The sequence below is a fragment of the Capricornis sumatraensis genome, chromosome 6 (assembly GCF_032405125.1).
Source record: "Capricornis sumatraensis isolate serow.1 chromosome 6, serow.2, whole genome shotgun sequence".
Classification (NCBI taxonomy): domain Eukaryota; kingdom Metazoa; phylum Chordata; class Mammalia; order Artiodactyla; family Bovidae; genus Capricornis; species Capricornis sumatraensis.
In genome coordinates this window covers 40356496-40428584 of record NC_091074.1, presented here as the reverse complement: position 1 = coordinate 40428584, position 72089 = coordinate 40356496, and the positions used below count along the sequence as shown (strand labels likewise).

General features: G+C 36.0%; 1 non-coding gene and 1 pseudogene across 1 annotated transcript; one reads left to right on the top strand and one right to left on the bottom strand.

Moving 5' to 3' along the window:
• The first annotated feature begins 18051 nt into the window (after window positions 1-18051).
• LOC138080696 (lys-63-specific deubiquitinase BRCC36 pseudogene) lies at window positions 18052-57130 on the top strand (annotated as a pseudogene).
• LOC138081604 (U6 spliceosomal RNA) lies at window positions 42993-43099 on the bottom strand. Its single transcript, XR_011145051.1, has one exon. It is a non-coding gene; the product is annotated as a U6 spliceosomal RNA (small nuclear RNA).
• Window positions 57131-72089: the final 14959 nt, after the last annotated feature.

Below are 72089 nucleotides of genomic sequence, written 5' to 3'. Positions count from 1 at the left end.
ACAACTCTTACATTGCTGTCTTCATAAAGTTCTGAGAAAAACATATTTTTATTGCAAAGTATCTGTTCAGGAAGGTTTCCCTGGTAGCTCAGTTGGTAAAGAAGCCACCTGCAATGCAGGAGACCCTGGTTTGATTCCTGGATTGGGAAGATCTCCTTGAGGAGGGCATGGCAACCTACTCCAGAGTATCCTGGCCTGGAGAATTCCATGGACAGAGGAGCCTGGATGGCTATAGTTCATGGGGTCACAGAGAATCAGCTCTAGCCTGATGATCCTATGAATGCTTGGTTATTTGCAGATGGATGTATAAGGGAATAGGAGTGTGCTGGCTTCAGCAGTTGTACTATGGTCATTCCTCACCTAGGACTCTTCCTTTATGAAGAATTTCAGCCATTCTGGATCCCATGCCTGTGATCCTAGTAATGAGCACAAGCTAAGCATAAAACACAACTCTGATTAGTAGATTTGAACAGTAGAATTGATTACAACTTTATTGCTTGCACCTAGAGAAGTCTATTTCTAAGAACTTACATTTCGCATAAGGCACAAATTACTATAAATAGTTTTAGTATATTAAAACTTAGGGATCTCTCTAGTATTTTACACATGTATCATTTTATCCTTATATTAAGCCTAAATCCAGGGGATCGTCCCAAACCAGGGATTGAAACCAGGTCTCCCGCATGGCAGGTGGATTCTTTACCAGCTGAGCCACAAAGGAAGGCCAGGATATTTTAATTATTAATAAATATAACTAATTTCAGATAAATACTGATGAAATGCCTTATTTAAAATGACATAAATGTACAGTGTGGGACCAGATATTTAAATGTTATTTTCCTGTTACCCTATTTCTGTGAGTTTTGCTTTTCTAAGCTTTTTTTTTTTTCCTATCTATTCTTCCTCAAAGGAGCACTTTGAAAATTAGTTGTACTTCTGTAAATATGGTTTAAGTTCCTTACGGAGAAAGCACTCAAAAAATGGAAATGTAATATGTTTATTCAGTAAGTTATTATATCAAATAATAATCCAGAGAGTTGTTTATTGAGTTGGAAAGGTACAGAAACCATAACTACATCATTTTAAAAGGAAATCTTTTAAAAATCTTTTAAGAGAAAATCATCCCCCATCAATTTTACCTTTAAAAAGCCTCTTTTTTTATACTACCTTTAGCAGCTAGTGTCCATTTATATTTGCAGTTCCAATCACATGATTAACACTAAACTGATTATATTTTAATTTTGGTATGTTTGTGATTTTCCCTACAAAAGGTATATAGTAGTCTTCTTTTCCTTTCAAAAACACAATCATTATGACCTTCTCTACATTTGCAAATATTTCCAACTCATGATGCATAAAAAGAGAGCTTTCTTCCTCAAACTGAAATTGTAGAAGAAATTTAAGTATTCACTGTAGTACTAAAAGAATTATTAGATTATTATGAGCAAACCACAGTCTCAAGAATATCTCCATATATAAAAATCATGAAATCAGAATGAATGCAAAACTTGATAAAGCTAGTTAATTAGTAGCCTTATGTCAGCCAATGAAAAGACCTCAGAATAAAGTAGCTTGTAGCCTGAACAATAGACAGAATAACTCAGAGAGTGAGAAGTGGACCCTGGTATAGTGATGAAATTACTTGGTTAATTAATTTAATGGCTGTGGAGCAATGAATTCTGTCCATCCTCTGAGAACATCCAAGACCCAATGTAAAGCTACAAGCCATTTACTAAAAGGTCAGTTTTGAAGTGAGAGAAGTAGAACAATATTCCAGGTCACCTCAAACACAGTCAAAGCAAATAATCTTCACACCCAGAATATTTTCTCACCAATAGTAAACTGGATTAGCCATATATATATAACAAGAGACATCAAATAACTTCTCATAAGAAACAGAATCACTCCTCAGGAGAACACAGTTTACCATCTGTGGATGACCAAACCAATTAAGTTACCAACACTAGTCAAACTAGATGCTTTATTTATAAATATGAGTAACTATTATAGCTGGAAAACATACTAAATATATAATGCAAAAACACATATATTTGATTTGCTTAATGAGATTAGACTATCAAATTAACTATTTAAATGTAAGAAATACATAAGGAACAAAGGAATTTGTCAATTAACTATTAACTGATTTAAAAAATAAATCTCATAACTTCTTCAACTTTTCAGAAGGGATTTTAGTTTAATTCTTAATAAAAATATATTGTCAAGGCAACTAATACAAATTATAGACTTATTAGAGAATAAAAAATACCCATAAACCACAGATGTCATTTTTATATTATAAGTGTATCTCAAGGCTGTTAGAAATAACTTTTGCAAGAATAGCTCTATAATGTTGAATAGCATATATATTTCTGTAGCTGGATGGGGAAGAGGAATTATTTCTCATTCATATCTTGTGAGATTTCTTTCAAAAGGAGGAAAGAAAAGCCTGTGGCTTTCAAAAACCTCAAACTTATGGGATGCCAATAGTTGGCAATGAGAGTCAAACAAAATATGACTAAGAAACTCAAAACCTAGCATATGAAGAGGAAAGATGCATAATCAGTCTATGAGCAAATGGATTATACTAAACGGAATATTTGACACACACCACCTTTGGAAGTCTTTGCTAAAAACTTAAGTAGGCGGATGGTACTCTGATGAGAATTAATTTCAAATTTCAACCCAGTCACTGATATTTAAATGAAGACTTTTAAACTTAAGTTTGATACTATACTGTTCTAATTACTGTAATCTATGACAAAGAGGCAAGAATATATAATGGAGAAAAGACAATCTCTTCAAAAAGTGGTGCTAGGAAAACTAGACAGTTCAGTTCAGTCGCTCAGTCATGACCGACCCTTTGCGAACCCATGGAGGGTCTTTTCCAATGAGTCAGCTCTTTGCATCAGGTGGCCAAAGTATTGGAGTTTCAGCTTCAGCATCAGTCTTTCCAATAAATATTCAGGACTGATCTCCTTTAGGATGGACTGGTTGGATCTCCTTGCAGTCCAAGGGAATTTCAAGAGTCTTCTCCAACACCACAGTACAAAAGCATCAATTCTTCAGTGCTCACCTTTCTTTATAGTCCAACTCTCACCATCCATCTTGACTACCGTAAAAACCATAACCTTGACTAGATGGACCATTGTTGGCAAAATACTGTCTCTGCTCTTTAACATGCTGTCTAGATTGGTCATAACTTTTCTTTCAAGGAGTAAGCATCTTTTAATTTCATGGCTGCAGTCACCATCTGCAGTGACTTTATTGCCACATTCAGACTTAAATTGAAGAAAGTAGGGAAAACCATTAAACCATTCAGGAATGACCTAAATCTAATCCCAAACAATTATACAGTGGAAGTGACAAATAGATTTAAGGGACTAGATCAGATAGATAGAGTGCCTGATGAAGTAAGGATGGAGGTTCACGACATTGCACAGGAGGCAGGAATCAAGACCACGCCCAAGTAAAAGAAATGCAAAAAAAGCAAAATGGATGTCTGAGAAGGCCTTACAAAGAGCTGTGAAAAGGAGAGAAGCAAAAAGCAAAGGAGAAAAGGAAAGATAAACCCATTTGAATGCAGGGTTCCAAAGAATAGCAAGGAGAGAAAAGAAAGCCTTCCTCAGTGATCAGTATAAAGAAATAGAGGAAAACAATAGAATGGAAATGACTAGAGATCTCTTCAAGAAAATTAGACATACCAAGGGAACATTTCATGCAAAGATGGGCACAATAAAGGACAGAAAAGTTATGGACCTAACAGAAACAGAGGATATTAAGAAGAGGTGGCAAGAATACACAGAAGAACTGTACCTAAAAGATCTTCACAACCCAGATAATCACAATGATGTGATCACTCACCTAGAGCCAGACATCCTGGAATGTGAAGTCAAGTGGACCTTAGGAGGCATCAGCTAGTGGAGGTGATGGAATTCCAGTTGAGCTATTTCAACTCCTAAAAGAAGATGCTGTGAAAGTGCTGCACTCAATATGCCAGCAAATTTGGAAAACTCAGCAGTGGCCACAGGATTGGCAAAGGTCAGTTTTCATTCCAATTCCAAAGAAAGGCAATGCCAAAGAATGTTCAAACTACTGAAAATTGTACTCATCTCACAGGCTAGTAAAGTAATGCTCAGAATTCTCCAAGCTAGGCTTCAGCAATACGTGAACCAGGAACTTCCAGATTTTCAAGCTGGATTTAGAAAATGCAGAGGAACCAGAGATCAAATTGCCAACATCTCCTGGATCATCAAAAAAGCAAGAGAGTTCCAGGAAAACATCTACTTCTGCTTTATTGACTATGCCAAAGCATTTGACTGTGTGGATCACAATAAACTGTGGAAAATTCTGAAAGAGATGGGAATACCAGACCACCTCTCCTGTCTCTTGAGAAATCTGTTTGCAGGTCAGGAAGCAACATTAGGAAATGGACATAGAAAAAGAGACTGGTTCCAAATTGGGAAAGGAGTACATAAAGGCTGTATATTGTCACCTTGCTTATTTAACTTGTATGCTGAGTACATCATGAGAAATGCTGGGCTGGATGAAGCACAAGATGGAATAAAGATTGGTGGGAAAACTGGAACTGGACAACTAATGTAAAAGAATGAAATTAGAACACTACCTAACACCATAAAACTAAACTCAAAATGTATTAAAGAGGTATGAAACACCTCCTGAGTAATGAAAATAAAAATGTAAGTAAACAAACAGGACCTAATTAAACTTAAAAGCTTTTGCACAGCAAAGCAAAACATCAAGACAGATGGAAAAACCACCCTCAGAATGGGAGAAAATATTTGGAAAAGAAGCAATCAACAGTGGATTAATCTCCAAAAATACACAAACATCTCATACAGTCAGTTCAGTTCAGTTCAGTGGCTTTTCATACATTTTGTTTCCTTTATTGTGCTCATATTTACATGAAATGTTCCCTTGGTATGTCTAATTTTCTTGAAGAGATCTCTAATCTTTCCCATTCTATTGTTTTCCTCTATTTCTTTGCCGTGATCACTGAAGAAGGCTTTCATTTCTCTCCTTGTTAATCTTTGGAACTTTGCAATCAAGTAGTATATCTTTCCTTTTCTCCTTTGCTTTTCACTTCCCTTCTTTTCACAGCTCTTTGTAAGGCCTTCTCAGAAAGCCATTTTCTTTTTTGCATTCTTTTATTTGGGCATGGTCTTGATCCCTGTCTCCTGTACAATGTCAGGAACCTCAGGCCATAGTTCATCAGGCACTCTGTCTATCAGATCTAATCCATTAAATCTATTTGTCACTTCCACTGTATAATGATAAGGGATTTGATTTAGGTCACTCCTGAATGGTCTAGTGGTTTTGCCTACTTTCTTCTGTTTAATTCAGAATTTGGCAATAAAGTGTTCATGATCTGAGCCACAGTCAGCTCCAGTCTTATTTTTGCTGACTTTATAGAGCTTCTCCATTTTTGGCTGCAAAGAATATAGTCAATCTGATTTCTGTACTGACCATCTGGTGATGTCTATGTGTAGAGTCTCAAGCAGTCTCATGCAGCTCAGTATCAAAATTAAATGAAAAAACAGCCCAATCATAAAATGGGCACAATACCTAAACAGACATTTCTCCAAAGAAAATATATAGATGCCCCCAAATACATGAAAAGTTGCTTAACTACACTAATTATTAGAAAAATGTAAATCAAAACTACAGTGAGGTTTTGCAAATCTCACTACAGTGAGATCACCTCACAACCTTCAGAATAGCCATTATTAAAAAGTTCTATAAACAGTAAATGCTCGAGAGAGTGTGGAGAAAAGGAAACATTCTTTCACTGTTGTTGGGAGTGACAATTGGTATAGTTACTATGAAGAACAATAACAAAGCTTCCTTAAAAACTAAAAATAAAGGTATCATATGATACAGCAGTTCAACTTCTAGGCATAGAAGTGGAGAAAATCATAATTTGAAAATATCCATACACTCCAATGTTCACTGAAGAACTGAATAGCCAGGACATGGAATCAACCTAAATGTCCTTCAATAGAGAAATGTATTAATATAAAAAAGATATTGTACATATATACAATGGAATATTACTGAGCCATAAAATGGAAATAATGCCATTTGCAACAACATGGATGAACCTAGAGATTGTCATACAGAGTAAACTCAGAGAAAGACAAATATATATTACTTATATGTGCCATATAAAAAAATGCTGCAAATTATTTACAAAACAGAATCATAGGTGTAAAAACAAATTTATGGTTCCTGTGGGGAAGAGGAGAGAAGGATAAACTGGGAGAATGAGATTGACATACACATAATGGAATGGGCTTCCATGCCCTTCTCTAGGGGATCTTCAGATCCAGGGATTGAATCCCAGTCTCCTACATGCTGGCAAATTCTTTACTATATGAGCCAGCAGAGAAGCCAATATTAAAACATAATAAGAATCCCCTGTATAGCACACATAACTCTATTCAATATTCTATCATAGCCTAAATGTGAAAACAATCTAAAAAATTGGAAACATGTGTACCTGATTCACTTTATTGTATACCTGAAACTAACACAGTATTGTAAATCAACTATACTCCAATTGAAAAACAACAGCTAAGTTTGACAGAATGAACTGGAGACAGCTGAGTTTCTGTATGTAATATTCAGGCACAGAGTTTATAGGAGACTTCATGGTTTTATTTCTGAAATAGAGGAGTTAGAAATCATAGATAGGGAAGAGTCAGAGAAGGAAAGAGGGAAGTCAGCTGAAAAATCTGACAGAACCTTGAATCTGATGGGAGAAATTATCCAGAGAATTACTAAAAACTAGCATATGTAATAGTAAGATTCTGTTATTTCTTGCCTAAATATCTTTCTGAAGGTGAAGAATATTGCTGTCCTCATGACCTGGTTTCAAATCCCAGTTCTGCTACTCAGCTACATGACCCCAGGAGAGCCACTTAACCTCTCTCTCTCAATCCTCTCTCTATGTAATACTGATAATATCAGGGACCTACTTTATACAGTTGTTGTGAGGACTAATTGACCTAATACATTAAAAAATCTGAGACTGGCACTTCTAAACATTCAGAAGGTACACATACTGCTTTTATTCTATTAATTCTTGGTGCTGGACCTGCAGAGTAAGCACCCTCTTAGTTGACTGGGGGATACTTTGTTGTAGGTATGTGGTAAACAGACTGCCATCTAATCCCCTTCTTGGTATCAGTGCTGGGAAGAAAGGATTTCAGATTCTGGCTACTTCTGAAGGCTTTGTGTTTAGTGGATCTCGCTCTTAGATTCAAATATATATCTTTTATCTCTAAACTCTTCTTGACCTAACTTGTTTATGGCCTTAATTACTATTTATCATGTGTTAAGTGGAGCCATCTGATATACAGATAAAGACAAAAAACATGATCGATCATTTTTTTCTGTATATTAAAGATATTTCAGTAGGAATATGAGGAAATGCAAATTTTTGCAATATAGATGCTTCCAAATGTTGATTTGCTGTTGATTTCTGTTTAAATGGAAAAGCACAATCCATCAGCAGTTTTTTAATTGATTGCTCAGATTTCTGCCGACAATGCTTGTGATAGGGCCAAAATGACTAAGATAATACATGAAGGAGAGACAGGTTATAAATACTTAGAAATTTTTTTAAATATGCATTTTCAAGATTTAGCTTAAGTTCCATCCTCTCACTAATTAGAAAAGGGTGGGTGGGAAAGGGGCTGAGTAAAAAGCTGGTAGTAATAACAGTAACAACAATCCTGGTATTGCTTTTGGCATCCAAACATTAGGATTTATGATATTCAAACTCTAAGAAAATCAGAAGACATCACCATCAAACACCTAACTTGAAAATAATTCTATGTACTGATTAGTGTCCTAAGTACTCCTAAAAAAATAAGAGCAAAAGTTACCCTACAGAGTGTTGCTTTTCATATTTTAGAGAAATAAAAGTAAGTATATATGTATCTAGATACACACACATATAGAAAAACCAAGAGTTCCAGAAAACATCTATTTCTGCTTTATTGACTATGCTAAAGCCTTTGACTGTGTGGATCACAATAAACTGTGGAAAATTCTGAAAGAGATGGGAATACCAGACCACCTGATCTGCCTCTTGAGAAACCTGTATGCAGGTCAGGGAGCAACAGTTAGATCTGGACATGGAACAACAGACTGGTTCCAAATAGGAAAAGGAGTACGTCAGGGCTGTATATTGTCACCCTGCTTATTTAACTTATATGCAAAGTACATCATGAGAAATGCTGAGCTAGATGAAACATAACCTGGAATCAAGATTGCCAGGAGAATTATCAATAAGTTCTGATATGCAGTTGACACCACTCTTATAGCAGACATTGAAGAAGAACTAAAGAGCCTTTTTAAAATGAAAGTGAAAGAGGAGAGTGAAAAAGTTGGCTTAAAGCTCAACATTCAGAAAACAAAGATCATGGCATCCAGTCCCACCACTTCATGGCAAATAGATAGGGAAACAGTGGAAACAGTGCCAGACTTTATTTTTGGGGGCTCCAAAATCACTGCAGATGTTGCTTGTAGCCATTAAATCATATGGATATTATCTTTCAATTTGTTAATATGGTGTATTACAGTGAAAGATTTGCAGAGAATAAAGAACCCTTGCAACCCTGGGATAAAGCCCACTTGGTCATGGTGTATGATCTTTTTAATATGTTGTTGGATTCTGTTTGCTAGGATTTTGTTAAGGATTTTTTTCATTTATGTCCATCAATGATACTGGCCTGTAGTTTTCTTTTTTGTGGCATCTTTGTCTGATTTCAGTATTAGGGTGTTGGTGGCCTCAGAATATGCTTGGAAGTTAACGTTCCTCTGAAATTTTCTGGAAGAGTTTTGAGTAGGATAGGTGTTAGCTCTTCTCTAAATTTTTGGTAAAATTCAGCTGTGAAACTGTCTGGTCCTGGGCTTTTATTTGCTGGAAGATTTCTGATTACAGTTTCAATTTCCGTGTTTGTGATGGGTCTGTTAAGATTTTCTATTTCTTCCTAGTTCAGTTTTGGAAATTTGTACTTTCCTAAGAATTTGTCCATTTCTTCCACATTGTCCATTTTATTGTCATATAGTTGCTAATAGTAGTCTCTTATGACCTTTTGTATTTCTGTGTTGTCTGTTGTGATTCCTCCATTTTCATTTCTAATATTGTTGATTTGATTCTTCACCCTTTGTTGTCAATTTTATTTATCTTCTCAAGAATCAACTTTTAGCTTTGTTGATTTTTGCTGTGGTCTCTTTTGTTTATTTTGCATCTATTTCTGCCCTAATTTTTAAGATTTCTGTCCTTCTACTAAGCCTGAGGATCTTCATTTCTTCCTTTTCTAGTTGCTTTAGGTGTAGAGTTAGGTTATTTATTTGATTTTTTTTTTCTTGTTTCTTAAGGTATGCCTGTATTGCTATGAACCTTCCCTTTAGCATTGCTTTTACAGTGCCCCACAGGTTTTGGGTTGTTTTCATTTTCATTTGTTTCTATGGATATTTTGATTTCTTTTGTGATTTCTTTTGTGATTTGTTGGTTCTTCAGCAGCGTGCTATTCAGACTCCATATGTTAGAATTTTTAATAGTTTTTCTCCTGTATTGACATCTGATCTTACTGCATTGTGTTCAGAAAAGATGCTTGTAATGATTTTAATTGTTTTGAATTTACCAAGGCTAGATTTATGGCCCAGGATGTGCTCTATCCTGGAGAAGGTTCCATGTGTACTTGAGAAAAAGGTGAAATTCATTGTTTTGGGGTGAAATGTCCTATAGATATCAATTAGGTCTAACTGGTCCATTGCATCATTTAAAGTTTGTGTTTCCTTGTTAATTTTCTGTTTAGTTGATCTATCCACAGGTGTGAGTGAGGTATTAAAGCCTCCCACTATTATTGTGCTATTGTTAATTTCCCCTTTCATACTTGTTAGCATTTGCCTTACATATTGTGGTGCTCCTATGTTGGGTGCATATGTATTTATAATTGTTATATCTTCTTCTTGGATTGATCCTTTGATCATTATGTAGTGTCCTTCTTTGTCTCTTTTCAAGGCCATTATTTCAAAGTCTATTTTATCAAATATGAGTATTGCTACTCCTTTCATTTTGTCTCTATTTGCATGGAATATCTTTTCCAGCCCTTCACTTTCAGTCTGTATGCGTTCTTTGTTTTGAGGTGGGTCTTGTAAACAATTCCATTCACCATTGCAATGTAAAGAATAACATACTTAGGAATATAACTACCTAAAGAAACAAAAGAGCTATATATAAAAAACTATAAAACACTGATGAAGGAAATCAGAGCACACAAATAGATGGAGAAATATACCATGTTCATGGATTGGAAGAATCAATATAGTGAAAATGGGTATAATATGCAAAACAATCTATAAATTCAATGCAATCCCTATCAAGCTAGCCATGGTATTTTTCACAGAGCTAGAACAAATAATTTCACAATTTGTATGGAAATACAAAAAAACTCAGATAGCCAAAGCAATCTGGAGAAAGAAGAATGGAACTGGAGGAATCAACCTGCCTGACTTCAGGCTCTACTACAAAGCCACAGTCATTAAGACAGTACAGTACTGGCACAAAGACAGAAATATTGATCAACAGAATAAAATAGAAAGCTCACAGATAAATTCATGCTCCTATGGACACCTTATCTTTGACAAAGGAGGCAAGAATATACAACAGAGAAAAGACAATCTCTTTAACAAGTGGTGCTGGGAAAACTGGTCAACCACTTGTAAAAGAATGAAACTAGAACACTTTCTAACACCATACACAAAAATAAACTCAAAATGGGTTAAAGATCTAAACATAAGATGAGAAACTATAAAACTCCTATAGGAGAACATAGGCAAACACTCTCTGACATAAATCACAGCAGGATTTTGCTGTTGGTGGGAATGTAACCTAGTACAGAGAACAGTGTGGAGATTCCTTAAAAAAATTGGAAATAGAACTGCCATATAACCCAACAATCCCACTGCTGGGCATACACACCAAGGAAACCAGAATTGAAAAAGACATGGGTATCCCAGTGTTCATTGCAGCACTGTTTATAACAGCCAGGACATGGAAGCAACCTAGAAGCCCAACAGCAGCCAAATGGATAAGAAAGCTGTGGTACATATACACAATGGAGTATTACTCAGCCATTAAAAAGAATACATTTGAATCAGTTCTAATCAGGTGGTTGAAACTGGAGCCTATTATACAGAGTGAAGTAAGCCAGAAAGAAAAACACCAATATAGTATACTAATGCATATATATGGAATTTTAAAAGATGGTAACGATAAGCCTATATGTGAGACAGCAAAAGGGACACAGATGTATAGAACAGACTTTTGCACTCTGTGGGAGAAGGTGAGGGTGGGATGACTTGAGAGAATAGCATTGAAACATGTATATTATAATATGTGAAACAGACCACCAATCCAGGTTCAATGCATGAGACAGGGTGCTCAGGGCTGGTGCACTGGGATGACCCAGAGGGATGGGATGGGGAGGGAGGTGGGAGGGAGGCCCAGGATGGGAAACACATGTACACCCATGGCTGATTCATGTCAATGTATGACAAAACCACTACAATATTATAAAGTAATTAGCCTCCAATTCAAATGAATAACTTTTAAAAAATAAAAAAGAATATATTACATACATATGTATAATTGACTCACTTTTCTGTACAGGAGAAATTAATACATTATAAATCAACTGTACTTCCATAAAATAAATAAATAATAAATTTAAAAAGTAAAGGTTAAAAAAAAAGCAGAGACATTACTTTGTTAACAAAGGTCCGTCTAGTCAAGGCTATGGTTTTTCCAGTAGTCATGTATGTGTGTGAGAGTTGGAGTATAAAGAAAGCTGAGTGCAGAAGAATTGATGCTTTTGAACTGTAGTGATGGAGAAGACTCTTTAGAGTCCCTTGGACTACAAGGAGATCCAATCACTCAATTCTAAAGGAAATCAGTCCTAGGTGTTCATTGGAAGGACTGATGTTGAAGCTGGAACTCCAATATTTTGGACAACTGATGCGAAAAGCTGACTCATTTGAAAAGACCCTGATGCTGTGAAAGATTGAGGGTGGAAGGAGAAGGGGACGAGAGAGGATGAGATGGTTGGATGGCATCACCGACTCAATGGACAGGAGTTTGGGTAAACTCTGGGAGTTGGTGATGGACAGAGAGGCCTGGCGTGCTGTGGTTCATAGGGTTGCAAAGAGTCAGACACGACTGAGCAACTGAACTGAACTGATTCAGACATTCAAGACTAAAGGAAAACATGATGATTTCAGAAGAAAATGTTAAAATATGCTAGGGGAAGATTACACATATACAAAAATTCAATCTCACAGGTTTGCATCACATTTCAGGGATTCAGAGATTCTCTTCCTTTCTCAGACTTTTGATGGATAACCTTGAAATAACCTCCACAGTATTATATGTCCTGTATCCAAATACAAAAAATAAAAAAAAATCACTGAAAATTATTTGATCATGGACATTATATCACCTGACAAAATCTTGATCTGGTACTATATATTACCTCTCAGTACTGAATATGATGCTGCAAACTTGTCTTATAAAAGTTATGGAACTCAAAGAAGATAAAGGTCTGAATAAAGCCCATTTCAAATGGAAGAAATTGAACACTTACAGGCTCAGAGCCAAAAGAAGTACAACTGTTGCTTCTTTCATTATGTACCGTTGAACTGATGGTCAAGTTTTACTCACAACATAATTAGCCTCATGTTAGCTTAGAAAATTTTAAAGGATATTTGGTCAAATGGCCTGAAGTAATAGATCAAAATATCTACTGGGTATCAAATCATGGCCAATGTAACTAACATATTTACCATCCAAGGTAAAGTGAAGGTCATGTGCACCTATTCGAATCAGAGCTTTCCTTTACAGAATTATATTTTATAAACTACTTAAAAACTGGGACATACAGCTCTGCTAAAAAATAGTTTGGAAGTTTCTTACAACATTAACAGTATATTTGCAAAAGATCCAGAAATTGTACTTGTGGGTATTTATCCTAGAGAAATGAAAATTTACATTTACATAAAAATCTAAACGTAAATGTTCATGTTTTATTTATAACAATAAAAAACAGGCAAGAATAATGCAGAGGGTTGTCATTGCCTTCTCCAGGGGATCTTCCTTACTCAGGTATAGAACCTGCATCTCCTGCACTGACAGGTGGATTCTTTACCGCCAACCTTCCAGGTAAGCCACAAAGGAGTACTACTTAGTAATAAAAAAGGAACAAGTTATGTTTATATGTAACAAACTGGTTAGATCAAGGATCTATCCAAGGATAAGGACAGATCATTATGCTGAGTAAAAACACATCTTAAAGGTTACATATTGTATTATTCTATATATGTATAAAAATTCTTTAGGTGACAAAATTAACAGTGACGGCTGCCAGCGGTTAAGATTGGAAGATTATGAGCATGGAATAATAATATGAAGGAATTATTTTGTGACAAATTCTGTATCTGATTGTGGTAATAGTTATGTGAATAAATACATGTGATAAAATTTCATGTAACTATAATCTCATCTCTTAAAAAAACTTGAGTACATGTAGAAACTTGTGAAATCTAAACAAGGTTTTTAGTTGAGTTAATAGCAGTATACTGATGTAAATATTCTGACTTAAATAATATACTTTGGTAGCATAAGGTGCTATCATTATAGTAAAGATACAAATGAACTATGTATAATCTTTAACTATGAGGATAAACTATTTCAAAATAAAAAAAGTATAAACTTTAAGACTACTTCAAATAAAAAAAAAACTATAAATAGTAAAAATGTATGTGCCAAAAATATACTTAGAAAAATTAGTCTGAACTTCTTTTTTGGCTCTAGTTAGATTTTAGTGTTAATTTATTATTGACACAGTTTCTAGTTTATGGCAATAAACCCAAAGTGTATGACCATTGTATCCTTCTGTTGTTGTTGGTGTTACCATTTACCATTAAAAGGTGGCCATATATGTGGGATATCCCCAAATATTACATACTGGAGGGTGTACTACCAAATGGTTCAGTTAATTAAATATACTTCTTGGGCATTGGAGGGAATATACTGTATTAAATATATTTCAGCATAAAAACTTTAAACTGCCGATATCATGAAAATATTGATGGGTGTAAGAAAGAAAGTATTTGTGAATAATTTCTGGAAATCATCTTAATTATTTCAAATTTTGCATTTGACTGTTGCTCTGATTTTAAGTAAATTTTGATATCATTGCAAGACTTGAAAGACCATATTCCCTAAATACTTTAATTCACTGGGATTTTATGATACACTGCTTTACAATGTAACATCAGTTAAAAGTAAAAAAAAAAAAAACATGATTTTTTTCAGCACACAGAAAAGTGATCTGTCTCCAAAAATACACATAATAGAGACACAGATGTATAGAACAGTCTTTTGGACTCTGTGGGAGAGGGCAAGGGTGGGATGATTTGGGAGAATGGCATTGAAACATGTATAACATCATATATGAAACGAATCGCCAGTCCAGGTTCGATGCATGATACAGGATGCTTGAGGCTCGTGCACTGGGATGACCCAGAGGAATTGTATGGGGAGGGAGGTGGGAGGGGCTTCAGGATGGGGAACACGTGTCCACCTGTGGTGGATTCATGTGATGTATGGCAAAACCAATACAATATTGTAAAGTAATTAGCCTCCAATTAAAATAAATAAATTTATATTAAAAAATAAAATAAAATAACAACTCTACTCCATATATCCCTATATAATTCTCTAATATTTTGCACATACATAGTGTACTTAGTTCTCCAGTTACATTCTTGAGTTTTAAGACATAAAGTGTTTTTTCTATTTCTATTGCATCTTTGTTTTTTCTTAGCAAAATTGATAAATGCATTTTTGGTTCATAAGAATTGCTTTGTTGATTATAGAAGCTAGTACTATATTGAATGCTGTTTCTAGAAAACAAATATTTCAAATTATATCTAATCATCTGGTTCAAATATATTGCTTTCTCAGGCTTTTGTCAGCAAAACTAGCTCAATTTATCAATTCTGCGTATTCAATTGTGAATAAATAATAAAATATCTCCTACTTTTTACCTTTCTTTTATGAAGTAACTTAATTTTCACCAGATGTACAAAAGGTCTAGTAACTTTCATTTTGTAGAATAAGAACAAAATTTTAAAGATTTCAATATATTGTAGCTGGGAATAGAGAAGGGCATTGTAGCCTGTATACTAGTGGGGCAGTTCCCAGAAAGTTAAACTAACATCTGAAATTGACACAGAAAACCCATACCAAGGCTTTTGTGCAAGAGAACTAAAAGGTCATATTCACACAAATACTTGTGTACAGCCATTTATAGTAGCTTTATTCATTTGGGAAATTTGGATTTTATTTGGGAACTAACTCAAGTGTTTTTAATTGAGTAAACAGATTTTAAAAAAATTGTACTTCATACAATGCACTACTGCTGCTGCTGCTAAGTCACTTCAGACATGTCTGACTCTGTGCAACCCCATAGATGGCAGCCCACCAGGCTCCTTCGTCCATGGGATTCTCCTGGCAAGAACACTGGAGTGGGGTGGCATTTCCTTCTCCAATGCATGAAAGTAAAAACTGAAAGTGAAGTCGCTCAGTCATGTCTGACTCTGTGCAACCCCATGGACTGCAGCCTACCAGGCTCCTCCGTCCATGGGATTTTCCAGGCAAGAGTACTGGAGTGGGGTGCTATTGCATTCTCCTCAATGCACTACTACTCAGCATTAAAATGGAACAAAATATGGAAATACACAACAATAATGAATTCAAGTTGCTATATGTCAAATAAAGGAAGCTAGTCTAAAAGGGTCCCGGTGATATGAAACATGGTATGACTAAGCAGTTCCACCCCTGGGTGTGTATCTGGAAGAGTTAAAATACTAATTGAAAAAGTTACACGCATCCCAATGTTCACAGCATCACCAGTTACAATAACCAAGATATGAAGCAAACCATATGACCATCAAAAGACAACTGGTTTAAGAACATATAGTATATATATACCGTGTAATATTACTCAGCCCTCAAAAAGAATGAAATATTGTCATTAGCACTATATCAATGAACCTAGAGAATATTATGCACAGTGAAGTCAGTCTGGCAGAGAAAGGCAAATACTGCACAATGTCATTTATAATGTAGAAACTAAAAAATTATATAAATGAAGGTACATACAAAATAGAAATAGACTCACAGATATAGAAAACAAACGGGGTTACTAAAGGGGACAGGGAAGGGGGGTGGGAATTAGAGGTATGGAATTAACATATACAACCTATTGTACTTACAGTAGATAAGTAAAAGGACATACTGCATAGCTCAGGATATTATTCTCACTATTTTGTAATAACTTACAATGGGATATAATTTGCAAAAATACTGAATCACTATGCTAGACACCTGAAACTAACACAATATTGTAAATCAACTATGTTGTTTTTGTTGTTTAGTTGCTAATTCGTATGCAGCCCTTTTGTGATGCATGGACTGTGACTGTGTAGACCACCAGGTTCCTGTGTCTAATTTAAAAATTTAGTTAATATTTCAAATTTTATAGATATATTTTGTTATTTTTTAAAATTATGACACCCTTTATTTAATTTAGGCCATGTGGCTTGCAGGATCTAAATTTCCCCAACCAGGGATTGAATCCATGACCTGAGTAGTAAAAGTGCAGAGTCTTAACCACTGAACTGCCCGGGAATTCCCCATTATTTTAAAAATTTTTCTCTTCTTCTTTTTGTCACCCCCATGAGTATGTAACTAACCAAAAAGAAACAGAAGAACTTTACAACCATTTATAAAATACAATTAGATGACATACAAATGTTCAAGAAAGCACATGAAAACATGCTCAACATCACTAATGATTAAAGAAATGTAAATCAAAACTACAATGAGGTCCCATACCATACTGTTCTGAATGGTCATCATCAAAAAAAATCTACAAACAATAAATGCTGGAGAGGGTGTGGAGAAAAGGGAACCCTCCTACACTGTTGGTGGGAATGTAAATTGGTATAGCCACCATGGAGAACAGTACGGAGGTTCCTTAAGAAAATAAAGGAAGAGCTATCATATGATCCAACAATCCCACTCCTGGGCAAAAATTTGTCAGAAACCATAATTTGAAAAGATACATGTACCCCAATGTTCATTGCAGCACTATTTACAATAGCCAGGATATGAAATCAACCTAAGTGTCCATCAACAGAGGAATGGATAAAGAAGATGCAGTGCATATATTCAATGAAATATTACTCAGCTCTAAAAAAGAATGAAATAATGCCATTTGCTGCAACATGGATGGACCTAGTGACTGTCATACTGAGTGAAGTCAGTCAAAGAAACAGAAATAACATATGATATCCTTTATAGATGAAATCTAAAAATATGGTACAAATTAAAGTATTTATAAAAGAGAAACAGAGTCACACATGTAAATAACAAACTTACAGTTACCAGTCAGGGACGTGCAGGGAGGGATAAATTGCAAAACTGGGACTGACATATACAAACCACTGTATATATAATAAGGACCTACTGTAGAACACAGGGAATTTTACTCAATAGTCTGTAAAGGCCTATATGGGAATAGAATCAAAAAGACTAAATGCATATGTATATATAGCTGATTCACTTTGTTGTACATCAGAAACTACAACACTGTAAATCAAATATACTCCAACAAAAATTTTAAAATTATTAATTTTTTAAAAGCAGTTTAAAAACTGACAGATTTCCTAAGGTTCTATTATTTTATTCTCTATTAATGTGATTTTATATGTGACTATGAATTTATCTGTGCAATATTAATGTGAAATATCTACTTAGGAGTTAATTGGATAAAAATACTTGTCATCTGATTATTAGGCTTCCTGCTGGTAATACAAAATTATACTTGGCTACTGGAATTGACTTAAATGTTCACAAAAAATGTTATTTCTGATTCTACTGACTTTTCCATCATGTTTTATCTTCATCCAAATCAAAAGGACATTGTAGAACAAGGAAAAAATGACAAGTATGTAGGATCAGCCTTTGACCATTACTGTATGCCTACAACCGAATTTGCATCATGGGAATACCATCAAGTAACTATGGAGGTCACAATAGGTAAGTAACAACAGTTTTGTAGTTCAGTCTGCTTATCTGTCCCATGGGATGCAGAGTGTTAGTTCTAATTTCAGTGCCTACTGTGTAATGAAAAATTGGCAGGATGGTACGAAAAGAGCATCTGAGTAATGCAAGTGACAGAGACAAGCAAAGTTTGACACAAGATTCATATATGTACATAATGTGGCTGCTATTTAGTCACTTTGTAATCTTAGACAAATCACAGAATCTGTCTAAATGTAGTGCCTTCCCTTAACATGGAGGAATAATAGTAAACCTTCAAATGCTGCTAAGAGGATCAGAGACAATTAATGGAATAATTATATTCAATTAAGAATAAGATATTTGTTTGCCTTTTTGAGAGGATATTTTTAGGTAATCCCATAGTTTAAAGATACAGGGACACTATATATTCAGAGGATTTCTGATTATAATTCTATTACAGAGAATACAAAAGAACACAGCAGCAGAGAATAAAGAAACTTTCAGTGTTTAATTATATTTTCAGTGGAGTTAATCCATATGAAGCATAAAGTTGTAATTAGGTAGTGCTTTAGATGAAAATAATTACCATTTTAGGGACTTCACTTGAATCTTTAAGATATGCCAACTAATTAGCTCATTCCAAAGACAAAATGATAGTGCAACATCCTCTTTCAAAAACTGACCCTCACCACCTAGACAATTAAGTAATTTGAAAAGTACGATCTCCCTACAGTCCATTAAATACTGAGTAAACTAAAGTGAGAAAAACATTTTAGAAATAGTTAGCTAATTTGGACATACCTTCTGATAGTATTCACAAAAGCATTAGACTGCATTTTATGTCTTAAATCCTATGTTGTAATGATTAAAATTTGGTTTCTTTTTTTAGCTCCCTTAATAATGATTCCAAATTCCCAAGCATACATATTTTTTCAATTTAAAATATTAATCAAATTAGATATCATATTCCATTCACAGCCAAGTGAAATCAATTAGAATTTATAAATGTTTATACATGAGATGCACTAGGTTTCCAGGGGGATAAATAAAAGAAATAAATTATGAATTCTTGCCTCAGAGGGTAATATATAAGTGTGGACTATAATCTGAAAATAAGCTAAGAAAGTTTTTGTAAAGGAAAATTACCAAGTTAATACCTAAGAAAGAGATGCAGAGACCGTGATGAACACATTATCTATTGGAGTGAACAGTATAAAAATATCTCAAAGGCAAAAAATAAATAAATAAACAAAAAACCCACATAGGATTCACTGAGAATGATGTTAGACTGATTCAATGACTTTGAGAAAGGCAATGATGAGAGGGATATACAATATGTTGCTTGGGACAAGATTGTTTAGACTTTGTAATGCTAGATTTACGTATTTTAAAATGATGCTTTTCATTTTTCTAAATGGAAATTCATTTAAACTTTCTGAAGATAATTTTTTATCAGAGTAATAATGAAAAAGCAGAAATGGAAATGTCAGTTAAATTGGGGGATTTTTTCTTTTTTTTTAAATATGGGGAAAAGATAACTAACATTCCAACTATAGTGATATTAGAAGAAAGGAAAGACAATATGCACATGAGAAACCCTGAAAAATAGTCATCAGGATTTAAGGATGGAAGAGTTAAAACCGAATAAGAACTAGCTATCAACATAGAAAGCTTTTAACTCCAGGCAGCTTCGAGAATTGGAAAATTAAGATGAACTCATCTAGTGTGCAGGGAGAAATATTTTAAAAGCCTGTTGAACTCAAAGAAGCAAAACATTTAAATGGAACTATCTGAGGAATCACTACAAATTGGGAATTGCACACTAAAACTGCAGAAAACTCAGACTGGCAGGAATAATTTTAAGGTCCAGCACATTGATGAGAGAACTAAGGCCACAGACTTGAACGAAATCTCTAACTGAAAGCTAGCAAAGAGAATATCCCCCAGGAGAAATCTGAAGAATAACAATACTTGAGAATGTAAAGAAAAAGCATCAAGGAAACTTATTTATTATGATTTATATAAAGCAATATTTTTAAAAAGAATGAAATGGCCAATTGTGTTGCTTTCTATAATGAAGTCAGAGAAGGTGGGACAAAGAGGAGAAAACTGAACTGACAACTGAAGAGACTATGTTAGAAGATTAAGTTCCAAGAGGTAGGGATGAAAACCAGATTAGGGCCTTCCCTGGTGGCCCAGTGGTTAACAATCTGCCTTCCAATGCAAAGGATTCAGCTTTGATCCCTGGTTGGGGAACTAAGATCCTGCTGCATGCATTATAAAAATAAGTAAATAAGAAAGTCAAATAAATAAGAAAGAAAATCAGATTAAAAGGATTAAGAAATTAGTATTTGATGAGCAGTTGGAGGCAGCAAATAATGTACCATGCTTTCTAGAATGTTTACAATTCAAGATTTAGTCAATGTGAAATTCTTGAAGGAGGTCTATCTAGCCAGAAAATGGGATTGTCATTGAAGCCTAGAATACACGGAGCCAACAGTAATGAGTATAGGCTCTGGCGGCTAGAGTAGAATCAAGGAGAGAGCACAGAGAATCCAGGGAGAGCCTGCCTGGTCTGCAAACGGACCTTAGAGCTCACAGAGGAGGCAGCCTCGTAACAAAAATGTTGCTCCCAACAGCTTAAGTAGCTGTTTGCCTGGAGAAATGGCAATAGATATGGAAAAGGAGAAGCACTCAAAGGAGAAGAACTCGATATCAGGTAGGTATATCAGAGAAGAGAGTATCAAATACTTATGAAATGACACACAGCAAGGTGACCAAAAGTAAAGCATTGTGAGGGGGTCATTGAGAATTTACGACGGTGATTCAAAATGGGACTAAAAAGGAAGTCATGACCTTATAAGTTTTGTTAAGAAATGACAACTTTCCCTCCAGTAGAAAGAATAACAGGATCCCAAGCATGGGGGTGATAGTTATTTCAGTCAATCACAAGATTTGCCAAGCTATTCCCTTAGCTTTATGAAAAAAGAAGAAAGGTAGAGAAAATGAAAATAATCAATTGTCAATCATAGGACAATTTATGCATGTTTCCTCTAATTTTGAAATTTCAGAAGCCTCCAAGATTGGGAATTAGGAAACTCATAAATACTCTGAATATTAAGTTTATGTTAAAGCCTGCCTTTAAGTTTCAAAAGAAAAAAAGTCTGAGTGGTCTCTGAAGTTACAGTAAAAGCAACTGTAAAAATGGTGGGAATGATTATTCATTACACTACAATGATTATTACACTGTAATGATTATTCATTACAATAAAGGGACTTATTGTATTATTTAGATCTGAGGAATGACCCAGTATGACTATGAGCAAGCCAATGGGAACAAACAGGAAGATGCTCAACAGAAAAGACAGCAAAGAACTGAGATTCTCAAGTGAACCTCCCCTGCATCTAAAGATACTGAATAATTTCTTCACAACAGTAGGAAAAATCCTACCACTGGAAACTATTATGAATTAAAAATAACTGACTATGGTGCAAAGTAACCAGTCACTTGGGGATGACTTGCCTATATTACTAGCTTACAGAAACAGACAAATAAAATATAAGCTTCCGTTCAATTATTTCATTTGTTAGAGCTTTCTGAAAAAACACTTTAAATTTTGATCTGTATCAAGAATAAATGCATCACTGTAGCTACACTAAGGCAATGGCACCCCACTCTAGTACTCTTGCCTGGAAAATCCCATGGACGGAGAAGCCTGGTAGGCTGCAGTCCATGGGGTCGCTAAGAGTCGGACACAACTGAGCGATTTCACTTTCACTTTTCACTTTCATGCATTGGAGAAGGAAATGGCAACCCACTCCAGGGTTCTTGCCTGGAGAATCCCAGGGACGGGGGAGCCTATTGGGCTGCTGTCTGTGGGGTCGCATAGAGTCGGACACGACTGAAGCGATGCAGCAGCAGCAGCAGCTACACTATACATTTTATAGAGTCCGAGATGATGTACCAACACCCATAATTTTCAAGAATTACCACCCAGAGGGAAAATCATCAGTTGTGAAAATAAACATTTTTTAAAATTAGTGTGAGCTATTTATTAGGGACATACTTTCCTAAAATGAATGATCACTTTTAAAATTCATGACCCAAAACTGTTGCTCTTCTTAGCTGTGATATTGGCACCCACGAGCACTGTGTGTTAGGAGAAAGATGCTTTTTTTAAAACCTGTTAATTTAACTTATGTAAATTAATTGGCTGAAACACAAAGCAAGAGTGCAGAATTTTACCATTTGGATGGCTTTATTAACTGAAAAGTCAGGTGTTGAAATACATTTAAAGCTCCGTTATTCTGTTCTCTGCTGGTGTGATGTGGGCAGATTCTCACTTGTTAATTATATTGTGTATAAAAAAGTGGAAAACTAAACTGAAAGAAATAAAATATTCTATATAAGTACTTTTTCGCGTGGAAGCTTATGCCCACAAAGAAATTCAGCACTTTCTGTCACAAAACTAGCTTTGTCCTAATCACAACCCCACAGTCAGAGATTATGACAGAATTACTTCCTTTTTCAAATACTGCTTTTTGCTATAATAAAATCTCTTATTACTCTACAATCAGTATTCATCATTATGCAATAGCTACTTAAATATACCTACCCAGAAACTCTCTTGAAACTTATAACAAACTGACTCTTGTCACTTCAGAGGGTCAATTTTCAAAAATAAAGTACTGACAACACTTAATGAACAATTCAGAACTGCTGATTTTTCAGACTGTACATGGTTGCAAATTTCAGCTTTGTAACTATTCTTACCTTCTTTACTCAACTGTTGTAATGTTAAGTTAAAGGACTGAATTTCTACTTACCAAAAATTCACTCCAAAAATTTACAATAATATTTCTTGTGAGAAACTGTGATTTCACAATTAATATTTCATAGGCCAGATTCTTCAAACATATTAAACATATAGCAGTTTACATCTCTTTTAAAAACATTGTGAATCTGCATCTTTTCTATGGATTTTAAACATCAAAAGATACTTTTAAAATTCCTATGCTGATTCAAATTTAGCATATGAAATTGAATAATTTATAAATATATATACATTATCTATAAACAGTTATCAAACTAGATCTATATTTTGATACCTATTTCCAGATTCTAGTGTTCTTGAGAATCTTTCAAATATATGTAAAAATGGATATAACATTTGCTTGAAAATACAGTTTTTCTAAAGGTGAAATGAGGATAATAATTCTAATCTCATATTTTAGCAACTGGAAAAATATGAGGTGATATTTATGAGTAAGCAATAAATAATTATGATTGAATATTTTAGTAAAAAAATAAAAAATGAGGATGAGAAAAATAGAATCACTGTAAGGTGAAAGACATACTCTGATTTAAATTGATAAGAAGAATGTTTAGAAAATATTTAAGAACTGAAAGAAACCAATTCAACACAAATATAGCTGCCATTTGGGAATTAAGAGTATGAGCAATGGCAAGTGATCAGTTTGCAGCTGAACTTTTGCTGCTGAGCCTTAGCGACTCCACTTGACTCACAGTTTTCAACAAGGCAGGCTATTAACTGCATACCGGAAATACAAGGCAGGCATAATTGAGACAAACAAGACATCCATCATATTTTCAATGCCCAGAGACTGTGTTTTAAGTTACCTCTGTCTCAAACTGAAATGATAAAAGCCTTAACTGCCTTAGGAGAAAATATTACTGCATGTGGCTATGGTTGAGGGAAAAGTCTTTACTTGCTGGAGGTACTGCAAAAATGTTTGTAACTCATGCAGATGGGGGATAAGGAAAAGGCAGGCTGTCTTAAAATGGAAATAGGAAAAAGAGTTCAGGATAATGTGTTGGAAAATAAAAAGGGGTTGTAGTTTGATTAAAAGCATGAACTCTGCACAAAAAGCTTGTAGGTCCTTGAAAATGAGCCCAGGTATTCTTGTGCCTGGCAACACTGACCTGCCAACATTGTCTAACAAACCAGCTTTATGAGAAAGTAGATTAGTTAGTAGACAGTGAAGTGGAATTCCAAGCGTGATTTTTGCTGAGATTTATTTGAGATGCCATGTTTACTTTTCAGAAAACCTCACAGATAGGAGTGGCACTGTGAGTCCAGGATTATTAACCAAGTCATAGTGTAGCTTCATGTTCCTGTGTTATTTAATCCTTATGTCCCACATCTATTTTAGAGGTCAAGAGACTTTATACAAAAGTTTATCTATAAATATAGTGTCAGACATGCATAAGACCTTGGACAAAAATTGATTCAAAGAAATATGGAGCCTGTTTTGTTGAAGTTTAATGATTATAACAGGTATTTATTAATTCAATAAATACAGAATAATACTAGTTGTTTCCATTTCTTTGAAGTAATGTATAGGGAGCTATGAGAGCTAAAACAAAGGGATATGATCTAGTTTCAAGACACATGGCATGTAAGTGGAGAAATTATATGTGAGAAGTCAAATTGATAAAGGGATGAAGAGGGGTCAACAGAAGGACGAGCAGGCCAAGCAGACTGAGCCTGATGGACATGCTCAGTATAACCTACTATAGGTGGCATAGGTAGAAAAGAGAAGAGTATTTGCAGATGAGCCTGGGATATCCCACAGGGACTTATAGTTCAAAAAAGCTAAGACCTTTGAGCTTTAACCTAATAACTGACAAATGGTTTTAAATGGGAAGGGAAATCATAAAATTATGTAACTACTGCTACTTTTATGAAGATCATTATAAATGCAGAAGTAAATGGATTGGATAAGGAGGGCTGCGGTTGAGAAGGGATAGCCCTATTATTTTGTCAGTAAGAATGCTTAGGAGACTGTTATAGCAGAGTGACACTCTTGATTACCCAAATCCTTTTCTTCATTTCTCCAACACTGAATGACCCAGGTCTCAGTGGCCTCTTTTCTTCTTCATATAAGCTTACAATCTGGATGCACTCACAGCTCATGGTTTAAAAATAATTGATCCTGATATTTCCCAAATTCACATCTAATCCATCCAATAAAAGCACAATCTAACCTTGCATTGCCATCTCCATTCTTAACACCATGGTCCAAGTCACTAATTCCTCTCCCTTAAAGGAGTGAGTTTCTTGACAATTTCTTAACCTCTATTTTTCTACAGTGCTCTATGAAACTGTATCTCAACAACAAAAACAACTAAAATATAAAAACAAGACCTCTTCTATCTTTTCCCAACTCAGAAACACTCTAGTACCTCGGAAACAACTTTCAAATAAAATCCAATATCCCTACTGTGGCATATTTTGTTTTCCATTAAGTGGCTGCAACATTAACCATTCCACATGATCTTTGGAATCTTGCCACTTCTCCACTAAGAAAGCAAATCCATTATCTCTACCCCTTTGACTCTGGATGGGTCAGTGACTGGTTTGACCAAAAGATTATGGAAGAAATGATGTTGTACCAGTTCTAGAAATAGCCGTTACCTAACTTGGCAGCTTCCTCCACCTACTTCTTGGAATACTTGGCTTTAAAACTCCTGTTCTTAGAACACTCCCTTTAAACCCAGGCCCCAACTTACAGTTAGTTCATGACCCAAAAATAAGTCACACATAATAAGCCTCTTTGTTTGAAAGTTTTAGATAAGTATCCAATGAATAGCCAACATCAGCTTAGCCAAGAGACATCTGCATACAGCCCAGATGAACCTTTGAATGAGTACAGGCCCAGCTGACATCTGAGTAACCTCACATAAGAAACTTCAAGCAAGAATACCATCTCCTAAAAACAGTCATGCAGGAGAATCCAGCTTTCTTGTCTCCCCGCAAAGATCAATGACTGAACAGCTACCCGTGAATAAAAACTCCAGGCAACGTCTAAAATTCACTTAGGAAGTTTTAGAACATAAGATAAAGAAGGCAACTTCATTTTACCCACATCCTCCCATCCCCCAGGCCATTTCCCTTCACGGCCAATAAGGAATTTCCCAGCTTGGAAGATTTTTCTCTTACCAGAAAAAGAAGAAGTGGGTGAGTGATCAGCCTCTCCAGCATTGAATGCAGGACACAATATGAAGATTCAGCTTCAGTTTCACTCCATTTAGACCGAGAAAGCTGAGACATACTAAGCCAGCTATGAACAATGAAGAAAATTAGAGTCAATTAGCAGACATGCATGGGAGTTATTATAGTTCATGAAGACCTTCTCTGCAGACAAACTCAGCAGAATTTGCCTCTGAGGTAGTCACTTGCCAGCACAATTTCATGGCCCCACTGCAAAACTCACCACCTTGTGCCCCCAAAGTTATCTGTACTTACTGCTATGAGCTACCAGAGTACCTGCATACTCCCTCACCACCACATCACTGCCAGAACCCAGGACCCACACTGGCAGCCATACAAGTTTCCTACAGCTATACAAGTATAAGATGCCAGCTAAGTTCCTACCAATATCTCTGGCTATCTAAGTGAGAAGCCACTTTTGTAGCCAGTTCAGGCTTCTGCAGGTTTGCAAGTACAAGATACCCGCCAAGAGCTCTACCTTCTGACTGACCCCTATATCACCAGGTCTGTGCTTGAGACTAGCCCCTCCAGATATGCATCCACATGCCACCAGACTGATACCTGTCTTGGGTTCTACTGGAGTGCACACACACAGACACAGGGGAATGGGTGTAGCCACAGAAGAGCACCCTAACTCTGGGCCCAGAGTTGGCACCAGACCTCCATCTCTGTATGTCTACAACTAGCCCCTGCTGACACATACACACTTGCAGCTGGCCCCCACAGCTGAGTATGTGCACACCACTTACTTCAGCTACTATCACTGCTTGACTTGGTCCGATGTTACTGGATCTAGAGGTGCCACCTAGAATAAAAACAGCTATTGTGGATCCTCTATAGTTCTATGTGACAAGAACCATATAGTTGAAACTGTGAACCACAGTGGCCAGAGCTGAAAAAACATCATGCCCGCCCAGACCCATTGCTGCCATATATTCCTGCACATGACATTCTGCACAATTAGACCCAGGGTCACAGCATCATCTAGCATGCTGCCACCCATAAGTAAAAAGGTTCCCTTACTAAAGTCAGTCCGTAAAGCTTGGAAAAAGTGAATGCTTCTTCAAATGCATAGATGCCTTTGCAAATCTACAAGGACCCAAAAGATTCAGGGAAATATGTCTCCACCAAAGTAATACAGTAATCATCCAGGAACTGGCTACAAAGAAAAGAACATTCTGAAACTGCCTAATAAAGAATTCAAAATAACTGCTATACAGGTAATCAGAGAGTGATCAGAGAATACATATAACCCATAACAGAAAAACAATACAAGAATACATTGAAAAGTTCAGCAAACAGGTAAAAAACAAAAAAGAACCAAACAGAAATTTGGGAGCTAAAGATACAATGTGTGAACTGAAGAATTCAACAGAAAGTTTCAATAGTGAACCTGAACAAGCAGAAGAAAGAATTAGTGAGACTCAAGGCAGATCAACTGAAATTATTTAATCAGAGGGGTGAATAAGAATGATAATAATAATCTGCAATGAAGAAAGTCTATGTACTACTTAACTACTATAAAAAAAAAATTATATATGAATCACTGGAGTCCCAGAAAGAAAAGAGAATAGAAAGCAGTAGAAAGCTTATTTAAAGAAATAATGGCTGAGAACTTTTCAATTCTGGGGAGAGATCTAGAGATACAGGCTCATGAAGCTAACAGGTAATCTCAAAATTTCAATCCAAAACAATTTGCATCAAAACTTATAATAAAACTGTCTAAAACAAAAGAATTTTAAAAGCAGCAAAATTAAAAAATAAATAAATAACAACAACAAAAAAACCTTCTCTCATAAAAGGTAAACCCTTTTAAGAATACCAGCTGATTGCTCAGCAGAGACCTTGAAGCAGATTCTCAGAAGGCCAGGAGAATATGGGGTGATATAATCAAAGTCCTAAAACACAGAAAATACCATCCAAGAATATCTTACCCAGAAAAATTCTCTTTCAGAATTTAAGGCAAAATAAAGAATTCCTTTAGTTAAAAAAAAAAAAAAAAAAAAAAAGGCTGAAAGTGTTCAATGCCACTAAACCTGCCTTATAAGCAATCCTGAGAGAAATTCATCAAGTTGAATCAAAAGCACACTAATTAATTAACTGCAGATATATGAAAATATACAATACACTGATAAGCATATGGTCAAATACCCCAATACTATAAAATGGTGGTTTGATAAATAATTAACTTTGCTAAAGGAACAAAAGTGTGATAAGTAGCTATAGTTTCTATAATTTTTTAATGAATACACAATATAAAAAGAGGTATGGAGACATCAAAAATGTCAAAGGGGGAACTCAAAGAAAAGGCTTTGAGTGCAACTGAAGTTCAACTGTTACACTGAGAAATATAATGAGTTACACTGAGAAATATAATGAGGCTTCAATGTTTTATTGAAGCCTCATGAGAACCACAAAGCAAAAATCTATTATAGATAACCCAAAGATAAGAAGAAAATAATCAAAGCATATCATAATGGAAAGTCATCAATTTATAAAGGAAGCAAAAGAAATGGAACTGCAAAACAACTAGAAAACGATAAGATGGCATTAGTAGATATATCTGTTTTTAGTAGAAACAAGAAAGATAACAAATAAAAAATCTCATGCCAGAAAGAACTGGAAGAAAAAACTCACAGAAGGAAAGATGTAACAAAGATCTGAGTACAGATACATGAAACAGAGACCATAGAAAGAATAGAAAAGGTCAACATGATTAAAAAGCTGGATTTTTTAAGAGAAAATTGATAAAACTTTAACTAAACTAACTCAGAAAAATAAAATCAGAAATGGCAAAGGACATACTACAATAGTTAAGACAGAAATACAAAGGATCATGAGAAACTATTATAAATATACAACCGCGAACTTGATAACAAAGAAGAAATCAATATATTACTAGAAACATAAACCTATGAAGATTAAATCGTGAAGAAATAGAAAACATGACAAATGATGAAAGAGGGGGTAAATCAGTAATGAAAAAACTCCCCAACAAAGGAAAGAAAACTAGGTGATTGCACTGGTGAGTGTTACCAAATATTTAAAGAAGTAGTAATGCTAATTCCTTTAAAATCCTTCAAAAAAAACTGAAGAGTAAGCAACAACTCCAAGGTCATTTTATGAGACATGTGTCGCTCAGTCATACCCAATTCTTTGTGATCCCATGGACTGTAGCCTGTCAGGCTTCTCTGCCCATGGGATTTTCCAAGCAAGAATATTGGAGTGGGTTACCATTTCCTCCTCCATGGGATCTTCCCAATCCAGGGATCAAACTCATGTCTCTTGTGTCTCCTGCTTTAGCAGGTAGATTGTTTACCACTGTACCATGTGGGAAGTCTAAGGCCTATATTACCTTGATACTAAAGACTGATAAGGACACTACAAGAAAATTACTGACCAATATGCCTGATGAAAATCAATGTAAAACTTCTTAACAAAGTATTATCTAATTGATTTCAACAGCACATTAACGGATCATTCATCATAATAAAGTGGGATGTAACCCTGAGATTCAAGACTGGTTTAACATCTACAAATTGATAAACTCTATACACCACATGTATAGAATAAGAGATAAAAATAATGTGATTATCTTGATAGATGTAGACAAATCATTTGACAAAACATTACTTCTCTTCATGATAAAAAATAAATTCCAAAGGAATTGAAAGCAGGATCTCAGAGATATGCACACCCCCATATTCTATGCATCATTATTTACAATAGCCAAGATATAAAACAATGTGTCTGTCAGTGAATGAATGAAGGAAGAAGATATGGTATATTTATACAATAGAATATTATCAAGCCCTGAGAAAAGGAAATCATGCTATTTATGACAGCCTGAATGAAACTAGAGGGCATTATGCTAAGTGAAAAGAATCAGAGAAAGACAAATACTATATACATATATAGAATCCAAAAAAGCCAGACTCAGAGAAACAGAGAGCAGCGTGGTAGTTCTCAGGACTAAATGTGAGGGAAAATGGGAAGATGTTGTTCCAAGTGTACAAACTTTCACTTATAAGATTGTTTTGAGATGTATGTACAGCTAATAATACTGTAGTATATAATTGGAAAAAAAGTGTCTCAGAGGATATCTCCTCTCAAGAGTAAAGTCTAGGCTTTGCATACTGATGCAGTTTACAGAGATGGAGATTAATGCATTGCTATGGGCAGTTTTTCTAAGGGCAGCATCTTAGTCCATTTAGCAAGAAGTCCTTGAAAGTGAAAGTAAAACCATGAGAAGCTGCATAATTGAATCAAAATTGCTATATGGACTTACTAGCAAGTCCATATAGCAAGAATACTGGGGTTCCCTGGTGGCTCAGATGGTAAAGAATCCACATGCAATGTGGGAGATCTGGGTTCGATCCCTGGGTTGGGAAGATCCCCTCAAGGAGAGCAAGGCAACCCATTCCGGTATTCTTGCCTGAGGAATTCCATGGACTGAAGAGCCCGGTGGGCTACAGTCTATGGGGTTGCAAAGAGTCAGACATGACTGAGTGACCTAAGCACAGCACAGTAAGAATACCATAGAGGTAGCTTATAAGTAACAGAAACCGGGACCTCCCTGGTGGTACAGCGGTTAAGATTCCATGTTTCCAATGCAGAGGGTTCAGGTTTGATCCCTAGTTGGGGAACTAAGATTCCACGTGCCATGTGTCATGGCCGAAAACTAATATCAAATTAATAAATAAATAACAGAAATTTATTTTTCACAGTTCTGGAGGCTGGGAAATTCAAGATCAAGTCACCAGCAGTTTAACTTCCCATGAGGGCCCGCTATCATGCACAGCCATCTTCTAGGCATGTCCTTACATAGGAGTGGAGAATGAGGTAGCTCTTCAGAATCTGTTTTATAAAGGCACTAGAGCAATTTATGAGGGCTTTACCCTCCTGATCTAACAGCTTCCTAAAGGTCCCACTTCCAAACATCACCACAATGGGTATTAGGATTCAACATATGAATTCTGGAAGGATAGAGTCTACTGAAAGGGGAAAACAGACTGTTTAGAAAAGATAGCCTAGAATGGGGTATGGAGAGTAAATATGTTTTTCTAAGTCTTAAGCTATGCCAATCCTTGCAATTTACAGGTGGTATTGTATCAGTTTATCACATGTCACTGAGGTTATATATTTAACTAATGAAATAGTTGGCTATTTACAGAAAGAATATCCAGCATGGAATAGGACCTCTGGACTTCAAAAAAAATAAAAAATACTCTATTTGTTATTTGATTTTTGATTTAATTATGCAGTTTCTCATGGTTTTACTTTTACTTTCAAGGCTTCTTTATCTCTTAGCTTAATTTCTGGCTCTTTACCTGCAAGTGCCTCCGATGCCAGGCTATTAGTTGAAAGCAAAATCCATTTGCTAAGAGCTTGGCTTTGACTCAGAAAATCCTAAGTTCTGGCTCTACTGTTGTGACTGTGTTCACTCTGTTGCTAGGAAAATCAGGAGAAACAAAAAGTGATGCAAGATGCTTCCAAGGTTCTGTCTCTTACAATTCCTTTATGAAAACAAAATGCTCATCTGTTTGCTGTTACTGTTTTTTTGTTCAGTCAGCATTGCGTTCTTATGTTTAGAGAACTCTTCTTTTTTTTGAAAATGTTATTCTTGAAAGTATTACTTTAGCTTTTTTTCTGCTGTTTTATATCATGTTTATTTTGCCATTATTTTTTCCTTACTGTGCTTTTTGCTTTTTGGTATTCTGGGGATTCTAGTAGAGAAGCAAATTAACTATTAAATTGTGTTTCCAAGGATAAAAAAAATTATCAAGGATAATTCTTATTGTAATTGTTTCTTAAGAGGTTTATGGCCCTCTGTAAGCTTTTAAGATGCCATGGTTATTATGAACATCAGTTCAAAACTGTCAGGTAAGGCTTAAAAAGATGGGGAAAAGTCTATGATTGTACAGTTCTTGATCATTATATTCTTTTAATACAAAGTTCTTAGCTCTCTTTAGTGAAATTGGTAACTAGTACTTAAGATGCTAAAAAGTTATTCTATTACTAATTAAAATGTGTGTCCACATCAAGTAATGCTCAGACACCAGGTAGGTTTCCCAAAATTCAACACAATCCTGGAACTATTGACCCTGAGGTAGCACTGTATCCCGCTCATAAAGGGTTCCATCCAAAAAGACCACACTTCACTCCAAACTTCAACTGCAAGCCTAGATTGTTTCCTATACTTCTGACTGACTGACTATAAATCACAGATTGCCACGAATCCCTCTTAGGTTCCCATCTTTGTGGCTCACAAATGTCATAAAATCTGTTTACTCACAAATTATTGGTTTATTATGAAAGATATCAAGGCTTCCCTGGCAGCTCAGATGGTAAAGAATCTGCCTCCAGTACAGGATACCCAGGTTTGATCCCTGGGTTGGGAAGATCTCTTGAAGAAGGAAATGGCAACCCACTCCAGTATTCTGGCCTGGAGAATTTCATGGACAGAGGAATCACAAACAGTCAGACATAATTGAGCAACTAACACACACATAAAGGATATTAAAGAACATGAATCAATAGCCAGACAGAGAGAAACACAGGCTGAGATCCTGAACAAAAGAGCTTCTGTCTCCATGGAACATGAAGCCCAAGAAGATGGCACCTGGAACTATTCTGTTTCCCCAATCTAGAAGCTTCCAGAAGCCCATACATAACTCCGGAGCAGCCAGAAGGAAGAAATGTTATGGCAAAGTTATGGGGAAGAGCAATCAGTTCCCATGTTCTCTCCAGGCAAGCCAGTCTCCCTGTATTTCCATTTCAAACCCAGAAGCTCTCTAAAATTTCTGCTTTTGGATTTTCTGTGGAGGCTTCATCACAAAGGCATGACTGGGTAAATCATTGGCCCCTGGCAAATAATTCAACCTCCAGCTCCTCTTCCTTCACGCAAGGAGGTCTTAGGATGCGACTTAAAGTTCCAACCTCTGATCACATGATTGGTTTCTTTGGCAACCAGTTCTCATTTAAGTGGGGTCCAAAAACCGCCTCACTGACATAACAAATGACACTGTTATTGAAAGCAGCTTTTTTGTCCCTTCCTGCAGGCCCATTTCTGTTCCCTTCTAATTTTAAAGAAAAGAACCTAATTATAGGAATGAGATCACTAAATAATTGAAACCAACTCCTGCTTTATGTACTACTGAATGCACACCATGCTCTGTTTAACCTGCTGATTCTTTCATAGATAAAAGAAGAGTGACAAAGTAAGCAGTTAAAAATTAACTGGCTCTCTACCCTCAACAGACCCCTAACCAATCCTGCAGGCAGATCATGCAGGCAAGGTATCATCTGAAGAAGAGTCAGTCTGCACTCAATGGAGAATGATGCATAACCCAACCTCCTGCCTTGAGTTACTGAGCTTCTTCATCCTGCTCCATTTTTCCTTTTAAAAACTGTCATTGCTAAGCATAACCTTCAGAGCTGTTACCTGGACATGAGCCCACCTTTTCCCCAGATCACTGAGTTTTCTGATTAAAGCACCTTTACTCTTTACTTACACTTTTCTGGGATGGATGAAGCACAAACTGGAATTAAGATTGCCAGGAGAAATATCAATAACCTCAGATGACACCACACTTATGGCAAAAAGCGAAGAAGAACTACAGAGCCTTTTTATGAAAGTGAAAGAGGAGAGTGAAAAAGTTGGCTCAAAATTCAACATTCAGAAAACTAAGATCATGGCATCTGGTCCCACACTTCATGGCAAATAGAAGAGGAAACAGTGGAAACAATGACAGACTATTTTGGGGGGCTCCAAAATCACTGCAGATGGTGACTGCAGCCATGAAATTAAAAGATGGTTGCTCCTTGGAAGAAAAGGTATGACCAACCTAGACAGCGTTTTAAAAAGCAGAGACATTACTTTGCCACCAAAGTCCATCTAGGCAAAGCTATGGTTTTTCCAGTAGTTATGTAGGGATGTGAAAGCTGGACTATAAAGAAAGCTGAGCGCTGAAGAATTGATGCTTTTGAACTGTGTGTTGGAGAAGACTCTTGAGAGTCCCTTGGACTGCAAGGACATCCAACCAGTCCATCCTAAAGGAAATCAGTCCTGAGTGTTCATTGGAAGGACTGATGTTGAAGCTGAAACTCCAATCCTTTGGCCACCTGATGCAAAGAACTGACTCATTGGAAAAGACCCTGATGCTGGGAAAGATTGAGGGCAGGAGGAGAAGGGGACAAGAGAGGAATAGATGGTTGGATGGCATCACTGACTCAATGGACATGAGTTTGAGTAAACTCCAGGAGTTGGTGACGGACAGGGAGGCCTGGCGTGCTGTAGTCCATGGGTTTGAAAAGGGTCGGACATGAATGAGCGACTGGACTGAACTGACACCTGTCTCTTGAATAATTAGCTTATGAGCCAAGAACATGGAACCTGGGTTCAGTTACATTACCACTCTCTAACTTAGGAAATCTCAGGTGTTTCAGGAGCTGTGAGCCAGCGGCTGTGAATGAAGACCAAATACACACTAGAAGTATATATTTGGTCATCTGAATGGTAAATATTTATTCCATATGTATCACAGATGCCAAATGATTGCTATTGCTTTGTTTTATTTAGATGAAAAATACAATTGAGACAACATGAATTTGGGAATTAGGTGGACCTGAATTAGCACCTATAGCTACAATATACCAGTTATATTGAGGGAACTTGGGAACCATTACCTAACTTCAATTTTTCTCATTTGTAAAACAGAGTTAATATTCTGTATGCTCTAATCTTGAAGATTAATGACAATATAGCACTGCTTAGCATAGTATATACCATACAGTGCTCAGTAAAATCAATTGTCATCTTGCAAGAAATAACCATTCATACCTACATTTCTTACATTTCCTGTGTGTTTCTCAAAGCCTTCAAATATTGCCTTTATATGCAAGGACATAGAACTCTGCATTAACAGGAGAATCAGTGAGGCATATAGTTTTCATTGAGAGGAGTATCATGGGTTTTTCTTTTAACAGAGACTCAGGGTAATCATCTCTTAGCCAGAAAGGACTCCACTGGTTTCTCTTCTTTGAGTTTCAAGAAGACAGGTCTGTAGTACAGAAATATGTGCACCACAGGGTTGGTTTGGCAGGCGAGACATTTGCTATTTTTAAAGCATATATGTTGCTTTCTGTTTCTAAAACACCAGAGGTTCTTCTCAATGCTGAAATTTCGCCTTTGTCAAGCTCCATAGGAAACTGATGTAGTCCATGCTCAAAAGACATTCAATAAAAAGCTATGAAGCTGCCATTGACTTCACATCTCCACTGGAGGAAAAAAAATGTTACAGAATGTCAGGTCAGTCTTAAAAAGTTATGCTTATGCTATTACAAAGGGCTGAGAATTCAGCTTTTAAAATATCCCTCTGGGTATGGTAGCTCTGTGAGAGAATGGAAAATGCCATTGAAAAAAGGTTAGTAGTTTTTTCTTAGTTTTCTAATCCCTTTATACTTTTCCTGAAGCATAACATCATGCTGTTTGTGAGATCTTCTGGCAGGGTGTGAATTTCATTTAATGGTTTCCCATCAACCATCCCAATTGCAAGAAAAAAAAAGTGAAGGGGCTTCTGTATTAAAACAAACAGACAAAAAACACAACTAGAAACACCCTCCTTTTTGCTACTCCACTTATAATAGCCTGGAAAGCTACACAAACTCTGGAAATCATTAGAGCTTTACTGTGAGAAATTTTAGTACTCATAAGTCAGATTTTATGAAAGCAGTGCGTAAAAGTTGATGAACTGTTTACTGTGGCCATATTCCTCCAATTAACAGTACTCTGTGGATGTATTAATACTTTGCAATAGTGTACAAGAAGAGCTGCTACAATATCCCCAAATGTTGTTTTAAATGAGATGGAAATTTATTTCTCTGTCCTGAAAGGGTATACGGTTAGTAGGCTACAGTGGCCGAGAGGCTTGGAAGAATGCACCCAAGCAAGGACCCTCAGCCCTTCTCATTTCTCCTCTGCCTTTGCCCAGGGTGTTGGATGTGTCTGTAGGGTTGAAGCTGAAAGCCTGTAGAACTGGTTCCTGCAACACAGGGTAAGGAAAAGAAATAAGAGACCAAACATGTATATATACATAAAGATTATCTTTTTTGGGGGTGCAAAACTTGCCACTCCAAAATGTCTCTTTGGCATGTAGATTATTTCATATTGATAACAAACAAAACACAAAAGACCTAGAAAGTCTAACCTTCCCCCTAACTTTCTAAAATACTGTAAATAGAGAACCTATTATTAAGAAAGGAGTTACCACCATAGGTAACTATAGTAGGACCCTAGTGTGTAGAAAGGCAGGAACCTAGAAAAGTCTGTTAAAAATCTCTCTCTGGGTCCCACTAGGTCTGCTGCTGCTGCTGCTAAGTTGCTTCAGTCGTGTCTGACTCTGTGCAACCCCATAGACGGCAGCCCACCAGGCTCCCGTCCCTGGGATTCTCCAGGCAAGAACACTGGAGTGGGTTGCCATTTCCTTCTCTAGTGCATGAAACTGAAAAGTAGAAGTGAAGTCTTCAGTCATATCCGACTTCTAGCAACCCCATAGACTGCAGCCTACCAGGCCCCTCCATCCATGGGATTTTCCAGGCAAGAGTACTTGAGTGGGTTGCCATTGCCTTCTCCTCATGTCCCAGCAAAGATTTGTTTATCAAACATTTGCTTTTCCATATTCATGTGAAGTACCTTCCTCCCCTTTGAAGTCCCAAACCACTTCTCCAACATCCTATTTGTCTTTAGCTGAAGATGATATTTAATGTGATGAGGAGGTTCAGTCATTTTGAAAAGTTATTCAGATTCCCTGGATCTCTCCCATATTTACCTGTAACTAAACTTTCATTTGATTTTTATCTTGTTAATCTATCTCATATCAATTTAGTTTTAGACCAGCCAGAATAACCAGAAGGGTAGGGGAAAATGTCTTCCTCCCTGACACCTTTATCACTCTCTCCCATATCCCACTAGCTCTAACTTATTCACTTTTCCCCAGCAAGATCAAAGAGTCTGAACAGTTAAGGCTCTGGTGGACAGCCACATTCTCAGCTAAACATTGATCAGAGAATGAAGAGGGAGTGTCATATAACTAAAATGAAAAACATGAAAATGGAAATGGGGAGATTTAAACATCTTCCCTGTGATATGGTCAGAGAATTTGTGATAGGGAATATAACTGCTATCTTAGGAATATTTAGTTGCAAAATATCAAGTTATAATACTCTGGAATGTTGAAAAAGGAAAACTTTTGGATTAGTGGGCTGACAGATAACATGGACTTGATATGCTTCTTACCACATCTCCTCTTACACACACTGCTACTTACACTAGCAGGTTTGTGCTAACATAACTAGAGAAAAATAAAGAACATATGCACAATTTCATTAGGAATTTAAACAAACGGTGCTGTTGAAGCAGATGAATTAAAAGTATATCATCCAGACATCCAAAAATAAAACAGGAAAAGATTCTGATACCTTTAATATACAACATTCAACTGTAATCTTCAATAACAGTTGTCGAAAAGAAAATAAGAAAATACTGGGACAATATGTGTGACTTTGCCAAGCTGTGAGAACTAGATGCGAAAATAAAGGGGAAAACAGGTGGCTTTCCCTCAAGTGCAAGGAAATTATAATTTTATCTCATCAGAGCTATGAGTTCTGTCCTCAGCCTTTGTGAAGAGCTCTATCTCACTGACACTGGGAGACTGCCAACATACATGACTGCAAGAAGTAGGCATAAGCAGTGATTCTTTATTCCCTGGAATGTTTACATATCTTAGGGAAAGCACTGTGAAAAGTGCTGAAACTAAGCTTAACATGCTGAGTAGAGGGGCTCATGAACTACAGTGTTGAAATGACAATTTCAAACTACATCCTACTCCCTAGTTTAATTAAAAAATATAAATAGAGAGGAGAAAAGGAGATTTCAGACCAGTAAAATGCATCAAATGACTCTGAACAAAATTTACCTATTGACCCGCAAGAAATAACTTATTTCTTTTTTATTTTTAATTGGAGGACAATTATTTTCCAGTGTTGTGGCAGTCTCTGCTGTATAGCAACACAGAGCAATCATAATTATATATACAAACATATATATACACACACACAAACATATATATATAGCCTCCTCTCCCTCCATTCCACTCCTCTAGGTTATCACAGAGTGCTAGGCTGAGCTTCCTGTGTTATATATTAGCTTCCCACTAGTTATCCATTTTACACATGATAGTGTATATATTCCAGTGCTACCTTCTCAATTTGTCTCAGCCTCTCTTTCCCCCACTTTAGCCATAAGTCCATTCTCTACATCTGCATCTCCATTCCTTCTCTGTAAATAGGTTCAGTTCTTCAGAACACTAGGATACTGATAACTATAGCACTGATAGTACTTTCTAAATTCCATATGTGCATGAGTACATTTGATTTTCTCTTTCTGACGACTTCACTCTGTAAAACAAGCTCTAGGTTCATCCACCTCACTACAACTGACTCAAATTCATTAGTTTATATGGCTGAGTAATATTCCATTCTATACATGTACCATATCTTCTTTCTTTACCCATTTATCTGTCGATGGACATCTAGGTTGCTTCCATGTCCTAGCTATTTTAAATAGTGCTGCATTGGGGTCCATGTGTCTTTTAGAATTGGGGTTTTCTAAGGGTACATGCCCACTAATAGGACTGCTGGGTCATATGGTAGATTTTACCTAGTTTGTTAAGGAATCCCCATACTGTTCTCCATAGTGGCTGTACCAACAGTGCAGCTTTATACTTCAAGGTAACCATCTTGCTGAAATTTGGAAGGAGGAAGTTGCTCAAACATGGATAGTAATGGCTATGCACAGTTATTACATTCTCAAAGGAAGTGGCAACCCACTCCAATGTTCTTGCCTGGAGAATCCCAGAGATGGCGGAGCCTGGTGGGCTGCCATCTATGGGGTCGCACAGAGTCGGACACGACTGAAGTGACTTAGCAGCAGCAGCAGCACTAATATTTTGAACTCAAAAATGAAAAGAGAGACATTAACAGGCTTATGAACAGAAACTACTAAAAAGGGGAAAATTCCTCGATAAGTTTGAAGATGTTCATATCTCTGAAAAAATTCTCTATAAATATGATTAGGGAACTAAAGAAAGAACACCGTGAAATAAAAACAGAGATGCAATGAGAGCTGGCTATTGGACGAAAAGGGGAGTGAAGGGAGAAAAGAAGTGGGAGAAGAAAAACTTGAAAAATGCCTATTCTAGGCATTAAAATCTTCTCTGGAAGCAATGAAAGTGTGAGGTTAAAAAAAAAAAAAGATTCTTATTTTGCAGAACACATTCAGTAATTTTATTTGGAATGCATAGGAAAGTTTAAAATGAGAAGACAATGATAAATGAATGATTAAGAAAGTAATAGAAATTTTATTTAAGAAGATTATAGAAATTCTAACAATTACAAATTTCAAAGAAATCATAAATAATAGAAATATAGCCAGCAATCACAATAACTAACATATATGAATCATTAATGCTTTACATCTGCTATCAGCTCATTTAACCTGCAGGAAACCTCTATACAAGACAATCTTATTTCTATACAATATAGTGTTACATCTACTTAACAACTGATGAGAGAGGTTTGCCGGGGAAGGCAATGGCACCCCACTCCAATACTCTTGCCTGGAAAATTCTATGGATGGAGGAGCCTGGTAGGCTGCAGTGCATGGGGTCGCTAAGAGTCGGACACGACTGAGCGACTTCACTTTCATTTTCACTTTCATGCATTGCAGAAGGAAATGGCAACCCACTCCAGTGTTCTTGCCTGGAGAATCCCAGGGATGGGGGAACCTGGTGGGCTGCCGTCTATGGGGTCGCACAGAGTCGGACACGACTGAAGCAACTTAGCAGCAGCAGCAGCAGCAGCAGAGAGAGGTTTGCAGAGAATTTAAATAACCAGCCTTTGAGTTAATAAGGAACAGATGTTGCAAAGCCAGATTTTCCACTTCTAGAGGTGATGTACTTTACATCAGCTTCCATGGAACTGAAGAAAACTCTGGTTCTAAAATTTGAAAGTGTTTGGTGTTTTACAGGCTACAAAAGTTACAAAAGCACTTCCTTCTCTAGATATATCCTGAGGAAGAAAAATGTTTGAATTTGAACAAAAACAAATCCTGAAGGCATCTATTAAGGGAAAAAAAAAAAGTTTTAGTTTAAAAATAACACTTAAACGTTAAAGAAATTCAACAACTTCTTTCAGAATTCTATTTTCTGATAATGGAGCACCATGGAAATGACACTGGAATTTTGATGGAGAAAGTGTAGGATCTAATTGTATTTTACATGTAAAAACCTCAGAAAAAAAGTGCTCAGTTTACCACAGACTCTAGAAATACTCTTGCTTTTGTAAGAAAAATTATTTAAAGATCTAATATAACCAAAAAAAAAAAAATCAGTTAAAATAAATTATCTGAGTGGAAAAGCTATAGTGACAGAGGAGGCTTAAAACAATGCAATGAGAACATGAATTAAGGAGAGTTACGTCTCCAGTTTAAAAGTCCCATTTGCAAAAATGAATGATCCTCAAGTAAGACCCAGTACAGACAAAAACAGTCAATGCCACGTAATGAACCTGCTCTGGTTTGTAAGGCCTGTCTTTGGTTCTCCCAGATTAGTATTTTCATAGTTTTCTCTTGTTCTACTGTGTTAGTTCAGCTACAGGTTCAAAGTAAAATTTCAGTAAATATGTTTCATAGATTAACAGTAATGTGTTACACTTACATATCTGAGTACAAGGCACTCAAATAATAATATGAATTCCCCACTTACTTTGAATGATTGTAAGGAAAACTCTGGAATACTCCTATGTATGTATGCATCATTGACTAACAACGGCTTCAAATTATTAGGATGCCTTGATTCACACGGAGTCTTTTCAATGCTGTTGACTGGTACATATTAGGCTCTCATAAAATCACTGGGTGAAATCTCTGAAAACCACCCTCCTTGAAACAATCATGTTTTATTTGGAAGTTTCAGAAGTTATAGGTATTCTCCATTAGTCTTTCCTGATCATGTTCACCATACTTGCCAGGAGATGAATGCTGTTGTTTTGAGAGGGGTGGTAGTTGGCATAAAGAATGAAATGAATGAGGACTGAGCAATATATATATAGTCAGTTGCCTGTCTAGGCAGAGTGTAGAGCTTAGCATACCTCTGAGACCTTAAACCAGTGTGTGCATGATAAGTTGCTTCAGTAGTGTCTGGCCCTTTGCAACCTTATGGGCTATAGCCTTCAGGCTCCTCTGTCCATAGGATTCCCCAGGCAGGAAGACTGGAGTGGGTTGCCATTTCCTTCTCCAGGGGATCTTCCTGACCCAGGGATCGAACACCCATCTCTTATGTCTCCGGCATTGGCAAGCGGGTCCTTGACCACTAGCATCACTTGGGAAGAACCTAAATGTTTACACAGTGTAAGGAAAAAAATGTGTGTATGTAGACTGTGCTCCTTGTATTGAGCATGAGTACTATAATGGCTCCATGTTACTGATAGACACTGACAGACACCACAAGAACACTGAAATTCCCCAAGGTTCTCTAGCTGTTCTCTATTTATATATAATCTATTTCTAAGATTCTCTAGATCTCTGTTCTTCCATGCTTTACTAGAATGCAGAAGACAATCATGACTATTATGTAGCTGTGAATGGTTTGAAATTGGATATGGGTGACAGGAACTTACAACAGAGAAAGCAAATGGTACAAAAAGACTGAAAAACACAATGAATTTAAATATTAAAATAATTCTATAGTTATTTTATGTAAAATGCTATTGTATTGTGGATTTTAAACTGAAATCTTAAAGTCTTCATAGTAAACAAATTTGAGTACAATACAATTTTTACAATCTAGGCCTTTGATTCAATGTAATGTTAACATACATTAGATATAAGCAAAGTACTGGCAGAGACAGTAGGTTAAGTCCATTATTTGGGTAGGTATAACCTTACATTGTTTATTTATTAGAGAGATACAGATATGTTTGCATTTGTATATTCAAAGGCAGCTGAGATAGCTATTTCCAAAATAACATCTACTACTTCCCCAAAGGAAACACAAGAAAACAAAGCAAAGCTCCTGTAAAGAAAATTACAAAAAATAGGGTAAAATGAATAAGCAGATTGCCAAACAATTTTTAAATATTAAACAATAAATATACATGAACTGACAATATTGAATTTTTTCTCAGCTCTGTACTCTCAGAAAATAGCAACAGTTAAGAAATTCTCTAAACTTTATGTTCCAGAAAATGCTCTACAACAAAGAACCACTTTTCCCCACATGATTTAGATAACCCTTGTGTGAGACCCATTGTTTATTTATGACAAGGCCAAGAACACAACCTTCAAATTCTTATTCTGTCTTACACATGATTAGCTGAACTATTGGTCCATCCCACCACCACCAGACTAGCCAAATAAAGGGATAAATATTTACTGGTGGACTGAGATTCCCTGATTACAAAACAACCCCAGCTATAAAATCACCCCACATTAGGTTTTCTACACCTCGCCATGGAAGTCTAAGGAAAAAAACACCCATTAGGACACAAGAATATTCAGATCTGTGGTTGTATTTCTACTGCAGGAACCAGAATAAGAAAAAAAACCTGAGTTGTTTTTTTGTGGTTTTTTTTTTTTTTTTTGTCAAATTATGACTTATTAAAATGCATGTTAATTTCAGAGAGAAGGATATTAACATTTCTCTCTGATCAGAGATTTATCAAATACACTTTTCTTGAAAAATATGGAAAGCTTCATGAATTTGTATGTCACCCTTGCGCAGGGGCCATGCTAAGCTTCTCTGTGTTGTTCCAATTTTAGCATATGTGCTGCTGAAGCAAGCACAAGCTATCTGTTTTTTGTCTTTGATGATTTGGTGCCATAATTTTCACCAAGCCAAAACATCCCCTTTTCCCCTAACTCCTGTACTCAGGTCCTGAGGCCTCTGGGACACCCACACTCCATAGTTTGAGGAGCCACAGTGAGTCCAGCCCTCACTCCTGTGTTCCAGACACTTGATGGCACCACAGTAAAGATTTAATTTCAATTCACTTTTTTGGAGCTCTTTTGGCTTGATTTGGTTGCCAGTGTTTATCCTGGCTACATAAGAAATTCCAATTCACTTCCAAATACCCTTAAAATCCCTGAATTAAATTTTTCACCACTGCAGAAACAATTCAGTAGATTACCTTTGTTTGGCAGAATCTAACTCAAGATTATGTCTCTTACCACCACTGGACTCCTCTTGTTCTTCCTTCACCTCCAGCAAACTCACACCCTTTCCTCACTTAAAACTCTCCACACGTATCTTTCCCAGCTCTTTTTCTTGCCAAATATTCCTCCTTCATCTACAGTTTGCCCTGTTTGCTTTTAGCCTCTATTACTCCTATTATTTTCTCCTGGCTCCATTAAATGCCCATGCTTCCCAACTGTTCACCCTAACAACTATTATTGACTTTCCCTCCTGTGATGAAAGATAAATCACCTTAGCGCCCACTTTAAGCCTTGGTCTCATTCAGATCTACATGATATTATTAAAGATATTCCAGAATCCTGCAAGAATAGGAAAAAAATTAGTAATCCATTCAGATGAGTCTTCAGGACATATTTTTTCTGGGCTCCCTGCTTTATATCTACTTGTTACAGCTATTGGTGGGTCTGGGAGAAGGGTCATCAAGGAAATGAGAATACCTCTGAAGCTCACATACAGGATAAAATCATAAAAATTTCAGTTTGTTCAATACAAACAATAATGTATTGATCAGAGATTCAAGATTGAAGACAATAAAGAGAAAAGTTTGACTCCAGTTATAGATATAGATTAGTTTGAAAGAACTATTGTGTTTCTGCTCATCATAACTGAATCATTTCCACCACTGGCATTAGTTTTGTTAAGAGCCTACAAAACAAAATTAGAGATTTTTTTTTTAAAGTAGATTACTGTAATATTTCTATCTCTGAAACACACACACTAGCTCAATACCATGAGGACTTCATTGCTGAAAAAACTAACTCAACACCATATAAACTCATGGCTTTACAACTTAAACAATGTGAAGGAAACAAGCCAGGGAAGTCTGCTCCCTACAAAAACTCTAAGATAGAAAGTGAAAGTGTTAGTTGCTCAGTTGTGTACAACTCTATACGACCCATGGACTGTAGCCCACCAGGCTCTTCTGTCCATAGGATTCTCCAGGCAAGAATACCAGGGTGGGTTGCCACTGCCTGCTCCAGGGGATCTTCCCAACCCAGGGATCAAACCCAAGTCTCCTGCATTATAAGCAGATTCCTTACCATCTGAGCCACTAGGGAAGGTCTATAGGTAGGGACAATTGCAAATGTTATAAAAGACGGAAAAAAATGTCATACGTCTTGGACTCAGAGTACAAAAGGGAACAAGATTCCAAAAATCCACTTCCCCAGTGATTTTTCTTTGAGCTACTAAATCTTGTTTACACAAATAAATATCAATGGGCAAGCGACAATAATCATCCCCATAAATGTATACACCTCTGTCTTTACAGTGGACACCAAAGAAACACATTTCTCTTACTCTCCTACCACCCTCCCTTGGAGCAAGTAAACCATAACTGTGATGGAATTTGACAGTCCCATCTACCTTATGACTTGACTTTAAATATCCTTTTATCTCACTAGGACATCTCACTACTCTGCAGAGCCTGCTGTTTAACTCCACTGCTTTTAACCTTTTGGAAAAAATACGTACATTCCAATTAGATTCTCTGTATTTTTCACTTTCACAATATTTCTAACTCTACAGGTACATAACTTGTCCTTTTAGCGTATCTCACTATTAGACAATTCTTGCTCCTGATAATGCTCCCTCCTCCCCCTCAAGCCTTTAATGGACATAAATGAAGCCAATGGCAGCTGCACGAACACCTATCAAAAAAGCCTGAATCACTAGTCTATTGGCGGTAGGAGTGAGCAGGGGATGTTATACCCAAGGAATTAGCAACCATTCTCCAAAGCTAAAGGAAATTCTTTGGTGGCAAATGAACTAAGATAACCAATTAGTAAGAAAGCCATTCTTCAATCACAAGCATATATCCCTTCATTCTTTTACAGTCAAAATTTAAGGAATTGAAGATGCAATAATTATAGCACTTGAAGCTAACAAACATAATTGGAAACGGGCTGGATTTTTTTAAATTTCTATCCAGCTAATCTTTGTAGATTTGGCCTATACATCTCCCTGAACTCTCTTTGCTCTCTCATCTAAAATAGTCTATAGTCTACCTAATACATCATGTATTAAGTGACATCATATATAGTCTACTTCTACATTATGGTACAGAAATTCTTGAAGGTCTCCTTCACAAATGTCACTGGAGATGCTTTAGCTAAATGTTTTAGCTGTCATTTTGAGAGTAATTTCAATTTGCTTTACCTGTAGAAAGTCTATAGGGTCACGGAGTCAGACATGACTGAACTGACTGAGTATACACACACACAGCTGTAAAACACAGCATCCGGTAAAAATATAAAGAGGAGGCAAGAACAAGAGTCAGCTTTTTCACATGAATCAGTGAATTTAAAATTTAAGCTATGAACTATTGTGTCTACAGTTATGCATATGTGTATACATGTTATGTAAGCATAATACTATCTTACTGACAATGATATGATCAAATCATACTATAAAATTATTTAAAGATCTATTCTGATTTGTTTAGAAATAAATAAGCATTTATAGAAATTGAGTATACTTAAAATTTTTAGAAATTAAGGAAATTAAATATTTCTAATATGTACAAAAATGTATTTTATAATAGCTTTATTATTTATATTATATACAATATGATTATATTTTATTGCATATGTTATTAAATATTATTATATTACTATTACTAAAATACTAGTTTATATAAATTGCTATTTATTGCATAGAACAGTTTTATATTCTTTTAGTATGTGTTTTATTAAATATTATTTATTTTTTATTATAGAAATCACCAAAACATTCTAAGAATTCAAGTAAACATAATTTTAGGTATGTCTTTGGCAAACAAGACTTATTTAGCATTTTTTTTCATAAGAATGTCTTCTCAATTATCAGTGTTACGTACAATATAAACATACATTTTTATTCTACCTTAGCATATTCTCTCAAGAAAAGCAGGTACATTTGTACATGTTTACTAACCAAATAGGCTAGGATTACACATACTAGATGTTTACAATAATAAAGAAATAAAAATTTGCATTTAATCAAATTGAATCATTACTCTGAAAAATGTTAACAGTAACTATGTTTTATAGTATGGCCTTCCCTGGTGGCTCAGACAGTAAACTCTGCCTGCAATGCAGGCAACCTGGTTTCGATCCCTGGGTTGGGAGGATCTCCTGAAGAAGGAAATGGCAACCCACTCCAGTATTCTTGCCTGAAGAATTCCACACAGTGGAGTCTGGTGGGCTATGTCCATGGGGTCACAAAGAGTCAGACATGATTGAGTAACTAACACTTATGTTTTATAGTATACCTGGAAGACATTTTTCAAGATCACTGGGTAACTTAAAGCCTTAGACTTATGCTATATTAAGTTAATTAATGAAACCTGAAAGTTGCTCAGTCATGTCTGAATCTTGGCGATCTCATGGACTCTACAGTACATGGAATTCTCCAGGCCCAAATACTGGAGTGGGTAGCCGTTCCCTTCTCCAGGGGATCTTCCCAACCCAGGGATCGAATCCAAGTCTTCACATTGCAAGCAGATTCTTTACCAACTGAGACACAAGGGAAGCCCAAGAATACTGGAGTGAGTTGTCATTTCCTGCTCCAGGGGATCTTCTTGACTCAGCTATCAAACCTAAGTCTGCTGCAATGGCAGGAGGATTCTTTATCACTGAGTTACCTGGGAAGCCAGTAAGATAGAATACTGAAGTGCAATTTTAAGTTTATATACATTTTTTTCAATTTTTACAGTACAGAGCAGCTATGAATATTGTATCTGAAATAAGTATTCAGTTCAGTTCCGTTGCTCAGTCGTGTCCAACTCTTTGCAATCCCATGGACAGCAGCATGCCAGGGTTCCCTGCCCATCACCAACTCCCAGAGCCTACTCAAACTCATGTCCATTGTGACAGCGATGCCATCAAATCATCTCATCCTCTGTCCTCACCTTCTTCTCCTGCCTTTAATCTTTCCCAGCATCAGGGTTTTTCCAATGAGTCGGTTCTTCACATCAGGTGGCCAAAGTATTGGAGTGTCAGCTTCAGCATCAGTCCTTCCAATGAATATTCAGGACCGATTTCCTTTAGGATGGACCGGTTCAATCTCCTTGCAGTCCAAGGAACTCTCAAGGGATTCTCCAACACCATAGTTCAAAAGTGTCAATTTTTCAGTGCTCAGTTTTCTTTATAGTCCAAATCTCAGATCCATACTTGACTACTGGGAAAATCATAGCTTTGACTAGATGGACCTTTGTTGGTAAACTAATATCCCTGCTTTTCAATATATATCTAGGTTTGTCATAGCTTTTCTTCCAAGGAGCGAGTGTCTTAATTTCTTGGCTGCAGTCACCATCTGCATTGAACTTGGAGAAAAAATAAAAAAAATAAAGTCTCTCAGTTTCCATTATTTCATGTATTTGCCATGAAGTGATGGGACTGGATGCCATGATCTTAGTTTTCTGAATGTTGAGCTTTAAGCCAACATTTTCACTCTTCTTTTTCACTTTCAAAAGAGGCTCTTTAGTTCTTCTTCCAGTGGATCCAGTGGATGTTGGCAATTTGATCTCTCCTCTGCCTTTTCTAAATCCAGCTTGAACATCTGGAAGTTCACAGTTCATGTACTGTGATAGCCTGGCTTGGAGAATTTTGAGTATTACTTTCCTAGCATCTGAGATGAGTGCAATTGTATGGTAGTATATACCCGTGAAAATTGTGAGATGTATATTCAAGTGTTCTCCTCAGTTCAGTTCAGTCGCTCAGTCGTGTCCAACTCTGTGACACCATGAACTGCAGCACGCCAGGCCTCTCTGTCCATCACCAACTCCAGGAGTCCACCCAAACCCATATCCATTGAGTCAGTGATGACTGATCTCCTTTAGGATGGACTGGTTGGATCTCCTTCCAGTCCAAGGGACTCTCAAGAGTCTTCTCCAACACCACAGTTCAAAAGCATCAATTCTTCGGTGCTTAGCTTTCTTCACAGTCCAACTCTCACATCCATACATGACCACTGGAAAAACCATGCCTTGATACACAGACCTTTGAGTTCTCCTAGTCAGTTACAAAATTATACTGTATGAAAGAAGTGTATCATTATCTATCTCATAGTTACTGTGGGAAATTGAGGTTATTGTGGTTAAAAGTTATACTCAATAAATGTCAGAGACTCTACTAGGGGCAAGATAATAATTTTATATATAGGGTGTACAGAATCAATTTTTGTTAAAAGAAAAGCAAGATAGTTCTATTCCAAAATAAGAACTTTTTCCTAGAATTAGAGGAAAATGTATGACAAGACCTAGTTGAATATATAAACTTGTATAACATTCATGAAAAGAAATTTTTATTTGTTTGGGTCAAAGCTGGCTAAAGTTCAGTGGATGTATTAAGATTGTTTAGAAAGAACTTTAGTTTAAAAATTACACTGATGCTAAATTAGAATTTAAGTTTTTCTCTGTAAAAATGACAAAATTTTCTTATGTTTAAAAAGGGTTTCTCTACATTCTGGGTAATCTTTTAAGGCAAAGATATTGTGTCTCAGGATAAGTAACTCTACATTATGGTGACTTTTATCATGTCCTTGATTACTTAAAAGAACAAAGTGTTCTCATTTTTGAAAAATCTAAGTCTCTTTATAATTGTGTTACTATTTTTAAAATGTTCTAGTTTTTATATATAAAATATTTTATTTTCACATTGGTTAAATAGTTAGCTGAGTATTGTTACTAACTCATGATTCTATTTAATCCCACATTCAAACTTCCTGACAACTTTTGACTTTTTCCATCCCCAAATCAAATCCAAAATGGTAAATGGTAAAACTGTCTTTGAGATCTTCCAGGGCTTCCAGGAAATTATAAAGAATTTGTTCTTTGGCCTTGTAAAAAGAGAAAGGCTAAAAATAATTTTGTTTGTTTCATAAGTACATAATCTGGTATATACTAAAATGAAGGAAATAACACTTTCTAAAAGGTAAGGATTCTACATTTCTCTGATCAAGATCAAATAAAATCCAAAATAACTGACCAAACTTCAAATAAAACATTCTTGATAGAGACTTTTTAATTTTAAGATGTGAGTTATGTATCAAGCCTAGATGTCAGTCTACATTAGTATAAATAAAAGAAGACTTCAAATGTAGTAATTTCAAAAGGAAACTTAAATTTCAGCTATTTATGATATGATAAAAATGTAAGATGATGCTGGTGAGAAGTGGACTATTAAATAAAATCTAAATTTAAAAAATGTTTTTATTAGTTTTTCCTTTCCATGCTTTCCCTCCAAATTTCCATTATATATCTATTTCCTTTGTGATGTAGAATTATCATAACAGGATCACATATCCATCTCTATAAGCCCAAACTCACAATTTCATTTCTAGAGTAAATGATATTTATGGCCACAATGTTGTCTTTGAAAATTAGAATCAAATTATGAACATATCTTGAAAGATTTTCTTTTAATTACCAGAATACAAATTCAGTGAATTTTGTGATATAGAATAAATATCAAAATCGGTAGATATGGGGAATAGGTAATGGCAAAATAGTGTTTGGAGGTGGGTATTGACCTCTTCCTACTAAAAGAAAGTTGAGGTACTGTCTGAAACTATCAGCTTGTGCCATATGGTGATAAATATATAATACAATTTATTAAAAGGATGACACATGGAGATGAAGAAAGTGTCAGTGAGATAAATTTTTCGTGTTTCATAGTTCCAAATAAACTTTGTTTATAGTCAGCAAATAAAAAACTAAATATATAACCATAATATTTAAAGTTATAGACCTAACCATCAACATTAAAATTAGAAATTAAAATCCACTACCTAATCCCCAGAGGAGATGATATAATTATCTAAGAAAATGAACAGCTTTTTGAATATCACAATGAATTAAAAAACATATCCATGCATACACCTATCCTGATAAAATTTCAAATATCCCAGAATAAATATTAAAGTTATAAAAGCCTACAGAGTAAGAAGAAAGACAATGAGAGAAAAGATAAACCTATGTTTAAGTTACAAGAGTCAGGTTGATGACCAAAGTTTCAAACACCAATTTTGAAGATGAAAATACAAAGAAGCATGGCTCAACATAAAAAAAAAACAAAAACAACTTTATATTATTTTACAGTGTTATGTTTTCTAATTATGTGGTATTTTATTGGGAAATAAGTTGTTTTTCTAGCTTCTAGCTTAATAAATAAGAAAAAACTAGTTTCATATTGAAGAATTGTTTTCTAGTCAATCAAAAGCAATTACTTCAACATTGTCAGTGAAAAAATTATATGGGGAGGGAGAAGAGGGCCGAAATATTTACAATACAATGAAGAAACTAAGTAAGACAGTGAAACAAAAATTTTAAAAAATGCAACAGTATTTTACTGAAGTAAGCATGCTAAGAAAGAACTATTAAAATATTCATGCATATATAATCATAAGAAACAGCATCTAGAAAACAGGAATTGGAGTTTATTCAGATGTAGGTCTGAGGCTCAGAGGTACTTACTAGTATTTCTCTAAGCGTCAGGCCCCATACCAGTAAAGAAAAAATAATTCTATCAATGTACACTTGTGTAAAAATTTCATTGAAATGTATTTTAAATATAAAGGACCATGAACAATTGCCAGAAAACATGCATACATTTTTAACAGTTATTTTCCCCTCATACTCTATTGTACCCTACCCTGTACATGGGTATCATATTCCTCTAGTCATTACATCTTTTTTTTTTTTTTTCAGCAGTAATAACCTATTTTAGAAGAATAAGCAAAATATAGTAAAATATATAGCAAAATATAGTAAAATATAATTAAAATATATTTTAATATACTGGTGGATAACCATGTAAAAGCAACAAATGTTTGTGACTGTATTTAATGTTCCTTTCTTCTGAATATACTTATCAGAAATAAGTACTTATATTTTTTCTAATTAACTGTGAATGCCAAGAAAAATTTTTAGACACATATTTTACTTTACCATATTTTTTGTAATGCTAAGTGAATTTAATTTCCCACTAATACCGGTGACGAGAGCTAACTGACTATATAACTGACTTCCCTTGGAAATATATATATATATATAAATGAAGTCCAGAAGCAGACAAGCTGAAAGAGCTTTTAAATCTTCTCTGCCTTGTCTTGAGGACATAAAGTGCTAATCTCCAGAGATAAAAGTGATTCAGAAAAATACTGTCAGTTTTAGCAAAGCAGCACCACTTCAAATAATCTAAATTCCTATGAAGAGTTTAAGGTTATCTGGGTTGCCCTTGCCCTTAACACATGACAACAATGAATAAAAATCTTCTTTAGAAGGATATAAACTAGTGAAAATCCTTTAATCATTTCTACAAATTTTATATTTGATATTCAACACTATGTTACTCAATTATTGGCAAAAGAAAAAAAAAATACACCATTAATACAAAGCAAAGACACATACAAACAAAACAGTAAAAACAAACTCAGACAACATCTGTATGATGCAATGATCCTAATAATCCTTAATATGATAAAATGATAGAAAATTGGCAGAGTACTGGAATGTAAATTTGTAAAATTCAGTAAAAATAGATGGGTTTAACAAGATAGACTGAGATGAAGAGAGAATGAAGACAGGTTTAAAGAAAATGTTCAGAATGGAAGCAGAAAATAAAAATAGATTTTAAATACAGAGGAGAGAGTAACATAGAACAGTAATGTAGTCTAACATGGATAGTTGGAGACTTGGAAAGATAGCGGTAATAAATAAGCCCAAAGCAATATTTGAAGAAAAAATGGCTAAGAAAGTTCCAAAAATGATGAAAAATATCCAGCTACATATTTAATAATCCATACAAGAAGGAGGGGCAAATATTAAAAAAAAAAAGTTTAAGTTACTAAATAAAGGCATAGAAGGACATATAATTCAGTCAGGAATTGAAAGGCCAAGTTACCAGAGAGAAGAAATATGTCTTGAAGTGAGCTCAATCTTGTGTGATGCTTTGTTCCTCTAAATTTTCATTAATTCTTAAATTGGCTGAACAAACAACCAGAACTCGTAAAGCCAGAGTTTTTGTGAAAGTAGTGAGATTATGGATTGAAAGTTAAATTTCAGAACTGCTAAGGCAGTCAAACTTGAGGGGACAAGATCTGATAGAAAAAAGAACTACAGAGAAACAAGACCGGAGAAATCTGTCCTAGTCCCCCACCTCACCCAGAGGATGTTTCTATTTCCTTAGACTGTATGGAACTTTTGAAATCTACAAAGGGAGCAACTAAACTAAAAAGAGCCTTTAACAATTCCATTGTATTGGGAATACAAAGAATAGAATTTACAGACCACCAGGTTTGCCATTTGAGAACTCACATGGCATACGTTCTAGGAGCAAAGGCAAACCCAAAATGATGTGCGGCAAAACCAATACAATATTGTAAAGTAATTAACTTCCAATTAAAATAAATAAATTTATATTTTAAAAAAGACATTAACATTGGAATAAAAAAATAAATAAAAAGGAAAACTAAAGGCAAATTTAATTACTGCTGCCTCTAACTGGGATAATGTGATCAGATATATATAAGCCCTTATGGTAGGAAAACAGTATGAGTCAAAGTCTCAAAAATGGAACTTTCCAACAAAACTTTCTGTTACTGTGGAAGCTGCAATGTCCAAAATTATATCCAGTAACCGCATGTGATTACTGAACACTTGAAAGGTGGCTACATGACTTAGGAACACAATTTTAATTCTATTTCATCTTAATTATTTTAAATTTTAATTTCAAAATTAAAATGAATGGACAATGAATGGACACTTTAATAAACAGTACATTGTTTTTGTTTCGTCCAAAATGTCTAGCACTCAATCAAAATTTATCAGATATAACAAGAGATAAGAATAATAATAGCTAAGAGTTGAAAAGCAAGTAATAGAAAGAGTATACAGACGATACCATTTCTGGAGTTTTCATATACTTAAACACCTGATGTATTAAGGGAATTAGCCAAAAAGAAATATGGAAGATCATGAAAGGAGGAAAGAGACAACAAGGGACATAATGTCAAGCGGAATCCACATGTCAACATAATGACACGAAACTCTGGCATGTAAGTTGCACTGAAGAAGCTGTCTCATCTCAAAGAAAAGCCTGCTCTTTTACTTTTTTTTTTTTCTTACAAACATGTCTGTCACTGAATACAGGTTGCTCTAGGGGGACAAAGATTACCAAGTAATTCTCCTTTCCATATCTGGGCAAAATCAAGTCATCTGAAGAGGCTACAATATAAATTATAGGATTGAAGTACAAATTGGAGAATGTGCACACAGAGGTGAATTAAACTGATATCCAAGTTGTGACTGTATCCTCTATAACAGAAAAGGGTTCCATACACTGACAATATTCTCTAAAGCAGTAGTTATTTAAAAAAATGATACCCAGACCAGTAGTATCAGCAATACCCAAGGAAATTGCTAGATGTGTCAGTTCTTAGGCCAGTATTCTCAATCGTGCCTTTTACCTCTTTTTACATCCTATCATTTTAAGTATAATTTTAAAATCTATGATAGGGACTTCCATTATCTGAAGCTTCTGCATGTGTCTCTCCAAGATCATTTTTTCCCTTGATTGTTCTTCACATCAATATGTTTCCTTATGTGCTAACTTGCTTTTAATTCAACAATGAATTTTGGACATTGTGTTATTTATAATTTCTTCTGCATCACTTAAAATTTTTCATTTACATATGAGCTACCCTATGTACTTCAAGTAAGAGTTTGAATCTTAAACTACAATTAGAAAGACAGGGAAAACAAAGGCTAGAGAGGATGGATCTGTGTTTCAGGAAATATGAAAGTTCAAGAATCTTAAGGGAGGTACCACAGGAGATGGCAGCTTCTGAAAAGCACCAGACGACATGATTCCTTGACAGGCTTGAACAGTCCCAGGCGAAATATTACATTTATCACATACATATATTGCATGCCTGCTTTATGCGGTCACCAAAAATACTACCTAATATATATATATTTTTTATTCTACTTTCCATCTCAAGCAAGTTTTTCTCATCAGCTAACTCAAACTGAAACCCTATGTGCAGACAAGCTAGGAAAAGTAATTTCCAGTCTTTCAGACCTTTTGGCACAGAAGGAATGTTAGAACATTGGAATGAAACTGTTTATCAAGTAAAGAATTTGGATACATCCTATGATTATATTGTTTTTCCCCCTCACTGGTTGCCTAAATGTTTTCCTTATCACTACCTAAGTGTGACTTTGAAAATAAGTAGTGTATTTTATAACTCCACCTAACCTGGGTTAAGGAGGATTCAAAAGGAAGGGGATGCTGCTAAAGTACAATATTATGTTTAGAAATATAGATTTTAGATAAAATAGCAGCTCTGCTTTTATTATAAGTCATGTCACATAGGACAGATTTCTTCCACTAGCATCCTGTCTTGCACACAGATGCATCTTAATAAATGTTGCTGTGTGTCTATTATCATTTCATCAAATACTCAAAGCTTATCTTCTCTGGGAAATAGAACCTTAATTCTGATAGGCAGATTAGGCCCATTTATTTCAAATAACTCTATTTAACTGTACATAAATTCTTTTGTAAGTCCAAACTTCATAAATATAAAAGAGATTTTTGAGACTAACTCTGTCTCTATGCTTTAAAAAGTTAAAATCTTTTACTTTTTATGCTATTGGCCTTTAGATAAAATAAAGTACTATTTCTTCCTGTACTTAAGCATTTCTTCCTCACTCTTCTTCCAGTGACAATTCAGTAAGCTGAGGTATAGAATGGGCTGCCCCTCTATTTTAAAAGATTGGAAAATCTCTATACCCGACTCCTCTGCCAGAACAGGACATCATGTCTTCTTGCTGACAATCTGGGTATGAAAAACAGTTGATGTTTCCCCTGTACAAAAAATCTAGCTATAGATTAACATAAAATTGTTACAGTAATAAATTTGAAGCCCATTAGAGAGGATCAATAATGGTGGTGTCACACCCAAGGTAAAGCAGAAATAGCTCTACAAGAAGTGGAGATAATAAAATATTCTGTAAAACCTGAAAAACAAGCAGTAAAAAATCCCCCAAAAATCTAAGAAGGAATCAAAATCATATTAAAGTAACAGACCCTAAGAGATGAATCTAGAGACAAAATTTCTGGGTTTGATTACCAATTTCATCATTTGTGCATTTCTTACCAGTTATGTTCATCAGTTTTCCAGTCTGAAAAGTGGCAATAATTACAGTGTTTATCTCACCAGGTTGCTGTCAACAAACACTAAAGAGCTGATAACGTGAAGTCGTAATTTTTGCCTATCAAGGAATAAACTCAGGAATGAATAACAATATAGAATAAAAAATACTTCATATATATTCTGTAACACAAACTATTATATAATCTTTAGGTAAATGAGCAATTATAAAAAATACCAGATATATTAACTCAGTTGGTGAATCTACCTTCAATGCCGGAGACCTGGGTTCAATCCCTGGGTTGAGAAGATCCCCTGGAGAAGGGGACAGCTACCCATTCCAGTATTCTGTCCTGGAGAATTCCATGGAGTCCATGGGGTCACAAAGAGTCAGACAGGACTGAGCAACTTTCACTTTCACCAAATATGTTTAAGAATGAGGACTGGGATTATTAGAATACATCTAAATTTGAGAGATTATTAAAATATATCTAAAATTTGAATTACAGTAAGATTTATAGTTGTAGATATTCTATTGGAAAGTTTAAATATTGGGCACCCCAGGCCCAGCCCCCACAGAACCTAGTGCCTGAGCAGCCGGTTGGCCAGGCTGGAGCCGGCTGGAGGCAGCCGTGAGCAGAGTGGAGCCAAGACGGCGATTGCACTTGGTGCAAATGGTTTATCTGGAGTCTAGATGCTTTCCTACTATGTCTCAACCACACTCTGAGCACAGAGAAAGAAGAGGTGATGGGGCTGTGCATAGAGTTGAATGATGACTTAAGGAGTGACCCCAAGTTTACACACAGTTGCTGAAAAGATTGACACTGTCAGAATTGTTCACATTCATTCTGTCATTGTCTTGTGGCATTCTGATAAGAGGAAGGGTCGAGTGGAAATTTCTCCAGAGCAGCTGTTTGCGGCTTTAACTGAGGCAGAGAGGTTGACTGAACTAACCAGTAGTACCCTGAGAGTTGTGGGCTGGTATCATTCCCATCCCCATATAACTGTTTGGCCTTCCCATGTTGATGTTCACACACAAGCCATGTACAAAATTATGGAGCAAGGCTTTGTAGGGCTTGTATTTTCTTGTTTCCTACAAGATAAAAATACAAAGACAGGTACTCCATACTTGCTTTCAATCCATAGAGGCCCAAAAGAGCTCAGAGTATGAGAGAATTGAAATCCCAATTCATATTGTACCCCATGGAACCATTGGGAAAGTGTGCCTTGAGTCAGAAATTGAGTTGCCCAAGATCCTGTATCAAGAGGGGCAAGATGCACATAGGAGGATCCACAGAATTCTACATCTGGATTCAGTAACCAAGATCCATAATGGCTCAGTGTTTACTAAGAATCTGTGCAGGTCAGCAGTCAGCAGACCTCTACTACAGTGGTTGGAGGACAGACTAGAGAAAAACCAAAAGCATTTACAGGAGTTGCAACAAGAAAAGAAACAGTTTATGCAAGAACTTTCTTCTCTAGAATAAAGCAGGAGACAAAATGGGAAAGGATGAAAATATCCAGGTGTAAAATTAATTAAGCTAAATCAGTTTTGAAGAAGAGACATTTAGAGGACTCACATTACCTGATTGCAGACTTACTATGAAGCTACAAGGATCAAGACAGCAAGGTATATATGCCCAACTGATTTTGATAAAGGTAAAAAAGCAATTCAATGGAGGAAGGGTGATAGTCTTTTCAACAAATGAAGTTGGTGCAGTTTGCAAAGAAAATGAAGTTTGCCCTAAACTGCATAGCTTATACAAAAATTAATTGAAAATATATCATGAACTTAGATGTAAGATGTAAAACTATAAAACTTTTAGGAAAAAAAAATCTTGGGAAAAAAAAAAAAAAACCTGGGCTAGGCAACAAGTTCTTGGCCTTCACCCTAAAAGCATAATCCTAAAAGGAAAAAGTTGATATATTGGACTTCATCAAAAGTAAAAACTTTTGCCCTGCAAAGAATTTAAGAGGAATAAATTATTGGGAGAAATTACTTGCAAACCATTTATCTAGACCAATGTAGAATATACTGCATGAGGTCAAGAGTGAAAAATAAACAATCCAATTAGTAAATGAGCAGAAAACATGAATAGACATAGCACTAAAGAGGAAATGTGGATGGCAAGTGAGCACAGGAAAACATGTTGCATCTTGTTAGTAATTGGGGGATGCAAATTAAAACCACAAGGAATTTTGACTATGTACTTATCAGAACAGCTAAAGAAAAAATAGTAAAAATGGGGACTTCTTGGCAGTTCAGTGGTTGAGACTCTGCCTTTCAATGCTGGGGGCATGGGTTCGATCCCTAGCTGGGGAACTAAGATACCACATGCCTCAGTGTGTGGCCAAAATTTTTTGAAAAAATAGTGAAAATGCCAGATGCTGATGAGCATATGAACTGGATCTTTTATACTTTTCTGAATGGAATGTAAAATGGTAAGTCACTCTGGAAAAAAAAAAAAAATCAGAAACTTCTAATAAACACTCATGTACTTTATTACCTCAGCAATTGTTTTCCTGGACACGTATCCCAAAGAAATGAAAACTAATTTTGGCACAAAAACTTCCATACAGATGTTCTTAACATTTTCTTTTGTAATAACACCAAACAGAACAACCTTGATGTCCAGCAGATGAGGATGTGGTTAAACCAACCACACACACCATGGGAACTACCCTGCAATGTAAAGAAATAGACTACTGATACACACAACTTGGATGAACCTCAAGCACATTATGAGGAATGAAAAAAGCCAGTATTAAAAGGTCTCCTACTGTATGACTGTATTTGTATAACATTTCCAATTTTTAAAAGGACAAAATTATAAAGTGAAGAACATATTAATGGCTGCCAGGGACAGGGACTGGAGGGGGTATGAGATATAGGTGATTATAAAAGATAACACAGAAGTTCCTTTGTGCTGATGGAACAGTTCTGTAACTTGATTGTGGTGTTGATTACCTGAATGTCTAAAATGTGCTAAAACTATACAGAGCTACAAACACCCACAAATGAATGCATGTAAAACCTGGTGAAACCAAATAAGGTCTGTTCTCTTGTTAGTAGTATGATACCACTGTCAAAATGTTGGTTTTGAAGTTGGACTATAATTATGTGTAAGATCTTACCATTGGGGAAAACTGGGATTCTGAGTACTATTTTTGCAACTTCCTGTTAATCTGTGGTTATTGCCAAATAAAAGGTTGTAAATATTAAACAAGGACAAAACATTTAAAAATTGAAAAGTAAGAAGATGGCCTCTAAATCTAGAAGTTGGAAAAAGAGCAAAATAATCTTAAAGAAAGTAGGTGGAAGGAAGTAATAGAGTTACTTATAGTACTAGAGATTTGCAACATGGAAAACAAAAACAATATGGAATATGAAGAAGAATGAAAGCTTGATCTTTGAAAAACTAAGAGAATGCATCAAATACCAAAATTAGACATTAAGAGGATATAAAGGTAAAGAATGTTAATTTTTTTTTTGAAAAAAAGGTAAAAAATTTTTTCACAAAATATAAACAAAATTAATTTTTTAAAAAATCTGATTTAAGTTATTACTGTTTAAAAATGTAACAGTCTAGAAGAATGGGATGGGGAGGGAGGCGGGAAGGATGTTCATGAGGGAAGGGACATAGGTAGACATATGGCTGATTCATGTTGATGTTTGGCAGAAACCAACACAATACCTTCAATTAAAAATAAATAAATTCACCTGAAAATGAAATACATAGTATAAATCAAATAAAAAATATCAGTTGGAGAATGTGTTTTATGTTATATTTACTTTATTATATAATAAATACATATTGATATACTAAATATATTTATGCATAGTATTCAAGTATAAAATAATCAGATGTTGATAAATTTCATGAAGGATAAAAAAGCCTAAAGCAATAGAGACAATGTATGACATATATGGCACTCACAAGTGGTACCTTTGTGAAGGTGACATTGCTGCAGAGACCTAAATGAAGTGACAGAGTGGGTCAAGCAGATATCTCTAGGCACAACATGAGAGCTTTAGAGACAAAGTAAAGACAAGGCACAAAGACTCTTGACAGCATTAATCCAATGGTCCAGAGACACCATGGAAGCCAGTGTGGTATGAGTTGAGTGATGGAGAGGGAAGATGAAAGAAAATGAGGTCAGAGAGGCAGAAGCCAGGAAAGTAGCACCAGAACAAGGAACGTCAATCAAAGTGTGGTCCCTCAGGTCAAGTAAGGAGACCGGTTCCAAAAGGAGGAGGTGACCAGCCATCACATTTTACCCAGAATGCTCCTGATTTTTCTCACTAACACCCCATATACCGGGAAGCATTCAGTCCCAGAGAAACCAGGACATTGGATACTAACTGATGAAGACTGAAAACTGACATTAGAATTGACCAAATGGAAACCTTTTTGACCTTGATAGGAGCCTAATAGTGGGGAAAAGGCTGAGTTTCTTATGTGTTCAAGATAACATAGGAGGAAATACCAGGATCAGGTTCATAAAGAATACACATATCTTTCAGAGTTTTTTCTATAAAAGGAAATGGAAAATGGGGCAGTAGATCAAGGGCTTTTATTTTCTTTTAGTTAAAAATTTGTATCTCCACTCAACTATGTCCATACAATGACTTTCTTAATTCATCAGGTATGATATAGATACTACCCTATAACATTCTTTCTGCTGTAGACTGAATGTCTGTTTCCCCTAAAAATTCTTATGTTAAATCCTATTCCCAATATGATGGTATTTGGATATGGAGTCTTTGGCAGTTGATTAGATCAAAAGGGTAGAGTTCCTATGGAGAATCATTGCCCTTATAAGACATCTAAGGGAGCTCCCTTCCTCCTTGTGGGGTCTCAGTACAAAGAGAGTGCTCTTTAGAAAAGGATCTGCATCTCACTAGAAATTGAATATGCCAGCATATCAATATTGAATTCCCTGGCATCTAGAACTGTGGTACTAGGTACAGAGTTCTATTTTATAAGCTGCTCAAACTGTGATAGTCTGTCCTAGCAGCTGAAATGTCCTAAGATGTTGCCCAAGTAATTCTTATGATTACGGTATTTAGGGAAACCCACCAATATTTAACAATCTCATTTCAAAATCCTTCTCCTATATTTCTAAAAATCTGAACCCAACATTTTCCTTGAGGTCCATTTAATATGTTATGTTTTCCATAATATAGATTTTATTATATCCTCTCATTTTTTTGGTTTATGGGGTCTTTAATGGACCTTGACATACATCATATTCCTGAACCCATAGTAGATTTTAAACTTCTCCTGGATAGTGACACATTGCTATTTCTTCTATCTCTGCTCTGTGCTCAGTATATGTTATATGGCTAAATGCTTGTTAATATGTTTAAATTATTTATGTAATTCTAGTATATCTGCAAAACCATGAGGTTTGGGAAACAAAAGAGGTCTTAATTTTGAGAATAATTTATGGAGATTGTGTGTGTGTGTGGGCGGGGGGGGGGGCGGGACAGGGGGCGTGCTCCACAGAAAAAGAGAGGCAGTGGAACTTCCCTCAGCAAAGCCGAGGGGTCCCGAGGAGAGGTGAGCCTGCTGTCCACCAACCCAGACCCTGGGCGAGCAAGAGACAATCAGATGCGACAGGGGTTCCATCTAAGCAGCTCCACTTTATTGCCACAAACTCTTGGTTTATATAGGCAAGCAAGGGGGTTTTGCGAGGGTTGGACCAATCACGTTAAAGGTCAAATTGTAATATGCCATAGTTGCACCAATCACGTTAAAGGTCAAATCTTAATATACCATAGTTGCTCCAATCATGTTAAAGGTCAAGTCATCATGCGCTTCATTGTAACAGAAGTCTATGGTGATCACGCGCTGTCCACGTGCACCGAAATCAAGAGAGCCAATCAAAAGTTTTAACAAACAACTTATGCCACGCCCTCATCTCGTCCTCCAGGCGCCATCTTAGCTCTAAACCGCAAAGCTAGCCCTTCTTTTTCAAGGTTTCCCATTTAGGGCCCCACAGGAGATTATTGTGCTCTAGGTGAGTTCATAGATTTATAACATAGTACCTCCTAATGGATATGCCCGGATCCTCCCTGCAGTCTTCTGACTAGGTACTGCAACAGGTTTACTATGCTGGTTTAGCTGAAAGATGCTTTGCTGCCAATAACCACTTCATTATTATTTATCTCAGAGTAATAAAAATGAATTTTTCTCACTTTTCGGCAGGGATATACAAATAGTCAAGGCACAATTGCAGTGCTTTCTTCTTCTCTTAGAGGTATAATTTAAATTCTGAGATACTCCAAATGAAAAATTAGAATGACTTTTGCTTCATTTATAAAACCTGACAGCTTAATTCCAAATACTTTGGAGATTTAATTAATGAGAAGTGAATCAACCCTTCAACATTAAAAAGAAAATCCATAATTTGGCCTCTTTCTGTAAGCAGAGTGAAATGTCAAAGTATTTTAGGCCAACAAGATTTTTCATAACTTTTATGATGTAAATGTTTCATAATAATGTCAAAACTTCTGCTGCATTAAGCCAGCATGTAACTGATCCAATACAAATTGTGCATGACATTAAATGGTATTGATGTCTTACCAAAGAGATAAACTTGGCTGTGGAAAGCGGGCCAAGCCCTCTAAGCAGCTAAAGAAAGATATTTGGGGTATCAAGTGGCCAAGCTACTAACCACTCCTGCAATTACTTGCCTGTAGCAACAGCTCAGAGGTGTGCCTGCTTAACCTGAAGTCACAGGAGTAGAAGGATCTAAATTGGAACTGACAGTCAGGTTTTGTATGGTAATTCTCTATTTGCACCAGTTTTTCTTTTTACTCAGCCTTTAGCTATCTACAGTGAATTCATTAAAAGCACTAGAAGCTGCAAATTCTGTAGGACTAAATGCCTGGCCTAGACAGCAAATGAAAACGTTGACAAATGTGGTCTCCCCAAGTCACTACATCAAGCCATTTTCCAAAGGATATGTATTTTTCCTTCAATGATCAGGACAGATTACTGGCTACAGATAATTTGATAATAGCTCACATTATAATACTGTGTGCATATATCTGCAATTATAGAAGATTTTGATAGATATCACAAAGCCTTTAGTTTATGAATCATGGTAACTTTTTCTACATTTATTTATTAATGGACTACAAAAAACTAAGAAAAGTTAGAAACGAAGAATAAGAATATTTTGTTGCAAGTGTCAAAAGAAATACAAACATTTTGCCAAGGTAAGATAATACTGAAAATAACTTTTCAAATAAATAAAAAAGCTTAAAAAGCTAAAATGTAATAGAAAGATTAGGTGTACTGCATAGTGCTTAAAGGGCTTCTCAGGTGGTGCTAGTGGTAAAGAACCCGCCTCTCAGTGTAGGAGATATAAGAAATAAGTATTCAACCCCTGGGTTGGTAAGATCCCTTGGAGGAGGGCATGGCAACCCACTCCAATATTCTTGCCCGGAGAATCCCATGAACAGAGGAGCCTAACGGGCTACAGTCCTTGGGGTAGCAAAGAGTTGGACACAAATGAAGTGACTTAGCACACACACATAGTGCTTAAAAGGGAAATAAAAGGAAGGATAGAAATAACGGTAACTTTTATTTCAACTAAGCAAAATGGGAATGTTTTTTATGGTAATACAGAATTAGTTCAACACTGAACTAGTTAGAGTAGGTAGTGAATTTTCCATCTCTGGAAGTATTTAAGCAAAGCATATGGGGTTCAAGCAGTGGTTTTCAATCTTGCTTTGAATATGCCCCCCGTTAAAAATACCTTTGACAGTATCTTTAACAAATACATGCAGGCTTTAGGAAACAATATTTATCTCTGATACTAATATTCTTCAATATATTTTCTATACTATATTCAAAATAAAACTAGTGTATGACCCTGAAGATTAATTTTGCATGTTATTAATGTTTTACAATGCACACTTTGAAAACCATAAATAAATATCCCCTTAAATCTCTTTCAATCTTATAATTGTATCAAAATAAAACATTAGTACACAACAAAATGACTGGGGGTAGGGGAATCTTCACACATCTATTGCTTGAATAAACTAAATCTGACTTATAAATGACTCATATATCTGAGAAGAGATTTATTCCCAGTTATATAGTAAAAGTCTTATTGTTCAGTCACTAAGTACTGTCCAACTCTTCTGCAACCCCATGGACTATAGCCCGCCAGGCTCCTCTGTCCATGGGATTTGTGTCTTCATCCATTTAGGCTGCTATTATAAAGTTGGTTAGCTTATAAACACCAGAATCTATTCCTCAGTGTTCTAGAAGCTGGACGGTCAAGGATAAATGCAGCAGTCTGGTCACATTTCACTGAAGGCCCCTTCCTGTTTTGTAACAAGCAACTTCTCTGTGTGTCCTCATATGATGTGAGGGGCAAGGGATATCTTTGTTTTTTATAAAGTGTTATTTCTATTTTCTGAGAGCTCCATTCTCATGAGCATCTCCTAAAGGCCCACCTACTATCATCATATTTGGCGGTGAGGATTTTGATATATAAATTTGGGGCAACACAAAAATTTAGATCATAGCATCTGGAAATTCAGAAAGGCAAGGGAAGAACCCCAGTCACCAGTGTCAGGGGCAGTGCTCCTTGCCCAAGGTCCTGTGGGTCCTCTTAAGCTGGGCAGCCCTATGAACTCTAAAGTAAAAATAAACAAAGGATCTTTGATTTCAGTGTTCATGGTCATAGGTCTGTGTGTCTAGCTCCACCAACAAGAGAAGCTGAAGATCTCAGTACTTTGTGGAATGATTATCACTGGCCTGGAGAAGGGCATGGCTACCCACTCCAGTATTCTTGCCTGGAGAATTCCATGGACAGAAGAGTCTAGTGGGCTTCCAGCCCATGTAGTAACAAAGAGTCTGACATGACTGAGTGACTATCACTTTCACTTTTACTTAATCACAATATTGGCTACTAACTCTTATCTGTATATTACAGTAAAAGTATAATCAAAATAAAATGGTAGAGAAATGTGGAGAAATGTGTCAACCCATTACTCTGTTTTTTGTATATAACTTTACAATGTGCTTTTTGAAGGGTTACTTGTGGTCCAACATTTCTTCACTGTATTTACTCTAAGCCAATTTGGGTAAAATTATATAAATAAAAGTGATGGAGGTATAGTATAAAAAGTTGATATCAAAAATGGGAGAGTCCTGATTTAAATCCCCATGTATTCTTCCTTAATGTACCTCAGTTCAGTTCAGTAGCTCAGCCGTGTCCAACTCTTTGTGACCCCATGGACTACAGCATATCACTCTTCCCTGTCCATCACCAACACCTGGAGCTTGCTCAAGCTCATGTCCATCGAGTCGGTGATGCCATCCAACCATCTCATCCTCTGTCGTCCCCATCTCCTCCCACATTCAGTCTTTCCCAGCATCAGGGTCTTTTCCAATGAGTCAGTTCTTCACATCAGGTGGCCAAAGTATTAGAACTTCAGAAAAGTAAACAGTGCATCATAATTGCTACAGAAAAACACATATGATGATGACATATGTGTCTCTGGACACATCACCAGAGAATACTGAGATGTATCTGAATGTGTGAGGTGTGTGACGGAACAATTCAGACACTATTCATTCAATAAACATTTACAAACCACCCAGCATGTGTAAGGTACTATGATTAATACTGAGACAGTAAACAAGAGACATAAATCCTGTTATCATATATATTATTATTCATTAGGGGAGCTATATAATAAATAGATGCATCAGCTCAGTTCAGTTCAGTTGCTCAGTCATGTCCGACTCTTTGCAACCCCATGGACTGCAGCATGCCAGGATTCCCTGTCCATCACCAACTCCCAGAGCCTACTCAAACTTATGTCCTTTGCATCAGTGATGCCATCCAACCATCTTATCCTCTGTCATTCCCTTCTCCTCCTGCCTTCAATCTTTCCCATCATCAAGATTTTTTCCAATGAGTCAGTTCTTTGCATCAGGTGGCCAAAGGATTGAAGTTTCAGCATCAGTCCTTCCAATGAATATTCAGGACTGATTTCCTTTAGGATTGACTGGTTTGATCTCTTTGCAGTCCAAGGGACTCTCAAGAGTCTTCTCCAACACTACAGTTCAGAAGCATCAATTTTTTCGGTGCTCAGCTTTCTTTATAGTCCAAGTCTCAAATCCATACATGACTACTGGAAAAACCACAGCCTTGACTAGATGGACCTTTGTTGGCAAGGTAATGTCTCTGCTTTTTAATATGCTGTCTAGTTTTGTCATAGCTTTTCTTCCAAGGAGCAAGCGTCTTTTAATTGCAAGACTGCAGTCACCATCTTCAGTGATTTTGGAACCCAAGAAAATAGTCTGTCACTGTTTCCACCATTTCCCCATCTATTTGCCAGGAAGTGATGGAACTAGATGCCATGATCTTAGTTTTCTGAATGCTGAGTTTTAAGCCAGCAATATCACTCTCCTCTTTCACTTTTATCAAGAGGCTCTTTAGTTCCTTTTCAATTTCTGCCATTAGAGTGGTGTCATCTGCATATCTGAGATTACTGATATTCTTCCCAGCAATCTTGATTCCAGCTTGTGCTTCATCCAGTCTGGTATTCGGCATGATGTACTCTACATATAAGTTAAATTAGCAAGGTGACAATATTCAGCCCTGATATACTCCTTTCCCAATTTGGAACCAGTCTGCTGTTTCATGTCTGGTTCTGTTTGTTCTTGGCATGCATACAGATTTCTCAGGAGACAGGTAAGGTGGTCTGGTATACCCATCTCTTTAAGAATTTTCCACAGTTTGTTGCGATTCACACAATCAAAGGATTTACTGTAGTCAATGAAGCAGGTAGATGTTTTTCTGGAATTCTTTTGCTTTTTCTAGGATCCAAGGATGTTGGCAATTTGATCTCTGGTTCCTTTGCCTTTTCTAAATCCATCTTGAACATCTGGAAGCTCTTTGTTCACATACTGTTGTAGCCTAGCTAGGAGCATTTTGAGCATTACTTTGCAAGGATATCTAAAAGTTATGATTTTCTCATCTGTAAATTGGGCCTCAAACTTGTGGAGTTACAGTGAAGGTTAAGCCACAAAAAGAGTGCTTAGAAGCAGTCAGAGCCAAGCAGTAGGAGCTCATGGAGATATGAAAGCAAAATGTCATACAGTTCCATATGGAATCCTGGAACAGTTGAAGGACATTAGGTAAAAAGTCTGAATAGATGTTAGACTTTAGTTAATAATGATATATCAATATAGGCAAATGAATTGTAACAATTTAAGATTTCTAATTTAAGATTTCTTAGAGCAAACTGAGTGTAGAATATGGAAACTCATTGAACTGTCTTTGCAGTGTTCTTGCAAACATAAAACTATTCTAAAATTTAAACTTTGTTGAAACGAATGCCTAGAACAAACCACAAAATTATTTAATACCCATATATATATAAAGCTTGTGAATATGTGTATGTATATATGCGTAAGTATGTATGTAGACGACAGGCTTCCCAGATGGCTCATGTGGTGAAGACTCTGTCTGCCAGTACAGCAGATACATATGTGGGTTTGATCCCTGGGTTAGGAAAATTCTGGAAAATTCCATGGATAGAGAAGCCTGGCCAGCTGTATTCCATGGGGTGGCAAAGAGTAGGACATGACTAATCAACTGACCACTACCACTACTATATATGTAGATACATACATTATACACACATGCATATTTATGAGTATTCAATTAAATACATATGTATACACACATATTGAAGCAAATACTCTTAAAAGTATACCTATATATAATTAACTTATATATACATATGTATACATAGGAGATAATGGATTTCTAAAAAGATTTATCCTCAAATTTGGAAGTTCTCAAAATTTTGAGAGGTACATAAAATAGAATTAAGAGATATTAATTTTTTTCTTCAGTTTTCATTTTTAAATTTCATAACAGATTCAGTTAGGGTTTCCTTGAGTTTCTATTTTTTCTCTAATTAAGCAGATATCCTATACATAAATCTGTATTAGAGCAATGACTAAACCATCTTCTGAATATGGGAGCTAGATTGCACTCTAATGAGGGTACAATTTTACTTAAGAGTGGACCAAAGGACTTAACTGAAAGGCCAATTGTCATAACCAGCTTAATTGGCTATTAGTAGGTTTACCCTGTTGATATTGTTAGTTTGAAATTCTCCATGCTTATGCAACAGTTACCATTTGACATTAAAGCTAATTTTATTTCACATTTTCTTAGGCCTCAAATTATTATTTTCAACCATTAGGCTTGCATTTACTGATATAATTAAGGTAGATAAATTCACAGTGTTGGAATCATTTTAAAATGTTCATTTAATAATACAGCCTGACATCTCTTTCCTAAGATCAACACACCAAAAATACAAAATAGGCTCTTCCCATTCACTCTGCCTCTCCCAAAACATGTGGCCAACAGGTGCCATATTATCAGGAACATGTACCTTGGAATTATATGGTGGTGTGATACTGGTCCTGCCACATTATTTGTGTGGGCTTTGATTTTTCAAACCTCAAAATAAGCAATGATATAAAATCTTGGATATCTGAAAAGGATTAAAAACCATCTGAGATAATATGGCCATCAGCCCAGGTAACTCTCTAATCTTTACCAACACTTTCTTATAACATTCCATGACTGTGTTCCACTCCATGTTTTTTCTCCAGTCTCTCAGCTTCCTCTTCACTTTTATTTAAAATATTATTTATTTTCTAGACTTTCGTAATCATCTCCCTGTTCCTCCATCTTGCCTAAAATTCAAATTTTTACTAACATCAAAGCTAAATTTCTTTCTCCTCCAATCAACTTCACTTGCTGATTAAATATTTAGCTTACAAGTTAATTGCTTAATGTAACTAGTGAATAACTATAATCAGCAAATAGCAGAAACTATCTGATTTGAAAATAAATTTATCTGAGTTTATTTTGCTTCATCATTTTTGGGTGCCTTCATTTTATCTCATGGTGTATTAAAGAGCAGAATTGCACTGACTGAGAGGCATCAAGATGGGCATGTACACTTGCACGTTTACTTTTCATGGAAATTAACCTCACAACTACCTTCTTTTAATATTTTCTGTGTGAATTTTGAAGATCACTGGGCTTAACACCTTACAAACATGTGGTTTGGAGATTCTCCACCTAGAGTAGTATTGTACCTTTCACTATGAATCCTTATGGTGTCTATAGTTATGTAATACTGCATGGTAATGTAACATTTCACCTACATAGACAAAAACACAGCCTTCACTACAGAAATAAGTATGTAACAGAAAGCAGTATATTTTAAAAGTTAATGCAGCAGAATTGCCAGTTATAAAATTAGCTGTTTTCTCAACTGTAGTCTAGTCATGAAAGAATGTCAGATACCCCCTGAAGAGGGGACATAAGGCTTTTCATTTTGAAGATAGAGGTTTTACTGACTTCTAGAAGAGAATTAAGTGGACTTTCTTTGCCAAAGATTAGGCTCTTAGAAAAATTAACTGGAAGGGAAGGGAAAAAGGTGTAAGATTAGAGAAATAAAAGGAGGTATTTTCTTTGAAAATGGGAATGAGAATGGAGCTGCAAGTTCCCCTGAGTGGTAGAGGCTGGAAGTCAATTTAGATGTGATGCTCTGAAGATGATGATTAGGACTAGACTTGTGATACCTGGTAAAACTGCCATCTAAACACACAACCTTCCACTCACAGTGAACATTTCCATGGCTCAGTGTGGTGGTAGAGGTGAATAGACATGTTCAAGCCATGGTGAGAATTTGCATCCAATACAGGTTGAAATACACAGTATTCATATAGCCATATAACTATTGCCAAAGAAGCAAATCTACTGACAACCCTGGTCCCTTCCCAATTTTTCTAGAACCCTAAGAGCCTGGGAATGTTGAACGTCCTTTGTGTGTCAGAAGAGCCACCATAATGTCTGACATTTATATATATATATATATATATATAATCATGGCTTATTGATTTGTATTTAGGCCACATTTGACATGATTTTGAGTATTAAAGAAATACAGTATTTCTTGCCTTTGAGTGTTATAGTGCAATTCATATTTGCTTCATAAATTTGGTATTTTGTTTTTAGTTTATTAAAATTTCTCATTATGTCTTTGTCAGGTTCATACATCTTACATGTTCAGTATAAAACTTCTTGAATATGTTTCACAGAAGAAACTGATTATCTTAGCTCTGTCTAGATATAGGATTGCTCTGATTGCTACATATTTTTTGTATGTGAATCTTTTCACAATATAAAGCTTTTCTTACTCTTGAGTTAGGGCACATAAAGCTATTTCAATAAAACATATGGATTCTATTAGATAAAATATGACATTAGAATAAGCCATCAATATATTTGTACTTGTTTTAATAAAATCATATTTTACCCTATTTAAAAGCTGTGCCAGATAAGTAAATTTCTAAATAAGGATAATTTTTTAAAAATATATCATAGAAAGTTTACAGAAATAGATTTAGACATAATGTTTTCATTTCTTAATCATTTGGAGCCCTCTTTTTCTTCGTACCATTAAAATCAGTTTACCTATGGAAAATCTAGATCAATTTGTAAGATATATACATGAATAAAAGTGCCAAAAAAGAAAATTAAAGAGAGATGATGAATTAGAATATTAGGATAAATAGTTAAGAGGAAATAGCATATTAAAGTATGTCCTATTCAAAAGATGGCAGGAAGGTTGTGGAACTGAACAACAGAACAGCTATCTTAGACAAGGGAGGTCATTTCAAGATAAGACCATCACACCCTCTGCCCAGGGAACATTACAAGCAATCATAGTGAAGTCGCTCAGTCGTGCCTGACTCTTTGCGACCCCATGGATAGTAGCCTGCACCGAGGTCCTCCGGACCTTGAGATTTTCTAGCCAGGGTATTGGAGTGGGTTGCCATTTCCTTCTCCAGGGAATCTTCCCAACCCAGGGAGCGAACCCAGGTCTCTCATATTGTAGACAGACGCTTTACTGTCTGAGCCACCAGGGAAGTCCAATACAAACAATCATAAGTAGTTGGCATTCCAGGAAGACTGAGCCTTGCCCTAATCACCACATGTGAAGTGAAAGTGAGCTCAGTCATGTCCGACTCTTTGCGACCCCGTGGACTGTAGCCCACCAGTCTCCTCTGTCCATGGGATTCTCCAGGCAAGAATACTAGAGTGGGTTGCCATTTCCTTCTCCAGGGGATTTTCCCAACCCAGGAATTGAACCCTGGTCTCCCGCATTGCAGGCAGATGATTTACCAAGTGAGCTATGAGGGAAGCCCCTCATAATCACCACATGGGTGGAACATTAACCCAACAGTAACCAGAGGGAACAAGAAAAGAAGCCCAGTTTCTCTCCCCCTGAACAGAATCCCTCTTGGTCTCACTCCCTGCTCCCTTACAATATGCTGAATATATCTTGCTTTCTACCCTTCCAACTCACAAATTCTTTTTTTTTTTTTAATTGTTATTTACTTTAATTGGAGGCTAATTACTTTACAATATTGTAGTGGTTTTTGCCATACATTGACATGAATCAGCCATGGGTAAATTCTTTTGCCTCCAGTATTGCTGGCCCTACCAATAGTACTCTGGCAACAGTGAGAATACAATCAGCAAAAAACATATAAGACAACAGAACATAAATAGTGAGGAGGTAAACTTAAATCCATCCATGCTCATATTTACAGTAAATTAACAATGCTTTCAAAAGCCAAATCCTAATAATAGTAATGGATAATCAAAATGGATAAAGTATGACTCAAAGAAAATCAACATGGATAAAAGTATGATTCAAGAGTACTCTGTGTATGTGTGTGTATATATATATATATGTGTGTGTTAAAAATTAAAGGATGGATGGCAAAAGAAACTACATGCAAAACTGGGGTAAGAAAGCTGGGGTAACAGTATAAATATCAGAATTAATAAATATGGGGAAAGAACAAAATTACCACTAAAAGGGACCTGGGACCAATTTCTAATGGCAAGGTGAGAGAAGAAGTTTTTTCCACACACCACCAAGCAGTTCTCCAGACACCAGCTGGTGTCCTACAATTCAACTCATAGTGTTCTGACATTATGCATTCAGTCCATGTGTGTGTGCTAAGTTGTTTCTATCCTGTCCGACTCTGCAACCCCATGGACTGTGGCCCACAAGGCTCTTCTGTCCATACGTTTCTCCAGGCAAGAATATTGGGGTGGGTTGCCATTTCCTCCTCCAGGGAATCTTCCTGACTCAGGGATTGAACCCATGTCTCTTATATCTCCTGCACTAGCAGGTGAATCTTTACCACTAGAGCCACCTGGAAAGCCTTTTATGTACCCAGAGGTAGCATCGTATCCAACAAGCTAAGGACTCTGTCCTACAAATGCACCCCACCTCCTTCAGATGACAATCACAAGCCCAGATTATCACCTGTGCTTTGGACCAATCAGCTATTG